The 72,089-nt window shown below is 41.5% G+C and overlaps 1 protein-coding gene across 1 annotated transcript; it reads left to right on the top strand.

Annotated features, from left to right (window-relative positions):
- Positions 1-17,200: 17,200 nt before the first annotated feature.
- Positions 17,201-50,576, top strand: C25H12orf75 (chromosome 25 C12orf75 homolog). The gene is made up of 6 exons (XM_058568515.1): positions 17,201-17,427; positions 28,906-28,930; positions 45,602-45,637; positions 46,443-46,522; positions 47,325-47,359; positions 49,682-50,576. The coding sequence occupies exons 1-5, from the start codon at positions 17,382-17,384 to the stop codon at positions 47,327-47,329; spliced, it is 192 nt and encodes a 63-aa protein (XP_058424498.1). The 5' UTR covers positions 17,201-17,381; the 3' UTR covers positions 47,330-47,359; positions 49,682-50,576.
- Positions 50,577-72,089: the final 21,513 nt, after the last annotated feature.

Below are 72,089 nucleotides of genomic sequence, written 5' to 3'. Positions count from 1 at the left end.
CCAGGGCTAGCAGTACCCAACTTACTGAATTAAAATTTCCATGGCCACAGGGAATCTGAATGCTGAACTGGTACCACATGTTCTGAAGGCAGGCCTGAGCTGAGAATCATTTGAGTCTTTCTCAATTCCTACCTGCAGGAATTTCTGTCTTGAGATTTCTTCCACATGCTTCTAAAGTTGCTTGGATCTCTAAATGGCTAATAGCAGAGTGCTGGGCCAACATTCCAGCATGGAGGTGGGTAAAGGAAAGCGAAAATGTGTAAAAGGTAGTGTCTCAAAGCTATAATCTAAAGAGTAGAAGATTCTTGTTCTTTGGCTAGTGGCAACGGAATTTTACCATTGAGGAATACTAAGGAATATTCCGCTTGGGGTTGACTCAGCCTATTTCATTAAGACCTACATCAAAATGATAAATGATTACAGTTTCTAATAATAAGAACTAATACGTTGGCCACTGACAATCAAACTTTCCAAGAGGGAACTAAAGCAGTAAAATGTTACCTTGATTTATGGATCTTTTCATTAAACGAAGTGAGACAGAGTACTTTATATTACGGAACTATAAGATGGTGGATAAGAATTTAGTTTCCTGGTCTTCGTCTCTATAAAAGTAATTTTACGGCTTTTTTCTCCTTGGGCTGTAATGTTTCCACCTTCAAATTTCAATATAAGTTATTTGTTTGTTCCTCCATCATACATCCTCCTTTATTACTTTCTGTGTAGATAAGTGCTGGCAGGTGTCAACATTGCTTTGAGGCCTGGTACTGAGAGGATAATTAGAAGAACTTGCATCTTGAGAGAAAGTGCAATTCTTTTAATTGAGAAATTAAACTAATGGAGTTTTATCTCATTTGCCTGGTGCAGTGGTCCCTGAAACTGGCTGATGATCGGAATGCCCCAGGAAGCTTTTAATGTATTTTTCACTGTTGATTAATTAATTTCAGTTACAAAAGTAGTATGTGCTTTTGGTTAAAATAATTCAAAAAGTGCAGAAAGGTAAAAAGGAGAAAGTAAATCCTCGATCCTCCACTTCGCACTTCCTAGAACAATCCACTGTGAATATATTATTGTATAATGTCTTCGAAAACTTTTGTACATAACACAATCATATGCATATTTATATCTTTTTTTCACAAATGTGATCATTCTATATCTACTGTTCTGTTACTTGCTTTTCGGGGCCACTGTCTCTTGGACACCTTTTTATGTGGCATATGTAGCTCCAATTTAGTCTTTCAAATAGATACATTTTCCATTAAAATGATTCCAATTCATTGGCTCAGGTGAGGGCCAGAGATTGTGCTTTTTAAAGAAGCTCCTCTATTATTTCTGATATAAGCTAGTCTAAGAACTAGCGTTTACCAACCACTGTCTTAGCTCATGTGGCAAAACATGTTTTAAGATATATCATTTCCATGTTTGGCTCAAACTTTTGCTCATTAGGATTAGAAACTATGTTTCCCTTCCCATTGCCTGATGAGAATGAGAAATGCAATATACAACTGCCCTCAAAGAGATTTTTTAAAAAACCAATAAAATTCTCCTATACACAAGGAAGAAAAGTTTCCTTGGCAACTGGTGGCAAGTATGGAAGATAATAGGTGGAATTTACCATAAGAACAAGGAAACATTTCTACTGAGAGAGTGTCAGAGTAAAGCAATCTAAACAAGATATTTACAGGTCTGCATGCAGAGCCCGGAATAAATGCTGATATTCAATAGATAAATAGACGAACAACGGCAAAGTAGTTAAAATTAAATAATCCTTTTTTTTTTTAAGCTAAATGTATTTCTCTTCTATCAAAATCATCTTTACTTTGAACTTTTGTTCTGGTGAATTGCCTTAACCATTTTTATCTGTCAAGGGATAAAGACTTCATTTTTTAAAAATGGTATCCAAAGCTGTGGGTGGAGGTTTCCAGTAGTCTTCTAGGAAACAATGCGAAGTCGGTAAGCCTGCCAAGGAGCTTCTCTGGGGCTCCCCTGCATTAGCAGCTTGTCATCCACCAGCAGTGAAATGCGTTTTTCTGCAGGATGAATCTGGGCCGGTCAAATTAAGACTTGCCAAGAACACTAATTAGAGTAATATAAGTGAAGATCCATTTTCTCCCTTAGGAAAGATTATGAATGGTGTGGGGGAGGAGACTTGAGAATATTGGGTCCATTAAATTCCTTAGCTTAGAGGAAAGGACCTGCCCCTCCAACCAGAGCATCTCCCCAGCTTGTGACAAGTAGCAGAAATGAACTCCCAAGGCATAAAGATCAAGCTTTATTTTAACCACATTATATTTTTCAAAAGGAAAAAAAAAATCAAACAAAACTCAAAAGATCTTTTTTTTTTTTTTGTGAGGAAGATCAGCCCTGAGCTAACATCCATGCTAATCCTCCTCTTTTTGCTGAGGAAGACCGGCTCTGAGCTAACATCTATTGCCAATCCTCCTCCTTTCCCCCCCCCCCCAAAGCCCCAGTAGATAGTTGTATGTCATAGTTGCACATCCTTCTAGTTGCTGTATGTGGGCCGTGGCCTTAGCATGGCCAGAGAAGTGGTGCGTTGGTGCGCGCCCGGGATCCGAAACCGGGCCGCCAGTAGCGGAGCGCGCGCACTTAACCGCTAAGCCACGGGGCCGGCCCATCAAAAGATCTTTTAAGTATGTTTTTTTGCCATATATATATACAGGAACAACTGGAACGGAAGCTGAGCACTTTCAAAGAACATTCTCAGAGATTCCAATTTGGATTTTAGCAGCCATGGGATTATCTCATTTTGGAAATTACCACTTTAAGAAGTCAAACTGTATGAGAATGCATATTATAACTATTATAACTGTGGAAGAACTGCATATTTTAGTTGGTACTTCTAGGTTGGTTTCTGGAGAAGCATTTATTAATTAATATATTTGTCATTATATCAGTTACATTCCTTTGGTTACAGTTAGAAACCAAGTCAGGTTAACAAAAAATGGGATATACTGAATGGCAATCACAAAGCTTTATAGAATCAGAGGAGGAATTTGTCAGAGATAAATAGATATAGAATGTCAAAGTAGTTAAAATTAAACTTTTTTTAAGGTAAAAGTATTTCCTTCTATCAAAATCATTTTGACCTTGAACTTGGGTTCTAGTGAATTGCCTTAAATTTCGTTAACAGCAGGCCTCAGGAAAAAAGTAAAGAGAGAAGCTCTGGATATTCCATGAACAGGGTTTTTTGGGCATTGCCATCAGGATGACTCAGCTCCCAATGCTTTCCACCCTTTTGTCACTCTGCTCAAGATCAAGATTCCTAGGCGAGAGTTGGGTTGGCCCAGCTTGGACCACAGCCCACTCCTCAACCAATTCTTCTCCTTGGCGAGCTGTCATGTCTCACAGTCCCATCAGGACTACATTGAATGGGAAATGGAGAGCTCCCCAAATGGAAGTCAGGTTCTTGTGATAAGAAGGGGGAAGAAATGCCAGGCAGGTCAAAACCAGAGCAGTCCACTACTGTCACCTAGCATATCAATTAAGATGATTTCAGTGACAAGTAGCAATACCTAACAGTTTTGTGAACAGTAGAGATTTTACTTGTCTCACCACTTTACAAGAAGTCCAGAGGTTGGTGGTCCCAGAAGACACTCAACAAATACTCCTGATGAGTAGACAGATAGATCGTGGAAAGACAGGCGATGGGCTATAAACTGGGGAAGTGAGAAAAGTTAGAAAGAGCATTGGGGATAGAATCAAACAGTAGAATTTATTTCTATAGTTGGGGGAGATCTTCACATTCTTAAAGCAAGAGAAGAGGCAAAAACTGAAGCTTCCTATTGTAGAGAGGAAAGAGGTAAAAGTGAGTTGTCTTTTTTGGTAGCATGAGGTGGTAGCATAGGGCACAGGTGTAGGGTGCCCTACTTGCAGAAAAAGTATCTGTGGGCACTTTCACATGTAGATTGGGTTGATAATGGCCATCTCAATTTTTGATAAGCATGGCCACATTATGTGACTATTCCAGCAGCCCAACCCTGGTGACATGGCAAATGAGAGGGAAAAAAGGTTGCTGATGTTAAATGCCCTTATTCTACTTTTGCTGCCATAGGCCTTCTCCTCTTAGATGTGGTTCATTCCCACTGACGTTGGTGAAGTGCTTTTCAGCACCGTTCAGTGTGGGAATCTGAGGGCAAGGCTCTCTTTTGTAATTGCGGAGCCTGAGTTGGTCTCGTGTACGTCCCTGACAAGCCATGGAAGATGAGAATTGAGTTCTGTGCCAACAGGTAAGAATTACTTCCAACTTATTGTGCAGGACAATCTAGGTCACAGTCTCTAATGGCTGATGAGAGGTCATTGGATGGCAAGAGAAATTAAAATATCAGGACTGTGTGTTTCATAGGGACATGGGACTCCAAAGGTGTAATTTCTTCCAATCACTTTTTTCTTATTGGCTGTACATTTCCAAAGCAAACGCTCAGGAGACTAAGGAGCAAGAAAGCCAGGAAATGCTGCTTGATTTTCTCTGCACAAAATTGCTGTGAACAATCTCTGATGTGGCTGACTGACTTCTTCCTCAGCAAGTTCTCCTTACACTGACTCCATGACTCAGTGAACATTTGCTCAGCATCCATCAGAGAAATAATAGCTCAAGTTTATAGTGAGCTTACCATGGGTTTGGCTAAGCTCTGGGAATGCAAAGTCAAATAAAACCTTGACCTTGTGGAATTTGTATTTTAGTGAGAGTGGGGGAGAGAGATAAACAAGATGTAATGATACAATGCGGTAAGGAATGTGCCAAAGTACAGAGGGAAGAGGAATTATTACTTCCCAGGAAGATTGGAGAAGACTTGCCAAGGAGGTGACGTTTGATGGGTCTTGAAGGTTGAGTATGAAAATACCAGATGGAGGATGGAGGAGAGGGAGGAAGGCATGTTGGGCAGGGGCACCTGTGTGAGCAAAGGTGCAGCAGTGACAGCCCGTATAGAGTGCTCAGAACACAGTGCTCATGGAGAGGAGTGGCCAGAGATGGAGCTACAAAGGAGGTAGGGTCAGGTGGTAAAAAGGCTTGAATGCCAGGTAGAGAGCTTAGCCTTTGTCTTCTTGGCAGTGAGGGGCTGAGATGGGATGTAAAGAAGAGAATGATATCATCTGTGTGTTTTTCTAAGCTAAGCTCTGTTGGGACAGAAAGAGGCCCTTGGCAGCAGTGTGAGGTGTGGCTGCTTCCTCTCCTGGAACGCCCACTTGTCTTCGCCACCTGGCTGGCATCATTCATGTTTAAAGATTCAACTCCAGTGCCACCTCCTTTAGGGAGCCTTCCCTGATCTCCTCCCTCTGGGCCACCAGGGAATCCTATGCTAAATCCTAGGATAGGAATCCTATCCTAAACATGTATCATAGCACCTAAAACACTCCATTGTGCATTCGTTTCCCTGCTAGCCTGAGAGTTGTTGAGGATTGGCTTCCTGTCTTTGCATCTCTGTGTGGTCAGCACCTGGCACTGTTGCCAGCATTTTATAGTTACTCACTAAAAATGTTTATTGCTAAATGAATGAGAATAAGCATTCTCTGCCTTTGTCTTTTCTGAAGACAGCCATATATAATAAGCACTATTGATTGAATGCTTACTCTTTGTGAGCCACTTCATGATCTCATGTAATTCCCATACAAAACTGCTAGATAATAATGACAATAACATTTCTTTTCTTTTCTTTTTTTCCTTTCTTTTCTTTTCTTCTTTTGCTGAGGAAGATTCGCCCTGAGCTAACATCTGCTGCCAATCTTCCTCTTTTTGTATGTGAGCTGCCGCCACAGCATGGCCACTGACAGACAAGCGGTATATGTCCTCGCCGGGGAACCGAACTGGGGCTAAAGCGGAGTGTGCTGAACTCAACCACTAGGCCACCAGGGCTGGCCCACAATAACATTTCTTTTTCTACTACTGCTACTGAAATCTCTTATATGCCTCTTACATGCCAGACACTGACGTGATTTACAGACTTTAACTCATTTAATTCTCATATCAACCTTCTGATTTAGGTACTATTATTTTCTCTTTTTTACAAATAAGGAAAATGAGGCAAAGAGTGACTAAGTAACTTGCTAGTAAGAGGTGAATTAGGATTTGGACCCAGGCAGTCTGGCACTAGAGTCTGTGTGCTCTCTGTTGGACAGATTGTGGCCATATCATAGGATTAAAGAGGTTAAGGGGCTTTAGGTTGTTCAGTTATAAATGTCAGGAATTGATTCCATGTCTGTCTGACGCCCAAATCCTAAGTCTTCAATTTCCTGCCCTGTTCCATCTAAGCATAACATGAATATTCACCAGGATCATCACTAAGACATTCAGAAAATTGAATTTCTGTGGAATTTAACAAAGCATCTTAGGAAGAAGCCCGATTCATGATGGGGTTAGAAGCAGCCACTTGTGGGGGGAGGCTGGAGAAGCTCAAGGAGGTTTGATTGAGAGTCTGTAAGAAATTGGGATTCAGAATGCAGCTCCAGTCCAGGAAGTTTCCAGCCTGAGATACTGTATCTGAAGCCACATTTTCAGATCTTTAAGCTAGGAACCACTATAGTAGTTTAATAAATTTTTCCTTTGGTCATCTGTTGAAGCATTTAAAATCAGAAAATGATGCCTTCATTATCTCTCTGTCCTGGCAAACTTGCTCTACTAAAGGAGCCTGAATTTGGGGATCATTTCCTTTAGAAATCCCTTTGAGTCCAGACACAAGAGTCCAAATTCCATGTGCTTTAGCTAATGATTAAATGTCTCATTTTCACCTTCCAGTTCCCTCCCTCTTTTCCAAGCAATTTAATCTTAACCATTCATGTATATTGTTTGGTTAGTCATGGCAACAAGGCCATTCCATAGGCCAATTAGGAACTAAATTTAGACATGGTATTGACAGTCTGGCTGTGTTAGCCAAATTTTTTAGATTCTAGCATAAAGGTTTGACTGATCTCCATGAATTACCAATACTTTTGGAACTGATGGTGTTATAAATAAGAAAGAGTTTCCTTAGCATGTTAGAATATATTGTTTTGGCTTTCAACTACATTTGTAAGGCAATCATGAGGGGTGAGAATTCAGCTCATTTAAAGTAGTCTATGAAAAAAAGTAATCCCGGAGGGAGAGGAATTCCTTTGGAAGAAAAGGACTTTTCAGGAGAAACTTGGATTTCAGAATTTCAATATCAAGCTTCCTTTTATTTTCCTGTTTAGAGGAACAAATATGTAATTGTTAACATCCCATCTTCAAAAATTGAACTTATAAAATGACATTCTGTTGTAACGAAGACTTCATATATATGCATCTAAACCGTTACTCCCAGTTTTCCCTAAAGTTTGATTGTGTTTTATAATTTAAAATATGTGATCTTAAATGTAATTCAAGTGAAAGGACATTTAAAAGTTTAACGTTAAATTTGTAAATGAATATAGAACATTCAAAGAGTCTTTCTGTGTGTTTTTCTAAGCTACCGAAGATTATTCAACCACCTTTCAAATCTATAAAAATAATATGTAAAAAAAAAATACATATACAAAAAAATTTTCATGCAAATTACTTCCTGCTCATGGTTTGAATTCCAGCTTGATCTCTCTTCAGTTCATCAGGGCAGCCTCTTCCATTCTACGTAGGCTAGTAGATGTCTTTCGTATCCTGAATGTTCAGATGCTCAGGGAAAAGGCTCAGAGTTCCCCGAAGGAAATGAGGATATTTTCTGAATAGTTTACTTCAGAGAAAAGGACACGACATTACTTATTTTACATGTGCGTTAAACTTTCATCATAGTGATAATCCGGCACCAAGCAACACGTTTGTCACTTGCCTGCTGTAAATCTTTTCCTAGTTTCTCCTCATTATTGCAAATAACCACTGACTCTGAATAAAACCTTTTATTCTAGATCTCAGTTGGACCTATTTAGTCTATAAATTCACAGGAGCACAAAACAATGTACAAGCTTTGATAATGTAAATATACTACGGAATAACCCCAAATTTTAAGTGTAATAATGTCTCCATTTATATGAAATATCCAAAAGAAGCAAATCCTTAGAGAAAGAGAGCATATTAGCGGTTGTCAGGGGCTGGGAATGAGGGTGGGGAGAGGGGAATGATTGCTTAATGGGTGCAAGGTTTCCTTTTGGGGTGATGAAAACGGTTTGTAACTGGATAGTAGTGATGGCTGCACGACATTGTGAATGCCAAATGCCACTAAATCGTTAGGTTAAAATTGTTTATTTATGCTATGTGGATTTTACCTCAATTAAAAAAATGTAATATCAAATTGTGAGGGCTGGCAATGATGACTGGTGAGGGAAAAGGGTGCTTTACAAGACGATTGAAGTCGTATGCCTATCTTTGGCTTCTGCCCCGCCCCCTCCCTTTAAAAATAACAGCCTAATTAGTCGTCAGCCTAGAGCAAAGGAAGTAGATACATTGTGTGAGCTCTGAAATGGGGTCCCACCAGCTGCTTGGTGGCAGGGCACTGGACCACATTTCCTGGGACCCCTTCTTGCTCTGAAATCCTAGGAAATTTGCTCAGCATACTTTTCTCTCCATTTTTGGGGCTCCACCTGTTCCTTGGTTCCAAGCCCCGAGTCTTGGTGCCCTGAAGTGGCCACTCTGACTGAAACACGGAGCCAAGAAGCTTTCATTACCTAGCTCCTTGCTATCCTCAGGTGTCACCTTAAATGTCACCATCACCATCTAAGTAGCTCCTCCTCTTGTGTTTTTCAACTCAGCCTGTTTCATGGCTGAATCTCTTCATTGCATTTACGTAGACTGGTGATTTTGGGCATCTATTTTTTTTTGGTCTGTCTCCTTCTCTAGAAGGTCAGCTCCATGGAGGCATAGATGGATGCTCGCATGTATCCTGATCCCCTGCTCTGGTCCAAACACTGAGCAAGGTGCTGGAGAAACGATGGCGAAGCCAAATCAGGCCTCTTCTCAGCCTTAAAGAACAGATAGTCTAGTGGTAGAGACAGATGTTAAGCTAAGAATCATACAGAAACCTAGAACAGCAACTGTGACAAGTGCTTTGAGGACCCATGGGCTCTGTAACAGGGAAATTTAACCTTGTCAGAGAGGTGAGACAAGGCTTCTCTGAAGAAATAAAACCTGAGTCAAACCTGAACAGACATTTCTCCAAAGAAGATATACAGATGGCCAACAGACACATGAAAAGATGTTCAAAATCATTAACTATCAGGGAAATGCAAATCAAAACTACAATGAGATATCACCTCACGCCCGTCAGAATGGCTATAATTAACAAGACAGGAAACAACATGTGTTGGAGAGGATGTGGAGAGAAGGGAACTCTCATACACTGCTGGTGGGAGTGCAAACTGGTGCAGCCACTATGGAAAACAGTATGGAGATTCCTCAAAAAATCAAGGATAGAACTACCATATGATCCAGTTATTCCACTGTTGGGTATTTATCCAAAGAACTTGAAAACACCAATGCGTGAAGATACATGCACCCCTCTGTTCATTGCAGCGTTATTCACAATAGCCAAGACTTGGAAGCAACCTAAGTGCCCATCAAGGGACGAATGGATAAAGAAGATGTGGTATATATACACAATGGAATACTACTCAGCCATAAGAAACGATGAAATCCAGCCATTTGTGACAACATGGATGGACATTGAGGGTATTATGCAAAGTGAAATAAGTCAGAGGGAGAAGGTCAAATATAGTATGATTTCCTTCATTAAGTAGTAGATAATAACAACAATGAACAAACACATAGAGACAGGAAAAAAAAAATAACCTGAGTCAAGTTTGAAGGCTAAGCAGGAGTTAATTAGGCAAAGAGGAGAGAAAAACACATTCCAGGCAGAGGGCACAGCTGTGGGGCAGGCCTAGTAGTGGGAGGAACTCAGAGTGCACAAGAAACCAAAGAAGGTGATGGAAGGAATGTAGAAGCAGGAGAGGTGGATAGAAGTCAGACCAAGCAGGGCCTGGTCCACCAAGTCTAGGACTTTCGTCTTTGTCATGCGAGTCCAGTAACGGTGAGCTATTGAAGAGTCTGAGGAAGATAGGTGATTTCACCAGATTCCCATTCTGAAAAGGCACTTTTTAGTGCAAGGAATGGAAAGGGCAGGGGAGCCCGACTTGATGCCTAAGCTCTGCTCTTCCTCGTCCTCACTCTTAGACTCTGCAGTTTAGTTGGAGGCAGGGAGCAAGCCTGGCCAATCCAATTGCCACACCCTCCTGCCCTCAGTGACTGGTTCATGGATGAGCATGTGATGGAAAGCAGGCCGGGTCAGAGTGACTATCAGGCATTTAGCAGGAATTACCAGAAAAGTTGAATGGGCTTTCTTGTTGGCCTTGAACTTGAGCACACATGAGGAGCTGCTGTAGCTGTTTTGCCACCATGATGTGGAGAGTCTGTTGCTCCCACATGCCAGCTAGAGGGACCTGAGAAGGAGGCGGAGCTGAGAGACAGTATGAAGCCGAGTCCTGATGACTTTCAGTATCTTGTGAAAGCACGGCTGAAGGGGTCCTTGCTTATGTACTTTTCAGTTCCATGAGCCAATACTTTCCTGTTTTGCTTTTGCCAAATGTCACCCAAAGAGTGCGAGTGTTGATGGACAGTCGGAAAACATGGAAGCAGCCTCCGTCTGGGCATGCCCATCTGCTTCATTAGGACTGTGGAAGGCACTGGGGTTACTGTTTCAACCACTCCTGCCAGGAAGAGGAGCACCAGAGGCTGGAGCAGGCAGGAAGTGGCCCCTGGCCTGGGAAGATGTATTTTTGGGTGCCTGATAATCTAATCTAGTTAGGATAAGGTGTGTAAATTTACCCTTCTCTATGCTGAAGAATTACTGTGTGGGTACTGTTGTCTCTTGGTTTCCTAGTAGAGTTCCTCTTGGAAGTTTGGGTCTGCTCTTGGCTGATCTGAAGGGGAAAGAGAGGGAACCAGGGAACAGAGAGGTCACAATGCCCTGGAAGCTGTGGGGTGGAGAAGGAGTGTGGCAGCCACTGAGGCCAAGCTTCAGCTCCAAGGAGATGTGCTGGGGCCAGGCGCCAGGGAAAGATGTGATTGTCCTTCTCTCCTATAGTGATGGCAGCTCCCTGCTAAGTACCTTCCACCCCTGCCTCCCCAACCAGCAACTTGGGGCTCCTCAGTAAACTCTCTAGGTTTTCAGAGCCAAAGCTGCCCCCAAATCTGATGATTAGTTGAAGCCCAAAGGTCCACACCCCTCAATCTCTCATTCTCCCAAAGGAAGAACAATATCTGCGAGGGAGGATAGTCAGAGAGATGCCACCACTCTTGTCTGTGTTTCAGGATGAAAGAGGCAGAACAATATTGTCGAGAGCATTGGACGGGAAATGAGAAGCCATGGGTTTGAGTTCTTGCTCTGTTAACTAATAAAGCATCGGTGAGCAAGACCTCTTTGCTCTGTTTCCTCCTTCTCAAATGAGAGCACTGGATTCAATGTTTTTAAATCAAATGCTACACGTATTGTAGTGGATAACTGCCTTTTTAAACTACTCAGAAAATGAACCCTCTCTCAAGTTCTGGAGAAATCACCTGCTGTTTAAGTCACGATGGGAGGGCAGCTTCTTCCTTTCTCTGAACCTAACAGCATTTGACCTTGGATCTTCCCTCCTGGGGCTTTGAATCTCGACATAGTGGCACATAGTTAAGTGAGGGTGGGGTTGGGTTTGTGACAGCAGCAGTGGTGGGTAGAGGCAGTGGCAGGTATGGTGGCACCGGTGGATGGGAGCAGTGCACCATTGCTCAGTCTCCCTTGCTTCCTGACTGCCTCCCAGATCTGGTTCCCAGCCTTCCTATTAAGTCTGTGAACCACCCAACGGAATATAACCCTTAGGATTTTCATGAGTATTGGATGAGATAATCCATGCAAAGTAGTTAGCATTGTGCCTCACCCATAGTAAGAACTCAAAAATTCATTATTATTGTTTTCAGAAAGATGATGTAAAGTTGTCTTGAAAAACTAGCCCTAGGATTAACAATGGCAGTTGGGCTAAAAAACGTTTTTACAGTGATTCTCTTTCTCTCTCCCACACCCCCCTCCATTTACACTCACACAAAGACATTTTACCTGCTCTTATAGTGCAGTAAGGAAATAAAAAGTATAGGACACCATCTCTGTCCTCACGGAGCTAACAGTTCAATCAGAGATGCAACATACATATACTCAACGTTGTCTGTTAAAAATGTCACTCATGGGCTGAACAAGTAGCATATGTCATAAGAAAATGTTTTGAAACGTGTTCAAATATTAAACAGGGAGAATGACAGGGAAGTCCCAATATATTTCAAACCATCTCTTTCATAGTGTTAACTCTCTCCATGACAAATTAAAATCAATAGTAAATATATTAATACATTTTTAAAAAGAAATTCATTTGGAAACAAAAAAGTTCTCAATGATACATGGATCGATAGGTAATGGAAGTTACAAAGTATTTATAAAGGAATAATCTTGAAAATATGAAATATCAAAACTTCTGGGATATAGCATAAGCAAAATTTAGAAGAAAGAAAGAAGACAAATAAGTTTGATGTTAAACTCAAGAAGTTATAAAAATAACAGTAAACTCAAAGAAATTAGAAGAATAAAAGATAAGGGCTGGAAATAAATAAATTGAAAACAAAACAAAACAAAATTAAAAATTAAAAGTAGACTCTGAAAACTCCAATAAAATGGACAAATCTACAGCAAGACTAATGCAGAAAGAAAGAAAGAAAAAGTGCAAATAAGCACTACGGGAAGGCAAAAGGGGGCACACACTCCCACAGATATGAAAGAGATCAAAATCATGAAAATACTGTGATCAATTTTATGCCAATACATTTGAAAATGTATACTGCAGCAGGCACAGGTAGTTGCTGTATCTGTGTTATGATACGCTATGAAATGCTATGCTCTGTTTTGATATGATATATGATAACTCTAACCTCTCAGAGGCTTAGACACAACAAACAAGTTTCTTTCTTGCTCATGCTGCAGGTCCAGTGTGGGTGTGGGTGGGGACCTGCCTGATGTAGTGACTTAGGAATCCAGGCTGATGGAGGAGGCAACTCCTCCACAAGAGCTTCCGGAGTCCTCGCAGCTGGAAAACCCAGCACTGGCTGTCAAGAGCTGCACCTTGTGCAGCAGGATTGGAGATGCGCTGCTCGGATCTCCCTGCAAGAGAGAAGCTGCTGTGAGGAGTGAAGTTGGCTGACAGCTCCCAGCTGTCGGCACCTTCGTATCTTTTGCTGTGTTCAAGCTGAGGCCAAGATCTCTCTGGGCAGCTCCCAGCCTGGTGGGTTACTAGAGCCTAGCCATCACTGCCCAACATGAGACTACCCTACAGGCAATCTGCATTTGAAGTTCCCCTTGGCCTTGGCCAAGACTTTCTCAGAGATGCAGCACAGTCGGAGCTTCTTCCTACCCAGCCCTCCTTGTATATCTCTCTTCTTATTTCCCCTGATGGATGTCAGACCTTCAATGCAGCCTGAAGGCTTTCCCTGCCTGCTTCTGATCCCTGTATCTTTCAGGCATTACCCATAATACATCTCTTACACTCCTAACTCCTCACTTTCAGCAGACCAGAACTCAGAGAGCCTCTAAGTCATATTTCACTTTTACTTACATTTCATCAGCCAAAGCTAGTCATTCATCCATGCTCATCTCCAATGGGGTAGGAAGCCTAATCCAGAAGACAACTAGATATTGGGGCACATTTGTAATATCTAGCACAACTATTAATCAAAAAGGTATTAATTATTCTCTCCCTTTTCTTTTTGTCAGCAGAGCCCCAATTTCGTTCAGGTGTCTATCCTGCACTCCCCGTCCTGACTCAGGGATAAACTGTAATGTACCAGGGTCCATTATAACCATCCTATTTACCTTCCCAGTGGTTGGATCAGGAAGGGGCACAGGATCCAATCCTGGTGAATGAAATGGGAGAGGAAGTGTTCTGGGTGCCTCCTGCCTTTAAGAAGGGAGACAAAGCAGGGAAAGGTCGCCTTTTCGTTGCTGGGTATCTTGTGTGGCTGAGGTACTCAGAGCCGAGGCAGCCATCTTGCAGCATGTCAAAAGGGAAAAAGCGAGAAACAAAAATAAAACTCAGCTGTCGAACTTTTTGTGGGGACTTTTTTCTTCCCTTTATGGAAGAAAAACCATGAAAATGGAGACTGACTGAGCTCCATGCTTTCTTTTTCTCGTCAGATCAATTTCCCTCACACACCTCGTCTCTCTCCTTCACACCATATCAGTTCTTGTCGGAAGACTGAAAACAACGCTAAACGGTGTGATTTAACTGGCACAAAGAAGCTAAAACTGACCAGTCAGGAAACGAGGCAAGCAACAATGATTTTCTTTTCACTCATTGTTTTTGAAAACATCCAAATGCAACTAACTATTGTCTATAAAATTAGATAAATTCCTAAAAAGGAAAAGGAGACACTAGCCTTGCTCTTTCACCTCACAGTAGGGAGAGAACTGACATTTATGAGGTATTTACTATATGCCTGACACTTTATGAGGAGCTTTTTATAGATTGTCTCATCCAATGACTTTGCATTGGCCTTGGGAAAAAATTTTACCTCCTCACAAAGCTCATCATACTCAGTGTGATCTGGCTTATCTCTCTGACCACCCCCCTCCATCTCTGCTCTAGCCTAGCCATCCTGGCCTCTTTTCTTTACAAAACATACCCAGCATGTTCCTACCTCAGGGCTCTTGCACCTGCCATTTCTTCTGCCTGGGTATTGTTCGACACGTCTTATTTCTTCTCATCAATCAGACCTCGGCTAAAACATCCCTTCCTCAGGGAGCCCTTCATTGACTATTCTACCTAAAATAACACCTCTCCCTCTACCCTAGTCACCTATTCCACTGCGATGCTTTATTTTTGTGCATCACACTTATAGTATCTAAAATTACCTTTTGTTTGATTTTGATCTGTCTCGTCCTACTAGGTTTTTCCTCTGTGCTCTGTTCACTGTGATATCTCAAATATTCAGAAGAATAGCTGGCACAAAGGAGATGCTCAATAGTGTTTGCTGAAAGAATGGACAGACAACACACTCTATAACCGTATAAGGCAGAGGACATACTATTTACAAGGATCAATGTCCTCCTGCCAAAGACCACCAGATACATATTAGTAGTTGAACAAGTTGGATTTATTGCTCATTGCAGCAAAAGAGAATGCACACCATGAGGAACCATGAGGTATCTCAGTAACAAGATGTTAGAAAAGAGGTTATAGGATTTGGGTTCGAGGTAGGCGACTTTGGTTGAAGTTTAAGAAAGCAGGACTTTTTTTCTGGATTGGATGTTGTCAGGAAATAGGGACAATTCTGTAATGAGATATTCTTAGTTAATCTCAGCTTTAAGGCAGGAAGACTGGTATAGGGCTACAACTGTAACTGGTAAAAAAGTAGCAGTTATTATATTAGCCACGATTGGGCGATGTTTGGCATTTTTGTGGTTTGCCAGTGATTTTATTTTTGTCATACATAGACAAGATTACTGAGTGGTCTTATTTTTGGCCTCATTTTATCACAGTTATAGGGTGGTCTTGTCTGAGTTGGTGTTCTGTGCAACTGTGTTTAACAGGAAAACAAGAAAGCCTAGCTGTGAGTGTCAGGCCAGATTTTGGATATCAGAGATGGTTTTTCTCTTTCTCACAAGTGTCCTAGGGCTGGAGTCCAGTGTCAGACAGGGCAAAAATAAGCAAGAGTATTTCTTCCCACTGTTTGATCGTCCCCTACTTCCTCCTCTGCTAATTCTGGATTTGCATGGGGCTAGCCACCGAACCAAGAAAGGGAGGCCAAGGTAAAGAAGCAGTGTTCTAGAACTCAAACAACTCAAAAACACCCTTATTTGCCCAACAATTAATTACCATCTCAGCACACTCCCAGGTATATCTAATTTTCAAATGGGGGATAGTATATCTTTCGTATCCTGAATGATAAGAGTACCCAGTCATCATCATTGCCTCAAAGGTCATGGTCAATAGTCCACTAGGGACTTGGTTCTGGTTCCAGGTTTTCTCTAAACACAACTGTATGGTTTTAGGAAAGTCTTTTAACCAGTATCCCAGCATCCTCTGGGCTTCCATAGCACCCTGTATTCCTCTGTTGGCAGCCCTGATATATTGTAATTAATTTGTTTACAATCTATCTGCCTTGTTAGACTGTCTCCCACATGTTTGTATCCCTGGAGCTAAATTTTAACAAGGACTTGGCACAGGTTAGGCTCTCTATAAATATTAAGTGGATTTAAAATGGAGATTTAATTCCTGGCTTGAATTCATCTCACAAAACATTTATGGAGTCTGTACTATGAGCCAGGAGGACATTATGATAAATCAGATAGGACTTATCTTCAGGGAATTAGCGTTCACTTCTAACAGATTTAAGAAGAAGAAGAAGTGGCATATATTTAGGGTCAGGCACTGCATTAGATGTAAAAATGCCCAACCATTATTAATAATAATATTATTAACAATATATTATATTAATAATAATGAGTTATTATTGCCATTTTACTGTAAAACAAGTGATATGCTAATGGGTTAAGTAACTTTGCTGAGGTCACACAGCACCTCACCCCTATTAAAGAGCAGAGCAAGGACTGTAACTCCCACAGTCTGACTCCACTTAACTCTTGCCCAGCTATTAGGTTGAAAGGTGCCATGTGGATCCACGTGATGGACATTGCAGCAGACGTTTATTTTAAAGTGGAGTAGGGTAATATGCCCAACCTGGGGAAGACTTTATGTTCTTTATTAGCCAGTGGGATGGGGGAACAGAGCTGCGTTAGCTCTCTGTTAAAGCAGAAATGGATTTCGGCTCTGGCTTCAGGCCAGCACATCATTCAGTCAGTAACATTTATTGGGCGTCCACTGTGCGCAAAACAGGTGTATCCTGCCACTTCCTCTTTTCCCCACATCCTAGAGCAAGGAGGGGAGGTGGGGAAAGAAAAGGCAAAGAGGATGTGGAGGGTGGGCTCGTGGGCATCCTCCACCCGTCGGCTCACCCCACCGCCCTCGCCGGCCACGCCCCCAGCTTCGCCCTTGCCCCCAAACCCACTTTAAACTCCCGCCCCCTCTGAACGACGACCAATGCCCGGCCGGGGAGCCCACAGCGGGCTGCGGATTGGCCGGCACCGTGGTTGCCGAGGTGACGGGTGGGTCCGGCAGGGTCCCCGAGCAGAGCGTGGGCGAGGGGTGCGCACGGCTTCCTCTCCGACCCGCCCCAGCACGCCGCGCCCTGGCCCGCGTCCCACGGCGGCGGGAGGGGGCGGCTCGCGCGCGCCCCCGGCCCCGCGCGCCCCCCGCCGGCCTCCCGCTCGGGGCGTGCCTCCCTGTGCCTCCGTCTCCGCCCCTAGGACCTGCGGCCACCAGCTCCGAGCGCGGCTTTCCCGGCCGGCGGTGCGATGGGCTGCGGGAACTCCACCGCCACCAGCGCGGGCGCGGGCCGCGGTGAGCGCAGCGAGCAGGGGCGCGGGGACAGCGACTCGGGAGCGATGGGGAGGTCTGCAGTGGGGGCCGCCTCTGCGGGCGGGAGGAAGGAAGGCTGCAGGGACCCCGGGGAGGGAGGGCGTGCAGCCCCCTTTCCTCATCCCCGTTTTCGGGACAGGAGCGGACCGCCCGCTTTTGGAGAGGCGGAAAGCGTGGCATTTCCCTCGCGCGGGGGCGGTCACGCCTGGACGAGGAGACCCTGCAGGGCGATCCTGCAGAGGGAGCGCGGGGAGGACTGGCGGCGGGCTGCCCTGGGCGGGTAGGCTGGGCAGCCTCCTGGGGTGGAGGGTCCCTAGTCGCGGCCCGTGTCCGTTCTCTCCCCTTCCACACTCCCGTCTGTCCCGCCGCCCCCCATCGTCTTTCCCCAGCCCCTCGGAACCCAGATGCCGCACCTGGAAAAGTGCGGCCGAGCAATTCAGGACTTTTTTGGTGGTGGCGGTGGTGGGGATTCTTAGTGGGGTTGAGAAGAACTGCAAACACAGCTCTAAAAATTCATCCGAGTCTGTCTCAATGCTTAAGACCGGCCGCGCTGCTCGTAGGATTTCTCTGAGAAGCTGCAGTATTAAGGATGCTTTAGATATGTGTGACAGAGCTTTACTACGAACAGTGATCTGTTCATATATTTTTCATTAAAAAAAATGGAAACTTCTTTTACGCCACTTCATTTTGTTGGTGGGCAGGCAAGATCTTCTAGATTTCCGCAGCCAGGCTTTATATCAAGTGACTTATTCCAAATTCAGTCCTTCCCTTTATCCAGCTAGTGTCTCCGATTTAAGAGTCAGGATCTGTGTTGGGTAGTATCTGCTGACCTATTTTAGTGTCCTTTTGGTTAAAGAACTGGTATCTCCTCCAATTGAGATCAATCGGATGTCACATCCCATCTCCACCTGCAAACGCAAATAGTGGTCTGATGGTGCAATACTTCCTAGGCGGGCATGGATGTCCTGTCAATGACTTCGTGACCTTGGGCCCATCACTTCCCTTAACCTAGACCTCGGTAGAAGATGTAGTCTAAAATTCAAAACTTATTTGTTTATTTATTTTAAAGTTTATTTTGATGTTCACATAATGGGATCAGATGTGAAAATCTGCCCAGTTAATTGGCTGTTTTTTCTTTTGTCTTTGGCTGTCAGTGACCACACGTATGGAATATTTTAAGAGAAAGTGCTAAAATATGTGGGATTCTAGTCCTAGAGCTGTGAATGAACCCAGGTAATGATTCGTTTAAAAGTTTATTTCTTAGAGGTAACCTTTACACCTTAAATTAAATTCCCATCCTTGTGATATGCAGAGCCACCAGGAACACATCTTTTCCATTCATGTGACAGTACACAGGTTCGTTAACTTAGCGCCTTATACTAACGAAGGCAAGGACAAGATTCTAGCCTGAGAGGGGCCAGAGAGCTCTGCATGGAAATCTGGAACAATGTCAAGGTCACATCCCACGCCATGAATGATATGTGTCAATCTAACATGGGCTGTGGCCCTATGTGATCCAGTGCATGTGCACCTTACTTTAAAAAAGTTAAGAACAATTATCCACGTTAAAATTGTAGGAAAGATTTAACATTTTTTCTTTAAAGTGGAGTTAGTTTAGTTCACTTACATTTTTATTTGTTAATGAACTGCTTGTCAGGTTTGGGGATGGAGGAAGGAGTACCATTGTTAAATCAGAATAATGATAAGGTAGCTCTGAAATGGTAATTTAATAAAATGGGAAAATGTGATTCTCTTGACAAATATTTGGTTGACCTTTTTCCCCCCCACTAGAAGCACATCTCTTATTATGTAAAGGGAGGTATAGTTATACTGAAAAAAAACCACGCAAAGAGCATGTCTTCTTGATGAGTGCCCTCATTTTTGTTTATGAAGCCAGCTCTTGTAAGAAGAGCATGCTGTTCTCTCTTCCAGCTTTCTCTCTGCTAAAAATTACTTTATGTTCAGAGGAGAGCAAGATAGCGAGTGCAGACTGTAAAACGTTAAGGAGAAAACATTATGAGTAGGGAGTTACTGCCTCACTTCTTTGATGGATCTGCCCTTGTCTTGGAGAAGTCATTCCCCAAACATTTCTCTGCGAGTGAGTCCAGCTGGCTAGCTTTGGGATTTGATCATTGTTTTTTTGAAATTTTCTGTCAGCTGGTGGTAGAACTTTAGTTTCAGAAAGGAACTGCATAAGGATGAGAGATGTAAAGTTAAGAAAAATAAACCACAGGGGCCGGCCCGGTGGTGTAGCGGTTAAGTGTGCACGCTCCGCTGCGTTGGCCCGGGGTTCCGTCCCAGGCGCGCACGTATGCCCGGCTTGTCAAGCTACGCTGTGGCAGCGTCCCATATAAAGTAGAGGGAGGTGGGGACGGATGTTAGCCCAGGGCCAGTCTTCCTCATCAAAAAGAGGAGGATTGGCAGATGTTAGCTCAGGTCTGATCTTCCTCACACACAGAAAAAGAAAAAGAAACCACAGTGCAAAGGTACTTAAATTTCTTTCACTTGTGAACTTTGACATCAGCATTAAATACGCTATTGACCAAGCGGCAAACTTGTGGTACTGAACCCAAGTGAAATGAATTGCGTTAAATAGATGTTGTCGCTGTCCTCCAGGTACTTATGGTGCACAACTTCTGACATGTCCCAGGAGTTAAACAATTCAATAGCCGTACTTAAGCTTTTCAGCAAAAAAAAAGTAGAGAGAGAGATGATGGGAGAGGTGCTAAACTTGAGCCTGGAGACTGAGGCTTAAGCTTGACTTTGGCACTCTGCTGGTTGTGTTACTGTGGGCATTTCATTTCCCTTTTTTTTTCGCTGAGGAAGATTAGCCCTGAGCTAATGTGTGCCAGTGTTCCTCGACTTTATATGTGGGTTGCCGCCACATCGTGGCTGATGAGTGGTGTGGGTCCACGCCCGAGATCCGAACCTGCAAACTCGGGCCGCCAAAGCGGAAAGCGCCAAACTTAACCACTATGCCACAGGGCCAGCCCCTCATTTTACTTTTTTGAGTTACAGGGTGAAAGCACTCTGTACTGTAATTATTATATAGTAGTGGAATATTACCCTGTTGAAGGTGAAATGGCTTTCCGAATGTTTTTCTATAAGAACATGGCGAATCTACTTTCAGAGGATGCATTAACACATTATAATAATGCCCCCAAACCTGAAATCTCCAGTATAAGCCCTGTTTTAGTCCCTAAGTAATTCAGGTTAAAGCCAGATAATTGTTTCTCCTTTTCCTGAGCTATCTGGACAACTGCCTTGCTTGGCTTTGGTCTGGTGAAATTGGTTAATATGACAAATTGATATTTAGCAGCGTACTTAAGTAAATTTGATTCTGGATGTCAAATATGTGGAGAAACTGATAGGCAGTAAAATGGTGAAACGGCCAGAAGGAATCAGCCCTAGGTAATTTGAGCTGGATTTCCTTTACAGATTTCTAACCGTAAACTTAAACACAGTCCATCTCTATGTGCAGAGAACCGGACCCTACTAGGAACTTTCAGGGCAAGGGTCAGGCAGCCAGCAATGGATGGTTGTAGAATGAAGTCACGCTTTCTTGGGAAGTTGATTGTCTAGGCAGGAAGATGAACCGTTTGAGAACAATTGCAAAGCAAAGTATAATAGATACACCTTGAGCATCCAAATGCCCAGGGGATGTTGAATAATATAGTTTAATCAGAGAGGGCTTCCAGGAGGAGTTGAGCTGTCTGTCTAGATGGGATCATGAGAACCATTTCAATTACACAAGGGCTCTCTCCATTTTAATGTTTTAGTAATTACTTATTCTTTCAATGTAGGAATTTGATTTTTTTCAACCTAGAACTATAATAGGAGGACTTCTTGTATTGTCCATTGTGAAGATTGAGTAGATTTCTCCTGCATAATCTCAAGTCTAGACCCTAAACTGTAGAGAAACATCTGGATTAAATAGTCCATTTTAAAAGGGTTGCATTTACTATAAAGCCAGGGAGCTTTTGCTCTCTCTCTGTTTCTCTCTGCCCCCCACCCCCACCTCTCTCTCTCAGCAATCAGATTCCCTATCCCTTTGTTTTTCCTTAAACGTATTCTCTAAGCAGAGAAATGAGCAGCCCTGCATTTGAGCTAATGATCTACAATAGGTCAGTCATTCCTTTTTATACAGTCCTACATATAGATGAAGTGAGTCTGTAATGTAAACCAGAAAATCCCTTAAAAGTTTGGATGGTTCCAAATATCTGCAATAGCCTATTTCAATGCAGGCTAAGGCTGTAGAAATTATTTGCAGCAGCAGTTATTTCAGAAGTATTCTGCTCATGATAGTTGATTGAATTGGTTAGTTGTAGTTTTCCTGCCCGAGATATGTAACTGGCAGCTATCTGACCATAACTTCGTGGGACTATAACATTATTAGAATGTTTCTATGATGGTTCTTCTGCTATTTATATAACAATAGTTCAAGGAGGAGGAGTTTAATAATTGTTTATCCTATTTTATCTGTGTACCCAGGAATTTAATATCCTTTTGGGTCCAATTATTTAGGTTAGTTATCTCCTCATCCTCAATTAGTTAGATAATTGCATTCCCTTGAGGTAGCTATATGGTCCAGCCTTAATTTACATCTCTAAACGGTTTGGTAGTATTGAAATGCTGCCACTGTGCTTAGCATTAGTCCAGGCCATGTGGGGGAAATAATAAAAAAATTTTGTTGATATCGTCAAAGAAGTCATTTATATTTTGTGCTACTTTCCCCCACCTCTCTTAGGCCCCAACCCCACCATCCTTCTTTCTATTCTTTTAACATGCGGAACTCACTCTTGTTGTTTTCTTTCTGTTTGAAGCTCTGTTTGCTGGAGAGCTGATACTTGACTTATTTATTGTCTCTTTGTTACCCTTCCCCAAATGTTGGCCTCATGAGAGCGTCATGCATCTTGTTCACAGCTCTACCCTCAGCCTCTAGACCAGTCTCTAAACTTTCAAAGGAATTTTTTTGGTCTTCAAAAAAATATATTTGTCGAATGAATGAGTATATTGGGGAAACAAAGAAGATAGAAAATTAAGTCCTAAATTGTGTGGGCACACTGTGACTGCTGTAGCAATCAAGAGAATGAAATAAAGTCTCAAGCATTCAGGAAAGCCTGCTGGGAAGAAGTGAGACTTGATTTGGCTTTGAAGAATAGGTAGGATATGAATAAGCAGGAAACAGAAGGGAGGGCATTTTTAGGGCTGTGTGAAATCAGAGGGGCAGAAATGGGCTGGGTGCATTTCAGGGCAGTGACAAGTCTGGCCTGACTGGCTTTAGTAGTTCATGTTGGTTACAGGGTGTTGGGAAGGAAGTAAGAATGGTTAGGAATGGGGGGTCGGGGTGGGGCGAGGAGGACAGAGAGGCAGGAAAACCTCAGAGTTGAGATTGGGCTCTCGAGCCAAAAGGCCCCAGTTGGAATCCTGCTTTTGTCATTTATCAGCTGCGTGACCTTGGGCAACTTGCTTAAACTGTCTGTGTCTTAGTTTCCTCAACTGTGGAATGGGGGAGTAATTATAGAATCTACCTGAGATTAAAGGAGTTAACGTGTGTAAAGTGCTTAGAACAGTGCCTCATATATTGTATGTGCTCAATATGCTATGAATGGTAATAGAGGGAAAGGCATTCGTAATTGGTGTAGAAGGAAAGAGTGAGCGTATACATAGAGTGACGTAGTTTCAAGCTGCTGTCTGGAATCTGTGAAGTGACCAGGGCCTGGAGTGGTGGAGGCCTTGGTGTCAGAGACCTTTGGAAGACAGCCAGGTTGAGGATGGGCTGCATGTGAGGGAGGAAGGACGAGGGAGAAGTAAAACTGAACCCAAACTGTTAAAGCCTGGGTAAACTGGAAGGAGATGCCACTACTTCTGAAGAGACGGTAAGAAGGGACAGGGGGTCAGTACACTCTTGGATGTACTGCATTTGAAGTGATGGTGAATGACGAGAGATATGGAAACACCTCTGCTCAGGCAGGTACCACGTGTGACAGAATCAGGAAGTTCGCTTTTTCCATCTCCCCAGGATTGACATTGCAGCCACATGAATGGTTCGTCAAGGTGACCTCAGCAAATTATTCAGTTCTGCCAGGAGTCGCTCATAGCTCAATATAGACATGGCTTAAATTATATCATAGCAGCTAAAGGTCAGTGTGTTACCTTATGTCTGTACTTACATGGCTGCCTTTATTTATTGATTTTTACCTACCTAAAATGTGGCTACTTAACAAGGACAACTTGTAAGCAAGGAGACTTTCTGTAAGAGCTTCCACGTTCATTAACATAATTTCATATTTCTAGGACACGTTGACCTGAGTTTTTTTTCTCCGTTATTGAAGAAATGACTTATGAATCTGTATCTTATATTGGCCTCTTGAAAAATAAACATTGCTTTAGATGAACTAAAGAGCTGTTCTTCTTCTTTTGGCCAAACTGAGACTATGACATAGTTTTAGATATATTATGGTCAGAGGAGACATAGCAAGCTGTCAAAATTAAAGAGAATTTGTTTATTTTTCTGTTTCCTCAGGGGGATTTTTTTCTTTTATAAAACAAATAAAGAGTAAAACATTCCAGCATATTTTTATTATTCTTTATAAGAGCCATACTCATTTTATGTTTCTGATCATTTATGCTGAGTGATTTGTAAATCTTTAGAACTTTCTAGAAATTCTTCATGTATGTAATTTTATTTTTTGGTATGTGTATGTTTAAATTATTACCACTCAGGCTGAACAAAGAAACATAATTTAACATGTAATTTAGCAATTCACTTACTTGTGAAAATTTCCAGTATATTACATAAACTCTATAAAGTGCATATAGAATAGTGGTGAAAAAAGGCATTACTAGACTATTTCTTTCAAATGTAAAAATGTATGTGATATTTCTTTTAAAAGAGATAAATATTTTATTTATATTAGAATTTGGCATGTGTGAGGAAACTCATAACAATAAATGTATGAATCAGAAAAATATTAAAGACATACTGGGCAGTATGGCTCACTCTTCTTAATTCATAAGCCTGATTAGATTGCAAAGGTACATCTGTCTATAGGAACCAAGATGTTACATATATCTACTTAAGATAACTGAACTGATGTTGTGTCTTGTAGCTGGCTTGCTTTATCATTCACTAGGAATAAAATTTTGTCTGTGTTTGTGGAATGTATGATATGTTAAATTTAGTTCCTCCCCAAATATTAATTTTGCTATGTATTTCTTTTCAAAAGAGAATTTCTGTTTTTGGAGGGGTGGAGGTGAGTAGGGATAAGAAGGTGTAGTGTGTTGAATGGTAGCCTCTAAAAAGATATGTCCGTGTCCTAACTCTGGAACGTGTGAATGTTTTCTTATTTGGACAAAGGGTGTTTGCAGATGTAATTGAGTTAAGGATTTTGAGATGAGGAGATAGATCATCCTAGATTATCTGGATAGGCCCCAAATCCAGTGATGTGTCCTTATAAGAGACAGAAGAGAGGACAGAGATCCAGAGAGGAGAAGTTGATGTGAGGATAGAGCAGAGAATGCGCTGTGTGCCCAAAGAATGCCAAGGAATGCTCGCTGTCACCAGATGCTAAGAGAGACGTGGAACAGATTCTTCCCTAGAGCCTCTGTAGGGAGCGTGGGTCTACCGACACCTTGATGTTTTTCCTCCTCTGAGAGCATATATTTCTGTTGTTTTAAACTACCCAGTTTGTGATGGTTTGTTACAGCAGCCATAGCAAACTAACGCAGAAGGTTTTTCTGCAGTTTTTCGGAAATGGGACAAAATTAGAAAATACAATTTAAAAACTCTATACCTGGAGTGTAAATAATTATCTGTTGAAGTAAATACAGCACAGTTCAATCTTGGTGTGATTCGTAAAGCACTTCAAGGTCGTTCAGAGCCTCAGGTACTTATTAGGATAAATTTTTATAAAACATGTTATAAAGCCGGAAAAATATGTGAGAGGTTTTTTTTCCTCCTGATACCATCCAGTTTTCCAATTCTCGGACACCAACTGGGTGTCTTACAATTCAATTGAATTCTCACACTAACCACCCTGAGTTAGTGTCGGTCACCACAGGTTTAAGGGCTCAGTCCCTCAGGATGCCCTCACTTCTGACACTAGTCACAAGTTTTGTGTCCCCAGGTTACTTGCACTTCTATCCAACTTGGCTACAAAGTTGGGGTTCCAACAGCCGCCCTCTTCAGATTCGATAATTGCTAGAATGGCTCACAGAACTCAGAAAGGTCCTTTACTGATTTAAATTTGCCAGTTTATTATAAAAGACACAAATGAACAGCCTGATGGAGAGGCATATAGGGCGGCCATGTCTGGAAGGGTCCTCAGCACAGGAGTCTCTGTCCCCATGGAGTTGTATGCCACCCTCCTGGCACATGGATGTGTTTGCCAGCTAAGAAACTCTCTGAACCCCATTGTTTAGGGTTTTTTTTTATGGCGGTTTCATTAGGTAGGCATGATCGATTAAATCATTGGCCATTGATAATTAACTCAATCTCCAGCCCCTCCCTCCTCCCTGGAGGTTCAGGGAGTGGTGCTGAAAGTTCCAGTCTTCTAGTCAAGGCTTGGCATCTCTGGCGACCAGCCCCGATCCTGAAGCTATCTAGGGTCCCGCCAAGAATCACCTCATTTGAAGGAAAGAGGCTTCTATCACCCTTATGATTCAGGAAATTCCACGGGTTTTAGAAGCTCTGTGCCAGGAACAGAAGGCAAAGACCAAATGTCTTTCTGTGGGACCACAGTATCAGATTAAGTTTTTTGAATGTTTGAATAAATTATATTTGCTGTGCATTTTTAAGTAATTGAGACTTTTGAGACTCATAAATAAAATATTAAAATCTTTGAAACTGTGTTAAGTAAAAGGTATACACAATCCTGCAGAAATGAAGTGATCTTGTGAATAACCAACAATGTTTAAGTGTTAAAGAAACAGTTACTTTCAGAAGGAAATGTTCTTCCTTGCATACCCTACCCGTTTACAATTACTTTTTGTCATTGGAACTGCATGTAATACTTTCTGAGAGCAAACTTTCCCCTTCTATTTTTTAGGAAGATATTTAAAATTATGATGATCATTTATACAGTTTTAGAAAATAGTCATTAAATCTTTTGACCTGCAAAAATTCTAATGATCTATATATTTTGTGGTGCTTTTATTCCACAAGAAACATTGTTACCTTCCCTGTATCTCGTTTTCTCCTGAGGTCATTATATTAATGCACCAAGGCTGTGTTTAAACAGTAAGGAGATATTTTGGTATGAAATTAAGTGGGGCTATAACAGAGATGAATGCTCTATCCTGGGGATCTAGAAAGAAATAGATGCACCACTATAAATATTTGTTTAATAAGTGATAAATCACATGAACCATAAATAGAATGTAAAGCAAATGGGATTTTGCCGCTATCTGAATAGTCTGAGTCCAAGTATTTTTTGCATAAATTATTTAGAGATCTCCATCTGATTAATTATAATCAATATATAGGTAATGTTGCAGCGAGGATAATTTTTCTTCTATTTCCAATAATTTTATGATTTTATACTTTTGCAGAAGAAAGAGCTATTTCACATTTTATATACCCGGATATTCTGATAGTTTTGTGGAGAGTTTCTGACAATTACAATTGTTTTTACTCCGAGAAGTTGTGTCTTGGGGAGTAGGGTTCCACCTGCCCTGGTTATAGGCTTATCATTAATACCACGTTACTTTGTTTCTAAGATGTATGTTTTCTTCCCTTTTGAACAAAGGGGACGCATATTGCAGTCATATGTATATATTTGATGTAGTGTTTCTGACTTCTTTGCCCACCCGCCATTGCAATTATTAAATCGATGGTGCCCGTTAGAATGAAGGGCATCTGAGAACAGAAGAATGGTCTACTGACTTCCTTTTGGAAGGTGACACCAGGCCTCTGTCTTGGTCCTGCTGGGATGTTGGATGGTGAACCCAGCAGGGAAGAAGCCCTGAGGGTGTGTGGAGTCTGGAGTAACTGAGGTGAAGGGGATGGAGGGTTCCTGGCGGCTCATTAAAATAAGTACTGATTAGACAACATGTTGGCATTCAGAAACTAATTTCACTCACATTATTGTGCTTTGTCCTCTTAGCTGCCTGTAAGGGCCCAGCATGTCTTCACGTATTAGAAACTGAAGCAAAGCAATTTAGTGACTGTTAGACAAATATGGGAGCCAGGACTTTGCTTGGGTCTTCTGCCTTCCAATTCCATGGTGTTCTTTCCCTGCCACCATGCTGCCATCCCTGAGAGGGAGTAGAGATGGCTTCTGTTCACTCTCCTCTCCCTGTGGATTATTCTAGATGGGTCTTCATCTCTAAATGCTGAGGACTTATGGTCTGCATTATGATCTCCTCTTTCCTCTCCTTGTAAGACTTCCAGAATCAACGTTTCTCACACCCTCGCTCCCCTCTCCCCTAATCACAACAAAACCCAAAACATTCCCTATCTTTTTCCATGAAAATGAAAATAAGAGAATCAGGGTATTATTTTCTTTCCAGACTTTCTTCCAAATTCTCATGCTTATTTAGACTCTGAAATAAAATGTTTGTTTTCATGGGTTTTTGGTGGCACTAATCCTTTGTTTATTTTTTCCTATCAAAACACTGCACTATTGGCAGTTTTTCATATAAGATTTTTTTTTTTTTAATTTTAGGATTTTTTTGCTTTTATGATCCATATTCCAAAGCAGTTTTTATTTATATAATTTAAGTGGTAGTTGTGGCACACAAATGTTGCTCTTCCCTGAAGAAAGAAGCTAAGTTTGTTACAAAGTTTGGGTTTGGTCAAAGCCTTAAGGAATTTTGTTGAGACACAGTCTTGATTATCTTTATGCTCTGCTTTGAATTTGCGGTATTACAGATCCTAAATTAACATCCCTGGGGTAGAATTCTTGCAACTTTGGCAATAACTTTTCCTGCTGACTTATTTGCTGACTTTGTAGCACATCTTTCTTTATTTTCACATCTCTGTGACTCCTGCAGAAGTTATTTTAATTTCCATTTCACAGACATGGAAGTTGAGATATTAAGGTAAATGTGACTGCTAATAATAACAACTTGGCTATTTTTATATACCAGACTTTGTGCTAAGTGTTTATGTCAACTTTTAAAAAATCTTTACAATAACCTTTGAGAAAGGTACTCTTATTGTCCTCATTTGACACAAGAGGAAAGTGAGGCTTTAAGAGGTTAAAGGAACCGCTTTCAGAACCAGCACCTTATAATTTATAGAAATTGTTAAAAATGGGCTGAATAAATTCTAAACTTAAGGTTTGAATTTTATGATTTTCTGGCTCTCCTTTTTCTTTTTTAGAAATGATCTTTTAAAAAACCATATTCTCAACTTGTCTCTCCTAGAATATTATTTCAGTTGGGTATTGGGTTTAAGATTTTTGTAGCAATACATCACACTAATGCAAACCTATCTCTTTTTGTTTTGTCCTGTAGGCCCTACGGGAGCAGCTAAAGATGCGTAAGTACTTAATATTATGATTTTCTAAGCTCTGTCTGAGGAAGACACTGTTTTTCATGATTATGAGCTTTAGATATATGTAGGTGTGGCTGAAAAGACATGGAAGTACTTTCTGTGCTCTGCACAAATCAAGATTACCATTTGGTTTATAACTAAAGTGCTATTTGAAGAATGTTATTGTTTGTGACTTTGCATGTTAGCCTTTCAGTTCCCCTGTAACTCAGAAGTTTAAGAAAGGGAAATGTTCGTGTTTCCGTCCCAACTTGTGTAAAGATTTCTGCTAGTTAAAGGCAAATGCTTATGGGAGAATTAAGCATATAACTCCTATGAGTAGTCAGTGTCTTAGAGTTAGCCAGTGGGGAGAGGCTGGAGCCAAGAATTTACCAAATGCACAGTGAATTGTTTCACGGTTAACTAGATACTTGAGTAAATGTATATTACCATTCAATGTAGTCAGTATTGAGTTGATCTTTAGACCATAGGACATTTAATAAGGGGCATCTCTCTGTGAGAGGTTTCTGGAGCTCAGGAACCCTTTCAGTATTTCCGCATGCCCTTCTCTGCATCTTCCTACCTCCAGTCTAGGGATAGTAAGCACACTGCAGTAATTCACTTTTTAAGACTGTTTGTGGTTACCCTGTGGAGGGTGGGATCAACCCTCGCCCCACCCACCCTAAATCGGTTTAAATATCAAGATGATGATGCCAGGCACACCCCCAGAGGGTGTGAAAAGATTTATTACTCACATAATGAGGCTTTCTGGGAGAGCAGGGTGGGCTCTCCAAGCTGGTCCATTCAGCTTGAGTGAAGGAAGGGCTGAGTGGCTCTGGTTTTATTGTAGTTTGGGAGTGGGGCTGCGGTGAGGGCTCCTGTGCAGGGGCAGAGGTCTGCATAGTTTGATCTTCTGCACCAGCACAAAGGAAGGAGTTCCTGGGCCTTATCAGCTTGCACAGATGTGGGGCAAAAGCGGGAGTGGTGGAACTTGAAAGATATCAGAGTCAGACATCAAAAATAAAAGTCAGACTTTTTATATTCCAAAGAGGAGTTCACAGATAATTAGAATGGGGTTGTCGTTTGAGGGGGAATTAAATATGCCCTATAACTAAAAAAATGTAATTTTATCAAATAAATGATCCTTTAAAAAATAAACATAGTAAATTTAATTGGAAAAATTTAAGAATATTATAATATTACTTTTCCTTGCACAAAAAGTATATTCAAACACCTTCTTTTTTTTTTTTTTTTTTTTAAGTACAAGGTAGAGATTTAAAAATCTTGACTATAACATTTGGTGATGCCATGAGTGAATGAGGAGCTAAGAAATTAAGACAATTTAAACTTTTTATTATGAAGATTAAAATTTTTTTTCCTAAAGAGACTCATTTAAAACCGAAAGAAGTGGCCAAAATCACATACTGGTTGCTAAGAGGACAAAACTTCATATAGGGCAACCACCATATCATACAGACCACATAAAAGTCGTTTTGGGGAATTGCAGTTATTTTTAGAAGTGAGAAATACCATAATTACTCCCTTAATATATAATAAAAAAATCAGTTCTCTAGGGAAGGTCTGCAATTTTTACTATATCTCTCCTACTTATCTACCTGTTTTCTGTAGGCAAGAAGCCAGGATATAATAACAAATAAAATGATATTTCTGCACTTAAGTAGGTGATTGTCTATTGGGGATCAAAATACAGTGTGATCAGTGCTAGTTATTAAAATAGTCAGAATTTAGTGCCAGTCTGGAGTTTGAAGGGTGCGCAAGAGTTTGTGCAGGAACGGGAGGAATGGCAACCCAGGGCAGAGGAAACAGCCTGAAAAGAGGCACACAGGGGCAAGGGAGTCTTAGCTCTTCTGGGGAGAGCCAGCCAGTTTGCCCTGGAGCCTGTGGTGCAGGCTCGGCAGAGGTGAAAGATGAGGCTGGTAGGCTGCAGCCGGCTTGTGAAGAACTGTGCCAGGCCAGTAACTGTACTGGATTTGTATGTGTTCAAGAGCCGTTAGACATTTAAAGGTAGGGGAATTAAATGATTATGTTTGAGCTTTAGGGCAATGACTCCCACAGGAGTGCGGTACATGAGCTAGGGGAAGGATGGAGGCACAGAGGCGTCAAGACAGTGAGGCCACAGGAAGGCCAGACCGCAGACAGTAGCAGTGGGAAAGGAGAAGAGGTGATGTGTTCAAGGTAGGTTTGGAAATGTAATTGATAAGCTTTGTTGAATGACTGAATGGAGAAGGAAAGGAAAGGAAGTCTGAGGATAACACTGCGGTTTCAAACTTGAGTCAAGGGCAGGGATGGCTGATAATCCACAGAGGTCAAATGAGCCAAAGGGAGAAGAGAAGCCAGTGGATGTGGCGTGATGGCTGCACCCGTCACCTGGGGGACTGTGGCTTCAGTTGAGTCGTGTAATGATTGAGTCAAAGTGGAAGTGAGCGAGGGGCGAGGAAGTGATGCGTGGCCTTGCGTTTTACAATGTATGATAAGAGATGGAAAGATGTTGGTAGCTTAAAGAGGAAGCATATTTAAAAATATATATTTCTGTTATATAAGGAGTTAAGGAAATTAGGAAAGTACAGAAAAGCAATTTTTTAAAAAAGAGAAAAAATCAGCTGTTATCCTACCGCCAGAGACAACTGTCATTAACATTTTGCACTATTTTCTTCCATGTTTTTGTGATTATTTCTGCCTGATTGTGTGTATGGATGATTTTGTATATTGAAGTCTGTTTCTTTTTCTATTTATTTTTTGTGTGGGGGTGATGTAGGTGTACCTTTAGGATAAATTGTAGGATCTGGGAGAGTAAAAAAAATTTGAAGTGATTTGGAGAGGGTTATCTATGGTGAGGGAGAGAATAATTGATGGAAATAGAGCCTAAAACAGGCGAGAGGGATTAAAAATTTAGAAGGTTAACCTTAGAAACTTGAGATAAGGAGAACAGCACAGGTGAAGATATATAGAAATTTAATCACCATAAGATAGACTCACAAGCATATGAGGGAGTGAGCCTTTCTTTTTCTCTCTCTCTGTCTTTTCAAAGTTCAATCGCAGTGCAGCGACATGCATAACAAAAGAGAAGTGAATTCAGCGTGATGACATTTGGCTGCTTCCACAAACCTGCAAAAATCAACCATGCTCTTGTGTTATTTCAGCGAATTATCTTAGCTATTTGGCACAAAGAGGTTGCGTTGGGATATTTTTGGTTGGAAATGGCAGAAGCCCAGCTTAAACTGACCTAAACAAGCAAACAAAAAGGAATTCATTGGCTCGTGTAACGGAAAAGCTCCAGGGGTTTGGCCCTAGTCACAGCTGGATCCAGGTGACGCGATGACAGGAAGAAGCTCTCAAATCTCTACTTTCCTGTTTTGGGCTTCATTCTTAGGCAGCTTTCTGTAAGTGGTGACAGAGATGGCCAGTTACATATCTTATATCTTAGCTTAATAATTCCTGTGGAAAAAGAGCTTCTCTTTCCCTGTAGTTTGATCAAAAGCCCTAGGGCCAGGCCCTCCGTGGCCAGGAAATGGGATCATGTGGCTCTCTCTGAAATCAGTCAGTGGGTCAGGGGAACGTGGGCTTCTCATTGGCCAGGCCCAGGTCATATGCCCCCCGCTGGAGCCAATCTGTCATTAGCCCCACCTAGCCGTAGGGCCCAAGAGTGGGAGAGTGGTGGTTCTCACAGCAAAGAAAAATTGGGATGCTGTTACTAAAATGGGGAGTAGTTATAACTGGGCAGGCAGAAAAAAAACGTGTTCTTCATGTAGGTCAATTTTCATGTTATTTAAAAAAAAATCTCTTGATTTAAATTTCAGGCAATATTTATAAGGATATTATAAATATGTTTCAAATAAGAAACAGTATTAAACAAGTTGACTCAAATTTAATGTTTGCTGTTGAAAATAAAAGGTCATAGCCACTGGATTTAAACAAGATAAATCAAATATTTCTTTCACCTAAAACTTGTAAAGTGACGTTTCATTAAGATTTCTTTCTTGACAAAGCAATTTTGATGTTATGGAAGGTAGCAACTATAGAGAAAAATATCTTGTAATGAGTTGACATAAAACGTGTTTTATGAAGCTCTGACTTGTATAAAAAATGAAATTGTGAATTTCTAATCTTGAGTTGCCTTGGAATCCTTTATAAATTTCCTGTGTCTACTGCACCTGTGTCAGCTGAGCCCTCCCTACTCCTAGTTACAAACCCGAGTGTATCTGATGGACTCATTTCTCCTCTGCGAAGTAGCAGGCAGGAGTGAGGAGGACGGAGTGGAAGTAGCGTTGAAAAAACATGCATTTTGGACGCAGAGAGACCTGCATTTAAACTTCCCGCTACCATTTAGTAACTGTGTGATTTTGTGTTCTCAGTTTTCTTAACTGTAAAATTGGGATAATCGAAACTGTGCAGGTAACCATCTTCATCATTATCATCATTGTTCTCAATTAGTAGCTCATCTTTATTGAGGACTGTATGCCATTTAGTGATTTCCGGTACTTTAAGTACATTATCCCATTCCGTATCCATGACAATCTGATGGAGACAGTAATGCTGTTTTATTTTACAAATGAGGAGATGAGGCACAGAGAGATTAAGTCACTGCTCAGGATTATGAGGGTTATTGGTACAGTATATTCAGTATCCTAGGATAATACTTGGCATTATGCCCTGCTGCCCCCCTGTAAATGGTAGCTAGAATTAATAGGTGGCTTAAGTGTTGTTGAAAAGATTTGGCAGAGCCTCGCTCATGAATACCTGATGGCAGAAGACCCAGCGCATTGAGGGCCTGGCCGTGGTTAGAAATCACACAATCCTGTTGGTTGCCCATCAGTACACAATTAGATTTTCCTTAGGTCAGACCCAGGGGAATAGGAGCAGGAAGAGAGAAAGCAGATGAGTGGGTTCATCCGGAGATGGAGAGGGATGGTTGGTGACCAGCAAGTGTTGCTGAAATGCTTGACTGCAAGGCACGTGCTCGAGAGAGGGGGAAGGGAAGCCCTAAGGGGCTCATGAATGGGGAGAGTAGGGACGGTGGAGGGACTTGAGGCTTCTTGGGATTGGGGGCAAGATCAGAAGGAAGATTGTTTTTTCCTCTAGGGAGTGAGATTTTTCTACTCTAAAATGTCAGAGGTGAAGTAGTTACAGGAACTAAGCTCCACAGAGCAGCCATGGGAGACATTGTTAGAGAAGCAATAAAAATTGTTGGGCTAGAGGAGGTCAGCAAGATGTGAAGCAAGAGGTCGGTTGGGTTGATTTTCAAGGATTTTAAAATTGTCCAAGATAATGATGGGTAGGAAGACAAGCTTTGAGTCTGGGCCAGAATCTTGAGTGCATGGGGGGCTGTTATAGCAAGGTTGAGATGCCAAGAAGGAGAGTTTTTGAGTGGAGGTGAAATCGACCCCTCTGAAAGAGCTGTGGGGGCGGGGGGTGGTTTGGAAGGGTGCTGGCTCCATCTCCTGTTTGGAGACACTGGGATATGGGAAAATAAGGTGCATATTTTCGAGGTTTGGGGAAGTGATACCATCAGGGAAAAGCAAGGCTTCCTACAGTAAGAAGGTGGAGATGACATTCCTGCCTTACTTATAGCAAATGACATAGCCAGTGCTGAACTCATCCCTGACACTGTGTGCTGCTTAGAAGGAGAGCTGTGGTGGGGTAGGGAAGTTGCAGTTTACCTCCTGATCCATTACCCCAATGCAAAGAGGGAATGTTACTCTTGTTCTCCAGTCATACATTCTGTAAGAAAGAAAGGGACTAGTGTTGGCCAAGGGGCTTATCCAAGGAGAGAGATTTAAAGATGACTGTCCAAATAAGTTTTGAAATTGTGAAAAAATGAATGAGATTACACATAGGCCAAAACAGTCAATGATAAAACATTAATTCTCTCCGAAATTATATGTAACTAAGTGTTTGGTAGAATTGATGGGAACTACCCTAAAAAAGCAGGAGCCATCATAAAAACATATTATAAAGAAAATTAAATGATTGCACTTTATCTGGAGAACTGTAGTGTCAATGGAAGTCAACATTGTCAGTAAACCTATTCCGGAAGATTATCATGAATGGTAACTAAAGATAGATAATTAGAGCTACACACGTGGTCTCCAGAGGTTTCTATATTAAATTTGTACTGTTTACAAATCAAAATAAGTTTGGCCTCTTAGTGGCACTACAAATATGGAAAAAGAAAAGACTGCAGGCTGTTTTTCTCCTGCTTAGATCATTGCTAATAAGAATAGCTCTATATTTAGGACATTTTTCTTGATGAATAAGTAAAAAATAAATCATTTCTTTGTCACATAACTATTTAGTTCTGGAAGGCTAGAAAAGTGAGAACTTTCTAAATTTTAGGACAAGCTGTAGCCAGGATGAGTTAGGAGATGCTCATTGGAGCGACTGGCTGCTAATATTTATGATCCGTATTTGTTCTTAAGAGTGCACATTATGTATCCATGCTATGGTTCCATTATTTTTACCTTGGAAACCTTATTTTAGGTCACTTGGGATCGCTATTTTATATAACCCAGGAACTGAGCAAATATAGTGATGAAAATATTCTGACTACCATATGTTACCGAGGAAGAAAAAAAGTAGTGATTTATATTTGGTATAGTAACTCAGAGTAAGGTTTCTCTTAATTGAAGTCATAGTTATTAATAAGATGAAAATCATAGTAGTGTAAACTAGTTGAAAAACTTAGGTGTTCTGTGTGGATATTTGGTTTTAAATAGGCATGCACAAAATATATTCATGACAAAAGGAGAGGCAGAGGAAGCCAGCCTGCCCCAAAGAGCAACCACAGACATGTCGCTGATTTTGAGGCAGCCCCACCTTCTAGAACGTTGACTTAACGGAAGTCAGAGCTTATTTATGGTTAGAGAGAAAATCAGTCTCTCTGGTTCATTCAGGAAAGGTCCACAAAGCTAGTATGAAGCAGACGGGTGTGTGGTTACCTAGAGAATCTGGGTCAACATAGATGCGCAATCTGAGAAGAGTCAGAAGAGGAGCGTGCAGGTTTCACATAAAGTAGGCTAGAAGTATTTGGTGGAAACTCTGAGCTATAAGAAACAGTTTTGAAACCTGAAGTTATCCAACTATCAGCTTGGTTGCGGTGGTTGCTGTTGGTGGCTTTTTTTGTTTTTCTTTTTCTGATATGCCTGTAGGAGGGCCAAGTGTTGGGCTGACTTTGGTAAGATAGATATCACTAAACAGTATACTGTTCTGCAAGGATGTGTCATTTTTAAACTATCAACTGAAGATTTATCTTTTCAACAATCTCCAAAGTAGGGTAACTATGACTGATGGTCCACCCCCAATAAGACTTGTCTCTGCAAACATTTTTATTGATGCCATGAGCTGAGTCTGTGAGCGTGTGATCCTAGGCGATTCTCATGACACTCCGTGGGTGGCTTCAACCTCAACACATTCTTTCTCTACAAACACCTGTTCTTTGATAAAAGAAGCTAAATCTTTGCTAACAAAAAGAGACCCAATTTTAATTTAATGCCCAATGTATCTTTTAAAACTGGTCCAAAATTGTTAATACATGTTTCACGGTTCTTAGGAAATGTTCTTGTGGTTTAAAAGGTTTTCTTCATAAATTGAAATGTCAGCTTATGATTAAAAAATATTTCACTGTTACATTTTTTTCAACTATTATGTCGCTTTCCACAAATTTTCAAATGATGTATATGATCAGAAATAAAACTCTGTCTTGATACCGGAGAAAGCAATGTACCAATAGGCTTTCAGTCATGTTCCCTCTGGAAAAAACAAGTTTAGTACACAAGTGTACTCTGTAGAGTAGTGGCTCACCTATAACTAGAAAATTGGGTAACTACTTGTTAAAATTAGTGTAAGTCCTTTAGTTCTACTTTACTCCGTTATTCTTTGGACTATAGAAGTAAGTCTTCCTTCTAAGATCGGTCCTGGGCACAGCTGTAAAATGGATGATGTTCGTACCTGGACCACAGCTCTTAGTTCTAGCTTCTTCGTTTGGGTCTTCCCCTTTTCTCTCTCTCATGTGCCTCTCCCTTCATTGACACTGAGGCACACATGACTGGTAATAGAGAACTTGAGTTCCTAACTTGAGCCAACAGGTAAAAGTAAACTATATTTAAATCTTGGCCTTTCCACACTCTTAGAATTATTCAAATAGGAGGTTGCATACACCACTGAATAAAAAAAGCCAGCCTACCTGCATCTTTACACTTCTCCTTCCCTCTCTTTACTCTTTACTTGGTTGGGGAAGCCACAAATCAAGGTGGGCCGTGACCTTCTTGTCTTACTGCGTTTGGTCATGATATTAGGGCATTAAAACTCTGTTAGCTGTTTTACGTTTGGTTCCACATTGCAGAGAGTATTTTGTGGTTGTTTTGTCCCTGGTTAGATTAGAGACAGCTCTTGTAGCCTCTTCTATGTCCCATTTCCTCTCCCAAGACCACTAGACTGGCCTAAATTAGAATTGAGGTGAAACTAATGATGAAGAGTTGACTTTATTTCACCATCTTTGTCAGCCAGGAACTTTCTGTTTTCCCGGCAGTGCCTTTGAGAAAGGGGTAGGCCAGTTGGTGGGGGACACATGGAATGGAGTCCCCTCACCTAGGGTGGTTGCCTTGTTAGGGGACACTTGTCCTCCTCAAGACCTATTCCAACCACCCCTTGTTACCTCTAGACAAATAGAGTCAGATCTCAGAGGGCTCCCCAGGGGCAAGTGCAAAGTCTGACCTGGGAGGAAAGAGCTTATACTGCAAAGTAATTGCAGGATTTTGTAGTTTATACTACCAGAAACCTAGGGAATGTGTGTAGGAATGGATTTTAAGGCTGTGAGACCAAGGAGGAGAGAGTATATATACTGAGTTAGACTGAACTTATTGATATTGTTGTATTTAACAGAGATTCTGGATTTAATAATTTAGGTGCATGGCTGAGACTCTACCAGTTTATTTAACTTGGTTGATGAAACTTAGACTCAATGAGCTTACACACTAAGCAGGGAAGGAGCGTGCCAGGACTTCCCTGGTGTAATGGAGAGGAAGGAATCTAAAGGCTTAAGGAGATGGGAATGTTTTGTGATTTTCTCAAGTATGACCTGCTTCCCATCATAGAGGATACCCCCTTCACTAAGGCATTGAGAAATTTGAGAAACACAATGTGAAGGGAGAATCTAAGGTGGTTGTCCTCTGTAAGATGGCTGTGACAGTGGGAGATGCTGTCCCTGAGATGGGCTCCTTATTTCACTGGACATGACGGGATCCCAGAGGAGCAGAGGCTGAGTGGTGGTAGAACTTGACCACCCGAGGCAAGGTGGGTACCCTTACCATAATGGACAGCAGGGATGAAGAGGCAAAATGTTTTATCCTGGAAGGAACTTGCATGATAGCTAGTTGATTGCCGTCTCCCTAGGGATAAATTAGAAGGATGGCCTTCTAATGGTTCATTTTCTCCCTCTATATATTTCTATAAAAGGAAGACTCCTCGTCTGTGAGCCAGAAACCTGACTTGAGTCACCACAATGGAAAGGCATAGCCTCATTACCCAGTTTCCACACCCAAATCAGACTCAGAGTGAGTGAGGCCATGCTCCCTTGAGGGAACTTTCAACACTGCCACACGTATGTACTATAGATGTTCCTCCACGTCTTCACCGAAGGGACATATGTCCATTTACTACAGCAGCTGTGTTGAGAGCCAAAGGAAGTACCTGGACCTTTCACAGATTTCTAGACACTGACTTTGAATTGATGTTAATACCTGAGGAGCCAAAATGCCACGTTGGTCCACCAGTCCATGTGTGGGTTTATGACAGTCAGGTAGAAAATGGAATTTTGGCTAATGTTCAAATTATACTGTGTCCAGTAGTCTGCAGACCCGTACTCTGTTTATTTCCTTAGTTCTTGAATTCGTAATCGGAGTAGACTTATTTGGCAACTGGCAGAATCCTCTCATTGGCTCTCTGACCTATAAAATAAGGGCTATCATGGGCGGAAGGGCCCAGTGGAAGCCCGTGGATTTCCCTTCCCTACCAGGATAACAAACAAAAAAGAATACTGCCTCCCTGGGGGAGTTGCAGACGTTAGTGTCCCTACCAAAGACTTGAAAAAATGAAGGTGTGGAGATGCCTCTCATGTCTCCATGCCTATTTGGCCCATGCAGAAGGCAGATTTATTTTAGAGTGACTTTGGATTATTGTAAACTCAATGAAGTGGTAATTCCAATTTTAGCTGCTGTCCCGAGTGTGGTATCTTTACTGAAAATAATCACTATAGCCTCTAGTTCCTGTTATGCAACCTTTGGTCTGGCAAATACTTAATCTCTGCACCAGTTTGCAAGGATTACCAGAATCAGTTTGTTTTTCCCTGGCCTGGCTAACAGTTACCATCGCAGTCTTGCCTCCGTGTGTTATCCATCCCCCTGCTTTCTCTCCTCCTCTGTTCTGCAATGCCTAGATCTTACCTTACAGCACATCATACTGGTCCAGTACATTGATGACATTATAGTGATTGGATCTGACGAACAGGAAGTAATAAGTTCTCTAAATGCTTTAGTAAGACACATTCAGTCCAGGGTGTGGGAGATAAACCCCATTCTTGCTGCCAACAACGTATCAGTTAGTGTGCAGTCAGGGTAAAGGAAACCACATTAACCATTTTAACAGAGAGAATTTACTACTAGAAATTGGTTCAGCAGGTCTTGGCAGATTAAGAATGTAAGAAAGGAAAACTGAGGTAGCAGAGATGGTACTAGCAGGAAGTGGCTACTGCTCCTTGGGCTGGAGTGACAGAGGAAAGAGGTTGGGTTATCAAAATCTAGGAGTTGGAGGTGGAGGGGCCTTGTGGGGCTGGGACCCAGACTTCTGAGAAGAGAGTGTGGCCTGGCTGCTGCTGGTATCTCAGGCCATTAGAGGAGGGACCCCATGGAGCTGGGACCCAGACTGCTAAGGAGAGGGCACTGCCAGGCTGGTGCTGTCACGTCTGGATTTTGTAATCTAGCAGTAGTCACAGCTGCAGGTCACACAATAGCCACTGCCCGCCCACTTGAGCTGTAGTGACCAGAGACGGCGTGTAACAGGGCCTGTTCTAGAAACTGGAACCAGCTGCGGTGATGCTGCTAGGAACAGCAAGCAGAGCTCGAAAGAGCAGCCCTCTTTCCCTCCTTTTGCACTTTGTGTCTCTCTAGCATCCTCTTTGGCAGAATCTAACAGGGAGCCAGGTAGCAAAGAACCTAACCAAGTCCCAGCCGCAGCAGCAGGGAGTATGGGGAGGGCGCGAGATTGGGGGCTGAGAGACAATAACTTAATGTCCAGCACAGGTTCCCTAGCAAGAGCAGGCTTGGTCTTGATACGCCACAGAGTTGCTTCCAGATCACTCTCGACTCCTTGGTAATTTGGGCTAGTGTTCCTTCTCCCTCATTGACCCGGCCTCTGGCTCCATGATGGTGAAATCGGGGCCAGGGCAGAGACGGGGAGGGCAACTGGTAAAGGTTACCTTTCACTTTTCGTTTTCAGGTGATTTGGTTTATTGCACCTGGTCCCTCCCCTCCTGTAACTCTGTGTTTTGGTTCTCTTGGTAGAAGCCTTATTCCCAAGGTTTCTTCCCCATTTATGGTAGATTAAGGGGTGTTCTTGTTGTCCCCAGGTGTATTCTCTCATGTTTTCCTTTTTTCAGTGCCTCTGCTTGTAGCCGTCTGGGCATTGACTCCTGAACTCTGTTCTGGAAATGTTGTTTAGAAGTGGATTACTGCGATAGGAGATTTATCCTGGTGGATGTACGTCAACTTGCTCCTTTCCTAAGGGGGCAGGTTCTGGGTGGGCTGAGTTTGTAGATGTGTTTGGATCAGTTAACTCCTGAGCAGTGTTATCAGGTGCAGCAGAGTGGTCGGCCTCTTTTCCAGTGCGTCGGCTGTGATTGGCCTCATTTTCACTATATCTTTTCCAGCGTGGACTATTCACTCTTCAGTCTCTCCTCCCTAAGGGAAGATTCAAGAGTGAGGTCATCTCATTCTCTTCCCTTACTGATCTGCTTTAGGACTGGCAGAAAACAGGGTCATGATGCCTATTTGGGAGGGTCTTCTAGACTCTTCGACAGTTGCTGCTGTTCTCACCAAGCTGGAGGAAGGTGTGGCCTTGTGTTCTGCTCTCCGTCCCCACCTCTCTCACTGGCTTTGGGAACAAATTTTGCAATTTATCAGCAATTACAGCTGCAGGCTACACAATAGCTACTACCCTCCCACTTAAGCTGTAGTGGCCAGAAAAAAAAAAAAATCAAGTCCCCAGTGAAAAAGTGAAGTTCCTCCATGGTGGGGAGTGTTCTAGCCTAAGCACAGTTCCCAGCCTGACGTTCTGGGTCGGCGGGGTAGAAGAAGGGCCACAGACTATTTTCATTATTTCAGAAACTAAATGGAAATCTGCATGTGCCTATGATGAGGCTGCACAGGTTTACCAAAATCTAACATTTATTTGCCTTTGATTTGAATTATATAAGCTCCCTGTGGGAACCTTGGTTATCCCACGCTCATCAGAAGCTCTCTTTGGCACTTGTATGTCAAGAAAATATCAACAAATGAATTTTTAAGACAGATTGATAACAAAATCTTTCAAAATATGTTTTGTGAGGGGGGGAAAAACACAATGACTCCTTAAAATGGTGTACAGATGGGGCAGCCCAGATGTTGGGACAGCCAGGGCATTATTCAAAACTTGAGAATCTCCCCAAGGATTAGAATCTTGAAAACTTAAGTTTCTTGTGAAGTTGCTTAGCGGTCAGATAAATTTAACATCCCAGGATAATGTCCATTTCTCTTATCAACAAGAAATGACCTTTCAGGGAAGTTAGTCCCCCACACTAGAAGGTATATTTTTTAGATGCCCACCTGGAGCTAATCATGAGGTTACTGCCACATGGCATAACTGTGAAGCAATTTCACTGGCTTTTTGGGGCCTTTGGCTTAACATCTCTGGGCCTTCCTTTTTAAAAAATTGTTTTTATTGATGTCATAATAGTTTTTAACATTGTGACATTCAAGTTGTACATTATTACTTGTCAGTCACCATGTAAATGCGCCCCTTCACCCCTTGTGCCCACCTCCAACTTCCTTCCCCCTGGTAACCACCAAACTGTTCTCTCTGTCCGTGTGTTAGTTTATATTCCACATGTGAGAGAGGTCATACAGCGTTGGTCTTTCTCTGTCTGGCTTATTTCACTTAACATAATACCCTCCAGATCCATCCATGTTGTCGCAAATGGGACTTTTTTGTCTTTTTTTCTATGGCTGAGTAGTATTCCATTGTATGTATATACTACATCTTCTTTATCCATTCATCTGTTGATGGACACTTGGGTTGCTTCCACGTCTTGGCTATAGTGAATAATGCTGCAATGAACATAGGGGTGCATAAAGCTCTTTGGAGTGTTGATTTCAAGTTCTTTGGATAAATACCCAGAAGTGGGATGGCTGGATCATAAGGTATTTCTATTTTTAATTTTTTGAGGAATCTCCATACTGTTTTCCATAGAGCCTGCACCAGTTTGAATTCCCACCAGCAGTGAATGAGGGTTCCCTTTTCTCCACAGCCTCTCCAACATTTGTTGCTTTTTGTCTTGGTGATTATAACCATTCTAACGGGTGTAAGGTGATACCTTAGTGTAGTTTTGATTTGCATTTCCCTGATGATTAGTGATGTTGAACATCTTTTCATGTGCCTATTGGCCATCTGTATATCTTCCTTGGAAAAATATCTGTTCATATCCTCTGTCTGGGCCTTCCTTTTACCAGAAATCTTTATTGCTGCCTGATGAGCCATTTCTTCTTCCCAGCGCTACAGCCTGTGTAGTATCACGTCACCCCAGCTGGTAGGATCACTGAGGCAGGATCACGTCACCCTGGCTGGTAGGATGCTGTCCTCTTGGACACAAACAGGGGCAGCATTTGGTCCCCAGGCAGCTAAACACAATTGATTGGACTTATCTGTCCACAAGGAGATTTGGTTTAGACCAACCACCATTTCTGCTGATCAAGACAATTTTGTACTTAGATAAAAATGGGTTACGGAGCAATTTGACAAGTTTGACAAAGGTTGATTGTAGCCATTAGAGGTTTCTTCTAATGCTAATGAAATGTTGACCAAGACTCTTCTGCCATCTTGGTTCCCTCTTTCCTTAAGTGGGATGATAAAAATTGGAGAGATCCAGCTTGGGAGATGGGGGCGTTTCTCTGATACAAATCAGCGTGGGCTCACAGTTTACAAAGCAGGAGTTGGAATCACACGAACTTGGATTTGAATTCTGGCTCTATTACCTGGTTGTGTAACCTTGGTCATGCTACTCAACCTTTCAGAGCCTCAGTTTTTCATCTTTAAAATGTGGCTACTACCTGTCTTGCAGGATTGTGATGAAGATTAAAGGAAATAATATAATAGCACTAGCAGATGGCCTGGTACAGTTACACAAGCAGGTTGTGAGAAGGGTGATGCTCAAAGCTTTTGCAAGAGTGGTGTGGAGGCAGCTCTGACTTTAGGGGAGGCACCATGTTGGTTGTCACTGGAAGAGTTTTTGACTTTTACGTCTTCCTACTTGAGAGGCGGAGTGGTGAATTAGAATGTGGAGCAGGGCTATGGTGTCAGATGGATGGGGTTTACATGTTGGTCTTGCATGTTGGTCTTGCATGTCTATTAATGACATGTCGCTCTGAACCTATTTCCTCAGGTCTAAACTCTCAGAGCTTTTGTGAGGAACAGCACTGACGCCTGTGAAGTGCCCCACGCTGTATCTGATACAGGAGGGACTCATGGTGATGACATTGTTACCCATATAGTCGTTAGTTTCCAAGTCTTCATATTGTAGAATAATTGAGGAATGGATGAGGCAGTAGTCTCTTCCATGGGAGCACATATACGAGGGCAGGCATTATAACTTATTTGAAGGTTTAAAAGAATGGACATCTTATAAGTCTTTATAAATGGTACTTTTAATGTTTTGTATTATATTAGAAGCTTAACTTATTATCCAATAAATATTGTAGCTATGTTATCATTTCCTGCCAGTTAGATGTGTAAGATTGTTGATTAGTTTTATAATGGAGAACACAGATTGAGTTTTAGGATATTGAATAATTTATTAGAGATAATAGATTAAAAATAATTTACTATTTTCTTACATTTGGGGAAGTTAAAATATATTTTAAAACCTTGAATATATCCATAAGCAGGCAAAAGGGGAAAGAATTAAAAGAAACATGCAATTGGATATGAAAAGAATAGCTGTGGCAGAAAATGAGACCTGTATATGCCCAAATCGATCATTTCTATATAGCTTCAAGAACAATTTCATGATAATGTTAGCCATTCAGGACCAAAGTAAACAGTTCTAATAATCTTGAACGAGTTTGTCACCATCGTTTTCCTATTACCTTTACTAACAGGTTATAAATCCATTTTAATTACGTGTAGTAAGCAACACTTTGTTATACCACTTCAATAAGTATAACACCATTTCTAATACAGTATGACTTTGACACCTTTGAATTAAAAAACGATCCAACTTTAGCAAGAGATGAAGTTGATAATTATCTGGCAAATTTAGGTTATGTGCTCAATTTGGATAAATGAGATCTCAAGGCAGATTTTGCACTCTAGCGGAGTGTTTGCTGTGACCATGGCCAGTGTTCAACAGATGATTGCCACATCTCCCCTTCCCTTCTTTATAGACTTGGGACTTACTGGCTGTTGCAATGAAGCAGAATCTCATGTACGTATACATTTGAAATCTTCACAACTTTTAAATGGATGAAACCATGATTCGACAATCCCTATTATTAGAAGATTCATTGAAGCTGTTTAGATGATTTCGGTTTGCCTTCTTCTTGACTGAAGCCCCTTAGAATCACATGTTGAGTTCAGCCAGATACATTTGAATCTTGTTGTTTTTTTTTTTTTTTCTTTCAGAATAGTCACTTAATGTATGCTAACTAATGCTTCAAAGAAAGCTTCCTGATCCTTTTAGAAATATACCAAGGAATTCTGGTAGAATATGGATTCCTGTTATTCAAGGAAAGTGGCTGTGCATTTTAAAGTATTGATTCCCTCTAAAAACTTCCTTTTTAAACATTTCCTCCTTCTCTTTGCAATAGATCATGTATACAGATGGCTGGTCTTTTAGATGAAAGGAAATCAAATTGACATTAACTGTTTTTGCACTCAAGAAATCTTTCACACCTAGAGTTGTGCCACTGAACTGGCATGAGAGACACAAAATCGTAGTGTGTTAGGACTGGAAGGGACCTGGGTATCAGCTGGGTGACCTTTATTTTACAGATGAGGTACAGGCAGGCAGATTGCCCACAGCCTGCCTGTCACACAGAGAGCGGGTGGCACAGCCGACAACAGTCTAGGCTTCTTGATGCCTGATTTCTGTGCTCTTTCTAAACTCAGCTGCCCTCAGTTTTTCGTTTTGTTTGGCAGTTGAACTTTTTTGGCATTTGCTGGATGTGCACGTTTTGGTAAGTAGAAATGACCAATTTTTTAGTGTATGAATGATTGAGGTAGAGACAGAAATACTCAACGGGAGAACTTGAAATAAACAAAATTGACTTTAACTCAGCAGTCTCCTTTTTCTCATAACCAAAAATGAAGCTTCTGACTATGTGACCAAATAGCTCATAGCAAATGTTTTTGACTTTTTAGAGCAGAAGAATCCATAACAGAAGATGACAAGAGGAGGTATGTTTGGTACTGAAGCTGGCTTTCATTTGAATAGTTTTGGCCGTACCTCATAGATTTAATTTTAACATGGATTAATGTGACTCATGGATTTAATTGAACACCATAGCACATTACCAATAATACAGATTCCAACAGGAAAGCTTTTGGCACAGAGAATACAGGTAGGGACATGTGATCTGAAAAAGAACTTGCCCAGGGTTCATAATTTTTGCTTCTTTCAAGCAAGCTTGGTTTTTGTCCTGTGCACGTGGCCTGTACTAGTTCCCATCCTGTGGTCTTTGGGTGTGCTGTTCTCCTAATTGGATGACTCTCTTCATTCTCTCAGCCTCCGTGGTCCTCCCACTCCTCCGGGTAACTTCACTCTGCTCTCATTACTCCTGAACTCTCTCTCTCCTCATTTTATTTTTATATCTACCTATGGGAAAATGTTTTTGCGTGTCATAGAACCAAATACCATATTGACCACTCTGAATTCTTGATAAATGTTGACTGATTAACTGTAACATGTCATTCTACTGTTATTTATTACTAAATTATGACACCCCCAACTTCTTTTATTCTTTCTCGTTGTAAGTAAAATATCTAAAAATTCTGCAAACTCAATGCAGCTTCCTTTTTTTTAAATAGGTATAGCTTCACAATTATATTTCCAAGGGCAATAATATTCTGAATTCTACTTTTAAAAATCATGAGTTATTTTAATAACTCTGTTTGAAGTACTCCATGCTTCTATCACTTTCTGCACATATTTAGTACCATTGAAATTGGTCTGATTTTTCTATATGTGCTTCTTTTCATTAAGAAACTATGGAGGAGTGTATGTTGGTCTACCATCTGAAGCTGTCAATATGGTATCCAGTCAAACAAAGGCTGTTCAAAAAAGTAAGTAAAATCACATGATATTTATTTTCCCTAAATCTTTATTTTAGGTTTTGTGAAAAAATATGAAATTTATATTTCAATTTGCATGACTCAACATACAAATTACTGAGTTGCAGTGAACATGTATAAGAACCACGTGCCCGTTGATTGTCATCATTTGTTTCCCTTGCCACCCACATGATGAGAGTAATTCCAGAGCAAAATTTAGCTTCTCTTTGTGGTTATGCCCCATGGATATTTTAAATTTCTTATTAATTTCAGTGATGATCAATGTGAGAATGAAAGCTAATGTTTCAGTAAATTTATGGAGTTTTTGTAGAACATAAAGGTAAATTCCTGTGGTATATTATAAAGACTAACTGATAAACAGTTTGGTGATTAGAGGAAAAATAACTGTCTATTCTATAATTAAATGAAGTGAGGCTCCTTTTTCTGAATTTTAATAGTTATTGTGGGGCTATGAAATCCTTTTAATAATAGGCAGGATTGCAACCTCATAGATCACTTCTTGCTTGAGTGAATTTTTCAGCGAGGCTTGTGATGAAGAATGCTGATTTACTAACCACTGTACAGGTGTTTCATGTACAGTTTTAAAGGACTATTAGTATGTTTAATTTGCACACAAGGCTGTCTTACATTATTTTTTAACCTACTATAGTTATTTGTTCCTCATTACTATTTCTCGACTTGATGATTTAGACTAGCAAATACATATATGTCACTACCATTTGTAGTTTTATAGGAAACTAGAAGATATTCTTTATAATCTGAACATTTAACTTTTCTTAATTTTTTCTTTAAGATTAGAAGAAAATATCCTGACTCAATAATCAAGAGGTACTGTATATTTTTCTAAATAATTGTATATATTTAACCTTGATGATGAATGTAGCTATCATTGCTATGGATTTCTAAGAGATCTTGAACTTCAAGATTAGGAGGAGGGTCTTGTGATTTTATCTATGGAATGGAGCATGTTTTATTGTAAAGAAGTCTTTAAGGATTTGATCAGTTTTCTTTGCAGTTACTTTTTTTTCCATTTCATTTTGTCTCAAATGCAACAATTCATTTAATAAGAACAAGCTAAATGTCCCCCTAAAACACCGAGGTTTCACTCTTCATTGCCGAAATTGAGGGGCTAGGACTTAGAAATAATAGATAGGGAGAGACCATAGATTGGGGTTAATATTAAGTATTTGGCAATAGCCAAGGGTTAGGTAACATACAGAGAGGAGATGTACCAGTACCAAAACTCCAAGAGAGATGGGCCATCATCAGTGTACAGAGAGGCAGTTATAGAGTAAGGAACAGTAAAAATCATAGGCCAAGTTTACAGGTTGGGTATTATAAAACATGTTCAATGTGGAGAGAAGAAACCATTGTCTAGAAGATGAAGCCCTGTGGACCTGGGATCCTGCTGAAGAGCTTGGAGTTAGAATCATAATAAGATGAACAAGAGTAAGGACAGGAGAAAAATAGCTTTTGTTTATTAATTACCCTCTGCGTACCAGTCTCCAAAAGATGCCGAGCAGCATTTCCATAGAGGCAAAGAGTCTCAGTTCACCTGGTCCAACAGTGCATGTGACGCCTGGATCCCTGCTGTCTTTCAGTCTTGCTGAATGACATCCAGCCTCTTTTGAACGTCCAGTGATCAGAAATTCTCTAGCTCCTGAGATAGCCCATTCTCTTTTGCAAGTCAGACAGCCTTGGATTTGAATTCAGGTTCTTTCATTTACTAGCTGGGCAAGTTACTTCCCTTTTATAGCCTCCATTTTGTAATCTGTAAAATGGAACCAATGCTTAGCTTGAAGGGTTGTTGTAGAATTAAATATGAAATAAATGGTACCTTCTGCTATCATTATTGTCATCATCATCATCAACATCATCGTCATCACTATTATCATACTCTTATTCTTTTTTGTAACCAGAATCCAGCCATTGGCAGACCAAAGCAAGGCTGATTTGATATTGAACCAACTTCTTGCCCAGGGCCATATTTGAATTGGTGTTTGGGATCATGTGGGTTGCAGAATAAGCTCGCAGGTAGAGACAGCTAAGCTTTCCCACTGGGGGAAGGGGACACAGAAACTGTAAGCAGTACAGTTCCTGACAAGAACTGTAACATCTTGGGTAGCCACTTCTTCAAGACTTTCTCATCAAGGCAACAGCATCATAGAGCTTTATTCCATAGTACCTATGAGCACATTGGGGTGTTGAGTCTCCCTTTAGGAATGTGCTGGAGATTTTCTATTTCTAGTATTTTTAATAGAGTTCTAACCCTCCATAATTATAGATTTCTAAGTTCCTTGCCAATTTTCCCTTTATGCAGAAGTTCTTTTGTTCTTTGCATCAAATAGAAAAGATAATCTAGTTGAAAGGAAGCATGCATCACTGTTTACCCTCCTGAAAACGGGGAATTTCAAACAGCGTAAGGAATAGAGTGGAAAGAGGTGCTGTATAGATAGATATGAGGAGGCTGGGGAAGCTCTGTTATTAACACAGGACCTTAGATGAATCCTTACCTTCTCTCAATTTCAATTTTCACATGGGAGAGTTAGACAAGATGGTTGTTCAACTTTGTATGGGGATCTAAAATTCCCCGATAACAATTGTGCGTTATTTCTGAGTTACTAGCCCACATAACTTTAGACAGCCAGCTAGAATATTTCCTTACTGCTCATAGCTATAAATAGATGTTATTTTATTGCCATCCCTCTCTCTTCTCAATTTTCCCCATTCTTTAACTCTATTTCTAAACAATCAACTTGAATCTGGTGTTTCTTTTGCCTCCTTTGAATTACCTGAAAAGTTTTCTAAGTTGAAAGGCTGTCCATTTTCTTTAGTTGCTAAGTGTCCGTTGTGGTACTTATCTGTGATATGTCTGGACTCATGGCTTTCTGAGCTTAAATTATTGGGCAGAAACCCTGATGAGAAGACTATCCTTTGGAGAGGAAGACATTTTATGGAAAAAATTGGAGTCACATTTTTTTGACCTACCATGTAAAATCTTAAATAAATATTGAGTGAATGTTGAATGTGTTTTACTTAAAAGAAAATTAGTAGATTATTTGTAGGCTTAAAACTGATATATTTTTATTTAAGTTGTACTTTTTCAAGCTTGCTAACTCTTTCCTCTTTTTCTGTTTGTTGTCTTCATAGCTTGCTCATCAAGATTTGGAAGGAATTTCACTCCATGGGACATTGTAATGTTCACAGACCATTTCCAAGGAAATTCTAAACAGTCACCTCCCCCCCGACCTCCCCAATTCTTAAGTCTATAGTTAAAGCCATGGGTACATGTTGAGTGTTGTGGTACTAGAAAGGAATTGGTTAAACAATACACTTGTATATGGAAGTTTCTGTGGTCCACCTGCAAAAGACAAGCTTACAGACTGTCGTGGAGGCAGCTCTTGCCCTGCTGGCCTTCAGCAGCGTATTCACCCTGGCCATTCAACACAGTTCATGAAGATCATGTCTTTTCACGGATACTTTTTTGATAGTTTTTATATAACAAAATCCTTATTCTATTTATAACAAAATAGTAAGGCACTATAAATGAGTTACCCAAAGTAATATATTTGTCTGTTATCTTTCACTATTTCTACTTCACATTAGTTTTTAGCTGTAATATTGTTAAATTGATTCGTACTGTTATCTCTTTCCCTTTTTTACTATTTAGTTTTCAGCTTTGTTTAAATGTCAGAGACTTTATTAGGAACGATGTATTACATTGCAATATTTAAAAATAAACTGCTGAAATTTGCATGCCATATGCACATTTTGATTACCTTCGTATTTTCTTTGGTCAAAGGCTTATGTAACTACAAATACTTCCTAGCCAGTGAGTCTCCCATTCTACCTTTGTGTGATCACGGCATCTCATCATGTTAATTCTATGTTATTTTCAAGGACTTGTGACTGATGGTTAGTGGGATATTTGGAAAGTTCTTAATTTGATAATGACCATGTGTATCCACTTAGTACTGCAATGTAAGTTATTCAATTTATCAATGTATTTCAACAATTAAAACATTTTTATCCCTCTTTATCTGGATTTCTTAATTATTTTTCAAAAGAACACTTTCAAAGAAGTCACACGTGGCATTGTGATATATAGACACAGTTTATCAATATGTGAAGATAATGTATAAATAGATTACCGTGAAAAACCAAAATTTTTCATAAGAAGAAAAGCATGATCTTATATATTTGGTCCATATAACAACCATAGGGACATCAAATTGATAAAAAAGTATTGACGGTAGGAATCACGAAGAAATGATCATGATACACATACTCCTGTCCCATATCCACAGTCCATGATGGCATTTAGGTGAGACATCAGCAGTTTATCTATCCCATTAGGGATAACGGATAGATTCACTTTTTGAAAACTTTTAATTTTGAAGTAATTTTAGATTTATAGAAGAGTGTAAAGATAGTAAAGAGTTCCTATACACCATTCACCCAGCTTCCACTAATTGTTAACATCTTACATAAACATAGTACATTTGTCAAAACTAAGAAATGAAACATTAGTACAATGCTATAAACTAAACTACAGCCTTTGATTGATTCTATTAGTTTTTCCATTAATGTCCTTTTTCTGTCCCAGGATCTCATCTGAGATTCCATTGCATTCCGTTGCATTTGGTCATCCTGTCTCCTTAGTCTCCTCTTCCGGGCATTTTCTCAGTCTTTCCTTGTTTTTCATGACCTTGACACTTTCGAAGTCTAGTGGTAGATATTTTGTAGTATTTCCCTCAATTTGAATTTGTCTGATGTTTTCTTATGGTTAGACTGGCGTTATAGATTTTTGGGAAGAAGACCACAGAGGTGACGTGCCCCCCATCACATCATGTAATAACTCGTGATTTCAACATGACTTATTATTGGTGATATTAATCATGATCGCTTGGTTAGAGGGCATCTGTCAGGTTTCTCCACTATAAGGTTTCTAGTTGCCTTTTCCATCCTCTGCTCCTTATAAGTGAGTCACTAAGTTTAGACCACACTCAAAGGAGAGGGCAAGTAAGCTCCACCTCCTGGAGGAAAGAGTATCAAGGAATTTTTGGGCGTTTATTAAAAGCACTGCAGTAATAGGTATTTTGGGGGAGACACTTGGAGACTCTGCACATGTCCTGTTTCTCCTTAAAGGTTTGCCCACTAATTTTAGCATTCATCCTCAGATCTTGCCTGCAGCATTTATTACTGTGGTGTTCCAATGGTAATTTGCTGCTTCCCTCCTTCCTTCACATGTATTACCTGGATTTCTTCTCTAAGGAATATTTGTCCCTTCTCCTCCATTTACTTATTTATTCAATCATTTAGGGACTCATGGATATTTATTTTGTTCTTTACATTATAATCCAATACCATTACTATTTTATTGCTCAGATTGTTCAAGCTTTGACCATTGGTAGATTTTCAGGTTGCTTTTTGACATGCTGCATCCTTTTCTTCCCCTTAGGTTGACTTTTAATAACCACCCAGCTTATAGAATAAAAATCCAATTCAAAGTTAGTTAAAATACCTCCCTAAAACTTCATCAGATTTCATTATAAATGAATAACGTTTTCCATGTTATGACAAGTCTTAAATTTTCCTTCAACTAGACATTTAAATTTAGAAGCTTGTGATTCTTACATGTTAATAATACTTACCACCCACTTACCTATGTCTTAAGGTTAATGATTCTGATCTTTATTAAGTACTGCAAGAATCTTGAGTGAAAGATGTAGAGAAGAATAACTCTTAAGATCTTTCAAAAGAAGAGAAAGGTTGGTGAAGCCTTAAAAACGTCTGAAATTTAAGAGTTAATATCTTTCCAAACGATATGCTCTGATTCTTTGCAAGGTTATTATTTAGAAAACATATAAAGGAGAGGGGGTTTTCAGAGAATTTCTGATTATAAAACTGTCTGATTAGAAAGGTTTTCTTAAACCTCCTAGGCTGGGAGACACTTATTCCTAGACTTAAAGAAGACTGCTAGAATTTAGTTTTGGAAGAAGTGTTTGAATCTCTGGAAGGTAGAGAGCTGGTTTTGGAAAGTACAACCAACTTCTGGGGTTTTACTGAAGAACGGCTGGCATGATGAACTGAGTTCTCAAATCTGATCTGGAGTAGGCTCTGGGGAGAGAGGCGAAATTATAGAAGGTGCTAAGTTAGTACAATGGGGCAATTGTCTCTCTGGGTTTTCGAACTGGTAAGAGCTTGAAGAGCAAGAGAAAGCAGGTTCAGTTTTGCGAGTGGGAGCTTTGTGTAGCCTATTGTATCCATGCCCAGGGGTGTGAAGACCTTCAGGAGTGAAAATTTATGTAAGGAACTCCTTTGCAGGAAGATAGTTTACATTTTATTTGCCTATTTTTACTTAGTGCACATGGTAAATTCAGGCAGTACAAAATGACGTGCTTTTCCATAGATTGTGTTCTGGTACCCGGTTCTGATTTTCAGTCATTTATCAACCGTCACCAGTTGAGTTCTTACTGTGCCTCAGGTGACACTAGTTACTAAGGGTATGGCTAACAGACACAGTCCCTGCATTCAAGGCTCTTTGGAATCGTAGGGATTCACTGGGTAACCTGTTTTGAACACGCAGAGCAATGCCTAAGGTTGGCATGAGTTACGTTGGGAGCACAGAGCAAGGGCACCTAAGTCAGACTGGCAATTTAGGAAAGACTCCCCCAAGAGTAGTCCCCTGCAAAACCAAAAGGGAGTGCGCGAGTTAGCCAACTATAGGTGGGAGGAGAAAGACGCCCCAGGCAGAGAACCGCAGGGGCAAAGACAGAGCCCTGAAGGCCCTGGCGTAGCCTGGGAACCTCTAGGAGATTATCCTGGCGAGGTGGGAGGTGATGGCAACGGGATGGAAGAGGTGAGCAAGGTGAGCTTGTGAGGAGCTTCATGGGCCGTGCTGGAACTTCTCCCGAAGTCTGCAGGAAACCATTGAGAAGGGAAGCAATCGAGCTTACGTGCTGGGTGCCTCCACTTACCCATCATCTGGGGCCATCAGAAGGTTTGCTTTTACTGTCTCTTCCAACTCCTGGTTTAGGAGTCTCTCTCTGTAGGAGGCATGACTAATCCTGGCGGTTCTATTTTGTGAGGGTGGGGCTTTCCCATTTGATCTATAATACAAAATCCTTGGAGTTTTCAGACACCATGCAATTTGTGGAAAGGTTTGAGAGACAACCAAGAGCTAGGACAGGGTTGAGTGATAAAGTTCATCTCCTACATGAGACCACACCTTCAAGACTGGGAGTGGTGGCTGTTTTATCTAATGCAGAGAAACCAGCGCAGAGAGTCAAGGAAAAGGAAGAAACAGAGGAATATGTTCCAAATGAAACATTCCATTAGGAATATCAGAAACATTCCATTATGGCAGGGCCAGGCCTCTCCCAGCCCCAGCTATCACCCGGTGCTTAGGAATTAGGTTTTTGATAATGTTGAGGCCATCCTATTGCTTCACATATTTCTCCCATTTCTTTCCCCACAAAACCATTCCATTAAATGAAGGTGAACTTCTTTCTCCAGTGGAGTCTCCGACACTTGGATAATTTAGCACTCGATTACATATTTTGCTTATTCTCTAAATATTTAATATGAAAGTCCTGCAGACTTCTTAGAAGACAGATGCCTTGTATATTCTTTTCCATTCTTCTTAGAATTGGCACCCAGGGACCCACTATGAAGAAACGGCCTTAGGTTGGTATGAAGGCAAAATAATTTGTAACTCTCCAAGACAGGGATAGACTTCTGGGGCAATCATAGTGTCTTCTCTAGCACAGTGATGTCTTTGGGACAATTTTTAAGGCCTTTGGCAAGTCATTTGGCTTTTCTGCGCTTTGCAAATTTTCAATGAAGTCGACAAAATCTATTCTAATTCTCTTCTAAGATTGTTAGCAAAATCCATTCATTCATTGATTCATTCATGCAACAACTAGTTCCTGAGTGTCTACTCCATGCCTGTCATTGTTTTAGGTATTGGAGATGAGCAGTGATGAATCAGAACAAAGTCCTTGACATCATGGGGCTTATGTTTTATAGAGAAGAGATGCACTAAATGAATAAATATTATATATGTAGTTGTCAGAGTAATAAATTCTGTGGGGAAAACTAAACCAGAGAAGAGGGAACAGAGAGCTCGTTGGGAAGGTTGGTATTGCAATTTTAATTTAAGTAGGATGATCAGGGAATTACTCAAAGAAAAGATGACATTGGAAGGCAAAGAAAGACCTGAAGGAGAGGTAGCTACCCATGTGGGTATCCAGCAGAATATTTTAAGGAGAAGGAACAAGTTAAAATGCCCCATGCAGGAGTGTGTCCGGCATATTTGAAGAAGAGCAAGGAATTCGGTGTGGCTGGGCAAAGATTGCAAATGGGAGAGTCACAGGAGAGGCAAGAGGGCTGCTGGGAGGGGACTTTGGAGGGAGATTAGGTCTATTGTTGACCATTGGATTTTTAATTTATTTGTTTAGATATTTTAAAATAAAAATTGCATATGTTTAAGGTAAACAACATGATTTGATACACATATACATAGTGAAATGATCACTACAGTCAAGCTGATTAACACATCATCTTCTCACATAGATACTTATTTTGTATGATGAGAGCACTTAAAATCTACTCTCTTGGCATATTTCCAGTATTTAATACAGTGTTATTAACTATAGTCATCATGCCGTACATTAGATTTCTAGACTTATTCATCCTACACAACTACAACTTGGTACACTTAACCAACATCTCCCCATTTCCCCCACTCTCCCCGCCGCTGGCAACCTTTGTTTCTATGAGTTCAACTTTTTTTTCTTAGATTCCACACATAAGTGAGATCATACAGTAATTGTCTTTCTCTGTCTGGCTTATTTTACTTAGCAAAATGTCTTCCATGTTGATCCATGTTGTCGCAAATGGCATGATTTCTTTCTTTCTTTTTATGGTGAGGAAGATTGGCCCTGAGCTAACATCTGTTGCCAATCTTCCTCTTTTTGCTTGAGGAAGATTGTTGCTGAGCTAACATCTGTGCCAATCTTCCTCTATTTCGTACGTGGGATGCTGCCACATCGTGGCTTAATGAGTGGTGTGTAGGTCTGCACCTGGGATCTGAAACTGCGAACCCCAGGCTGCTGAAGCGGAGTGTACGAACCTAACCACTATGCCACTGGGTCGGCCCCCAGGATTTATTTCTTTTTCATGGCTGAATAATATTCCATTATTGAGATACATCTAAAATGGAATATTATAATATTATAATATATATTACATGTACTGTACATATTATACTATATCTTTTATTCTTTCTGCATTCATCCATTGATGAACATTTGGATCATTTCCATATCTTGGCTATTGTAAATAATGTTGCAATGAACATAGGAGTGCAGATCTCTCTTGGGGATACTGATTTCATTTCCTTTGGATATAGACCCAGAAGTGGAATTGCTGTATCATATGGTAGTTCTATTCTTAATTTTTAGAGGAATCTTCATACTCTTTCCCATAATGGCTGTACTAATTTACATTCCCATCAACAGTGTACAAGGGTTCCCTTTTCTCTATATCCTCACCACCACTTGTTATCTTTTGTCTTTTTGATAATAGCCATTCTAACAGGTGTAAGATGATATCTCATTATGGTTTTGATTTGCATTTCCTTGATATTGAGCATCTTTTCATAAATCTGTTGGCCATTCGTATGGCTTTTTTTCAGAACTATCTATTCAGGTTCTTTGTCCATTTTAAAAATTGGATTATTTGTTTTCTTTCTGTTTTTTTTTTTGCTGGGAAAGATTCCCCCTCAGCTAACATCCGTTGCCAATCTTCCTCTCTCCTTTTTTTTTTCCTCCCCAAAGCCCCAGTACATAGTCATATATTCTAGTTGTAGTTCTATGTGAGCTGTTGCTGTAGCTTGGCTACTGACAGATGAGTGTTGTGGTTCTGTGCCCGGGAACCAAACCTGGGCTGCCAAACTGGAGCATCCCGAACTTTAACCACTAGGCCATCAGGGCTGGCTGGGATTATTTGTTTTCTTGTTATTGAGTTGTTTGAGTTCCTTATATATTTTTGGTATTCAGCCCTCATCAGATATATTGTTTGCAATTGTTTTTTCTCACTCTATAGGTTCTCTCTTCACTCTGTTGCTTGTTTCCTTTGCTGTACAGGAGCTTTTAGTTTGATGCAATCCCATTTGTCTATTTTTGCTTTTGTTGTCTGTGCATAGACCGTTGGCTTTCACTCTGTGAGGTGGGAAGCCCTTGGATGGTTTGGAGCAGAGGAGTCATGCAGCCTAAGTTTAAACAGGATTACTGGCTGTTGCATTGTGTGTGGTGAGGACGGAAGCAGGAACATCAATCAGGAGGTGGTTGAATAATCTAGGAGAGAGGGTGATGATAGTTTGGAACAAGATGATAGCATTGGAAGTGGTCAGATACTGGATATATTTTGAAGATAGAGCAGATAGAATTTGCTGATGTATAAGATATGGGATATGAGAGTAAAAGAAGAATTAAGGAGTACTCCAAGGATGTTGGCTGAGCAACTGGGAGAATGGAGTTGCCCTTTGCTGAGATGGGGAAGACTGGGAGGAGCAGGTATGAGGGGTAATTAAGTGATTGGATACATTGACTTTAAGATGCCTCTTCAACATCAAAGTGTAGACATAGAATAGGCAGGTAAGATATCAGGAGGGAGGTCAGAGCTGAAGATATAAATATGGTGTATATTAGTAATATATATATATATGGTGTATATTGTAAATATGGTAAATATGGTGTATGTATATATATATATACACAGATGTATATATAAAGTTAGGTGTACAGATGGTATTTACAGCTATGGGGTGATGGGATCGCCAGCAGAGTGATTAGATGGAGAAGAGATTGAAGGACTGAGTCCTGCCTACTCAGTGTTTGGGGTCTGGAAGATGAGGAAGGACCAGTGGAGGAGAGTAAAAAGGAGCAGCCAGAGAGAAAGAGGAAGAGAGAGAGAGAGGAAGGAAAACCAGGAGAGTTTGCTGTCCTGGAAACCACACAAAGAGAGTGCTGAAGGAGGGACTGAATTAGAAGTGCCGTATTGTAGTGAATGGTTAGGATAACCACACTCTCACAAGCCCAGATTCCCAGAGAAACAAAGCCAATAGGAACACAGACGAGATACTGGAAATACTGATTTTGTTTTAAGCAGATGAGCTATTAAAAAAAACAACAACGCTGTTTAGGTCTATTATAATTTTTGACTTAGGTGTATTTTCAACTGATGTACGTTCTGTTTGGAGCTAAAGAATGGGAATCCATAACTCAGGATTTTTAAATTCCCTACCCACGGGTAGTATATTGAGAGGGAGTAATCGGAGGAGGTTGTGTCCTTTAGGAACAAGTTATTGTCTTTCTGTAATTACTTACAGCTTTAGTGCAGTTACAATCATAGAAACGTATAAACTGGGGGAGAGGTAGCCGTGAGTGGAACATGCCTTTCTGGATCTCAGAGCACTAACAAAGCCACAATAGGGCTGGTATAGGAATGGATAGATTGATGGAACAGAGGAGAAAACACATAAATATAAATATAAATTTTACATATGATGATGTCATTATAAATTAGAATGTAAAGGAAAATTTTTTTAAGTGGGGCTGAAAACAGTTAACTAATTGGGTGGAGAAACAGCAAAAGTCACCTGGTAGCCTGCAAATATATTTGAGTGGGGCCGGCCTGGTGGTGTAGTGGTTAAGTTTGCACTCTGCACTTTGGCAGCCCGGGGTTCACGGGCTCGGATCCTGGGCGTGGACCTACACACTGCTCATCAAGCCATGCTGTGGCAACGTCCCACATACAAAACAGAGGAAGATTGGCACAGACGTTAGCTCAGCGAGAATCTTCCTCACTAGAAAAAAAAAATATTTGAGTGGATTTGAACATAATATAAATGATGAAACCATAAAACCAAGGAAAATATTGGTGATTATTTATCTGACCTGAGATTGGAAAAGAGATTTATGTGAATGACACATAAGGCTGAATCCATAAAGTAAAATATTGTTAGACCCGACTACGTAAAAAATGAAAACATCTGTATGTTAAAAAAAAAGCCTGGAAACATTCAAAAAGCAAATGACTAAAAAACAATGCAACGTTTGTTACAGAGGGTTAACGTGCTTTGTAAGAGCTCATAGATGGAGGGTGTAAGAGAACTACAAACAAAGGAACCAAAAAGGCAATTCATAAAAGGAGTATAAATGGCCAGTGAATCATAGTGGGGAAAATTCAGCCTCACTGAAGTCAAATGATTGAAAATAAAAATAACAATTTTCACCTATCAAACAATACTACCCACCATCCCTCTTCGTTGTCATCAGCTGGACTGCAAGTCGCTGCTGCTGCATTAGGATTTCTGCTTTTGGTCATTATTACTCATCAACATCATTCCTTGATTTCGATATCCATGTGTAGTAATCTTCCAATACCCTGGCCTCGCAGCTCCTTGACCTCATCTTCCCCAATTAACTTGCTCTCTACCCAACCTCTGACACTCACTCCCACTGTGTGCCCCAGCTCCTGTTATCTATAACTACGACTTTCACAGTGACAGTTTTTAACATCCCACACTTCACTCACTGTCTCCTCTCTTTCCATCCCTGGCTCCAACAATCTTTTGACCCCAGTGGGACCACTCATGGCTGTTATCACTGCTAGCTGCTCCTGCGTTCTCGAGTTCCTCCTTACCCAGTGTAAACACCAAGGTCAATCAGTATCATCACTCCTTTGTACACGTCATCAACTTGCTTGCCCCTCTCTCTTCTCGCTGTAATCACTTGAATGACTACCACCCTGGTTGAAGCCAATCCCCTTCCTGCACGTGTGCCGCTGAATATGGCTGCATAGACATAGACTACCATGTGAGCAGGGACTTCCAGTGGGTCCATAATGCTGCCCCGCCATCACTCTATTTCTTTTGTCCGTTCACTCTTCCATTCTCTTAGACGACTATTTCATATCTTCTCACTTCTCCTCAAACCTCCGACACCTCCTTCCCCATCCTCACTCTTAGCTGACAGCTTTGCTTCCTATTTCACCAAACAAAAATACAAACATAGTCACAATCAGCACCCCTGCATCGTGTCCCACTTCTCTCCTTTTCCTGGCATCACTGCAAACAGTCCCGCACGTGTACATTGCATCCTTTCCTTTTTTATCCAAAGACTGCTCCAACAATTCTCTCCAATTCTCCAACAATTCCCAAATCCATTCTCCCCCCTTTACAGGACTATTTCCATCATCTTACAAACATGCTTTTATCTCTCCCACCTTAAAAAAGGAACCCTCTGGGGGCCGGCCCCGTGGCGTAGCGGTTAAGTGCGTGCGCTCTGCTGCTGGCGGCCCGCTTCGATCCCGGGCGTGCATCCACGCACCGCTTGTCAGGCCATGCTGTGGCAGTGTCCCATATAAAGTGGAGGAAGATGGGCATGGATGTTAGCCCAAGGCCAGTCTTCCTCAGCAAAAAGAGGAGGATTGGCAGATGTTAGCTCAGGGCCAATCTTCCTCACAAAAAACAAAAACAAAAACAAAAAACCAAACCGTCTCTCTTGACCTAATACTCCCTTTTCTCTTTCCCTTTACATCAGAGCTCCTTACAGTACTGGTCTATGCTCACTGTCTCCAATTTCTCTCTTCCCATTCTTTCTTGAACCTAATCCATTCAGGTTTTCCTCCTCTCATTCCACTAAAACTGTTGTTCTCAAGGTCACCAATGACCTCCTTGTTGCTAAATCTAACTGTCAGTTTTTAGTCTTCGTCTTACTTCTGATCTCTCCAGCCTCCCGGAAACACTTCTGCACTTGGCTTCCAGGTACCACGTCTTCCTGCCTCTCTGGCTGCTCACTCTGAGTATCCTTTGCTGCTTCCGTCTAATGATCCAAACCTCTAAACCCAGCTTGCCCGCCGGCTTGGTCTTTGACTGTTCCTCTTTTCTATCCATTCGTTGTGCTGTTGGTTCCTCCGTGTTTATCCTCAGCCTCGACCTCTCCCGAAACTTCAGTTCTCTGTGCAGCTGTCTGGTCTCCATCTCTACTTGCAAGTCTTAAAATCTATCTCATACTAACAAGTCCAAATCTGTGTTCTTGACCTTCCCCCCAGTTCTTCTTCTTTTGCAGACATCTCCAACTCGGTAAATGGCAACTTCATTCTTCAAGCTGCTCAGGTCAAAAAGCTGGGAGTCATCCTTGACTCTTCTCTTTCTCACCTATCCTCCGCCCACTGCGTCAGCAAATCCCATAGGTATAGGCATCACCTTCACAACGGGTCTAGATTTCGATCTCTTCTCTTCATCGCCGTTACTTCCATCCTGGCCCATGTGCACCACCATCTCCCTCCTGGATTATTGCAATAGCCTCCTGAGTCCTGGCACATCTCATACTTCCTCCCTCAGCCCACTGCAGCCTATTCTGAAGACAGCAGACAGAGCGTTCTTGTTAAACCTCCCCAGTGCTCCCCTTCTCTTCCAGGGAACAAGCCGGAGTCCATGCATCCTACCCAATCGGCCTCCTACACCACTCCCAACCCCCGTTACCTTTCTGACCTCACCTACTCACATTACCCTTCTCCTTTCTCCCTTTGCTGGAGCCACACCAGTGGTGCTTTACCTTGAACTTGCCGAGCAGGCTCATCTCCTGCTTTTGAACTTGCTGGCCCCTCATGTCTACACTCTTGTCCTCTAGATATTTGCACAGCTTCCACCCTTCAGGGCTTGACACACATATCTCCCCTTAAGGCCTTCCCTGCTCACCCCATCTAGAACTCGCCTCCTTTTTACCCAATACTTCTTGTCCCACTTTCCAGGTTTATTTTTGATTTTTCTCCTTAGTGTTTATAATGCCCATACTCTACACTTTACGTATTCTTTGTTTATTGACAGCCTCCCTCACTGGAACGGGAGCTCCAAGAGGCAGAGATCTTTGTCTTCCTGCTCATTGCTTTGTCCCAGCACCCAGCACGTGCCTGCACAAAGTAGATGCCCAAGAAATATTTTTTTGAGTGACGAAGATATCAAATGTGATAACACTCAGCCTTGGCGTGAGTGTGGTGAAATAGACACTCTCATCTTCGCTTGGGAGCTTCAATTAATTAAGCCTTTCTAGACAGCACCTTGGCAATTTGAATCAAGAGCATTTAGCAATGCTCATATCCTGGACCCAGAGGTTCAACTTTAGGGATTTATTTTTAGGAAATAATAAGAGATGTTGAAACTTACATAAAAGAAGCTACATCAAAGTTGTTTATAGTAAAGGGAAATTGGAAGCAATATAACGTCCAGCAATAGAGGAATGTTTAAAAATGATGAGTCAGCTATACAGAAATATTATATAGTCATAAAAATCATGCTTTTGAAGAATGTGTAATTTAATGGGAGAATGTGCACAGTATATTTCAGAAAGCAAAGATACAAGATTATATACAGAATTATTCTATATATATGTCTATATATATGTTATATGTGTGTGTGTATATGCACACACATAAATATAAGAATGTATTCATAAAAGAGACAATAGGGAAATACTGCTTTTCTGTGTGTGATGAAACGTATGTTCTTTATACATTTCCCAAAAATGTTTACGAGACTTTGGTAATCAGAAATACATAAACTTTTTTTAAAGGAAAAATATTTTTCTCCCACTGGTCTCGGGTGATTATATTCTTACTTAGGGGTGGGAGGATGGGTATCTCTCCTCCTTCCCCTCCAGGTCATCCCACAGGCCTTTCTGGGCATCCTCTTATTCTCAAAGGCACAAGGACCTTCCATGCTCTGGAAGTTTTGTCCAAAGCCTTTCTTCTCCTTGGAATATTTTCCCACTTCCCTCCATCTGCCTGGCAAGCTCTTTTTAAAAAAATTATTTTATTGAGGTCATAATAGTTTATAACTGTGAAATTTCAGGTGTACATTATTTGTCAGTCACCATATATATGTGCCCCTTTACCCTTATGCCCACCCCCGAACTCCCTTCCTCTCTGGTAACCACTAATCTGTTCCCTTTGTCCATGTGTTTGTTTATCTTCCACATATGAGTGAAATCATGTGATGTTTGTCTTTCTCTTTCTGGCTTGTTTTCACTTAACATAATACCCTCAAGGTCCATCCATGTTGTTGCAAATGGGATGATTTTGTCTTTTTTTATAGCTCAGCACTATTCCATTGTAAATATATACCACATCTTCTTCATCCATTCATCAGTTGCTGGGCACTTGAGTTGCTTCTATGTCTTGGCTATTGTGAACAATGCTGCAATGAACACAGGGGTGCATAAGTCTCTTTGAATTGTTGATTTCAAGTTCTTTGGATAAATACCCAGTAGTGGGATAGCTGGGTCATATGGTAATTCTATTTTTAATTTTTTGAGAAATCTCCATACTGGTTTCCACAGTGTGCTGCGCCAGTTTGCATTCCCACCAGCAGTGTATGAAGGTTCCCCTTTCTCCACATCCTCTCCAACATTTGTTATTTTTTGTCTTGGTAAGTATAGCCATTCTAACAGGTATAAGGTGATAGCTCATTGTAGTTTTGATTTCAATTTCCCTAATAATTAGTGCTGTTGAACATCTTTTCATGTGCCTGTTGGCCATCTGTATATCTTCTTTGGAAAAATGTCTATTCATAGTCTCTGCCCATTTTTCGATCAGGTTGTTTTTTTTTTGTTGTTGAGTTGTATGAGTTCTTTATATATTTTGGAGATGAACCCCTTGTTGGATATATGATTTGCAAATATTTTCTCCCAGTTGGTGGGTTGTCTTTTTGTTTTGTTCCTGGTTTCCTTTGCCTTGTAGAAGCTCTTTTGTCTGATGAAGTCTCATTTGTTTATTTTTTCTTTTGTTTCCCTCTGGCAAGCTCTTTTTCATCTTTAAAAGCTGAGTTCCAATGTCATCTCCAGGCAGAGTCGATCACTCTGTCTCCTGCCCTCCTATACCACTTGGCACATTGGCTCTAATACAGCACTTATCACACTCTTTTGCTAATTTGGTTTCATCCAGTTGCTCCAAATATATTCTGAACCCATCCACTTCTTTCCCCTTCTGTTGCTACCACCATCTTGTGCCTGGAGCGTCACTAGAATCTTTTCACACAGAATAGAGCGAGCGGAGAATGGTACTGTGGTGTGGCGGGTCCTTGTCTCTCATTGTTCAGTGAACGTCGTGCCTGGTACACCCTGACTCCCAGTGCCAGGGCACTGTCGGGCTCACAGGAGTGAATAACAACCATTTATTGAATGTTGACGGAAGGAAGTCCTTTCATTTGCTTGACGGTTTACCAGACTCTTTTACATATAATATATTTATTCCTCACAGCAATCTTCTGTGCTTTAATGTAATAGGAAAATAGGAAAGTAGTTTGAATCAATTTCTTCCTTAATTATCGCCATAAAATCGGCGATAAAACTTGCACTGTTTAACGCGGTAAAGAAAAAAATCCATGGGCTAGTGTCATGCCTATGTAATGCATGCGTCTTCTGACCCCTAGTGGATTTAACTTCCAATGGCAGGCTGTATTTTTTCCCCTTTATTGCTGATGGGAGAAATCCATCTCTTACTTTGCTTACCATATTCGTGGACTCCAGGATTCAGCAGTTTCTTCATAATAGCAGGGAGTTTATATCCTGGCTTTGCCACTTATTAGCTGTGTATCTGGGGCAATTTACTTAACTTCTCTGTCTCAGTTTCCTAAACTGTAAAATGGAGAGAGTAACAAAGATACAATATTAAGAACTAATATGTATTGAGTGCTTACTACATGCCATGCATTAGCTCATTGAATTTCCACAACAATCTAATTATATAGAAAGAAATATTACTTCCATTTTACAAATAAAGAGACAAGGGGCCAGAGAAAAATAGTTGCTACTTCTCAGTGAAGTGTGAGAATCAAATGAGTTACTACATGTAAAGTGATTAGAAGAGGGCCTGCCTGATGTGGAGTAAGTGTTCAGAAGCATCATCATCATTGTTAGTATCACCAGATTGAGTCTGTGACAAAGACATTGCCAATGTCTTTATTTACATTTGGGTTACTCTCATTTGTAACACATGCCAGTCACTTGCATGATGAAACATATACTATCTCAAATAGTAAGCTATGTTTATTTATACATATTTTTCTAACATTTTTCTTAAGTCAAGACACAACTCCTTCTCAATTCTCCAGGGGCTGATGTGAGGTCAGCCTATTTCACTCTTGACTGTACTGGGAACATACTTGGAGAGGGGAGGAACGGGTAAAAGGGTAGATTTAGTATTTATATTAGTTTGCAATTGTCTAGAGGTAAATGGGATCCCTACATATTTTCTCAGGTCTGAGTACGGGGAATGGGGATGAGGCAACCAGGACGGTGCCCAAAGCTATTCATGTGGCTTTTTAGGCTGTCCATTTCTTCATTCATCTACTCAAAAAATATGTACTGCACCCCTGCGTGTCTTGCGTTGTTCTCAGCATTGGCCTCTCCCTCCATTCTCCCTTATGAAATTCATCAAGCTGCTGACACCAACAGAAATAAAAGAATCAGGCAGGGATGCACATTAAGCTGGGACCACAGCCAACGTATGGATTTTCTCATAGACAACTTTTTTACATTGCATTTTTAAAAAAGTACGTATTGTGTTAAGAAATTCAATAGTGTGAACATTTTGAACTCTCAACGGCTGATATTAAATTTGATTCTTGATCAAAAGGCTAATCATGCAAAATTAAATATTGAACTTCTAACAAATTAAATTTAAATAATCAAGACAGATGATCGGGGGTGGGAAGGAGTACATTTTGGAGCTTGATTTTTTTTTTTAATAACTAGAGCACTAGAGGACAGCACATGGAAAATTGAGGAAGTATTAGAAAATAGAAACTGCTCTAGGAAACGATCAGTGCACGGTGTTCCGTGGAAGATGGGCTTGGTGCCAATTTCAGTTTGAAGGTTAGTGGTGTAACGACAGCGCTGGCTGCTTCAAGGGAAACAGGCAGCTGCCTTCAGTGCCCTTTACCTAAAAGCGCCAGTTCTCACGGATACTGATGGTGTGAAAGTGCACTAAATACAGCGGGGGTTATTACACAGCTTCTTGCCACGCGGCTTTCTACCCAGCACAGAGTGAAGTCTCCTCCACGGTGGTTTAACTTACCTGATGACTTTGGAACCTAAGTCCCAGATACGATTCAAGCTCTTTGGGAGTCTTGAGAACACGCCCAAAGGCGTAAGATTGGTAGCTCGTTCAGTGGGGCTGCAACATGAGATGTCAACCTGAAAAGATAGGAGACAGTTGCTTACTTTCTCTTCCTCAACTTGAAAACAAAGATAAAAAAACATTGTGAGTCCTTTCATGCAAGATTTAGATGAAAATCCAGCAAACATTTTTTGAGCACTTACTCTGTGGGTCAGGCCTGTGTCAGATCCTTCCATGCACTGTCTCGTTTAATCCTTAAAGCCCCAAACAGAGGTGTTAGAGCAGCAGAGGTTGTTATAATGCAACGGGGTCAACCCTCTAGGCAAAGGTTTGGGATTTTCCGTGTATGCCTGTTTACTGCCAGAGATTTGGAAGCGGAATGATTTGAATGATCTTGCATCTGTAGATCGACTTTCCTTTTTGTTCCTTTTGTTGGAACGCGAAGAAGCCCAATAAAATATCACTCTTCTTTCCTGCCAAGTTCTGAACCAGTTAGGAAATAAGACAAAGAGTAAGGCAAACAGAAGAGCAAGATGTCACCTTTGCTACTGATAAAGTTGATTTTAGAGATTGTGGCTTTTATCTGTGGGCAAGTAGGTTTCCTAATACTGAACACCACCTAGATTTAGAAATGTTCCCTCAGCCAACCCAGGCAGTGCTGGGCCACCATGGGCCTCCACACAAGCGCGTCTGTCCCTGAAGAGCCTCCAGGGTGGAAATAGGGCACAGAATGTGGATTTCCTGTCGGCAGTCTGACCCCAACAAGAAAGGGCGGCCGGGCTGCACTACGCCGTGCAGCTCCGGCGCCCATGGTGCTCTGGAGGCCGCTCACATAGCCTTGTGTGCATCTCATCCTGACTCTGTAGTAGTGACTTCATGCTGGCAGCAGGGAACCAGCCATGGTGAGATGGGAGTTTCTATGCCACGGAAATCATCGAACACTGCCAATCAAGGCTTGTGCCCCAGAGAGCCCGTTGTCAATTACCAGCAAGCCACTGTCTGCTCCCAAGTTTTCCAGTCGGAGGTCTCTCCTCTTCCCCAGCAAAAAAGCGAGTGAAGAGGGTGGAGAAAGGCCAAGAGTGTTACAGTGGTGGACTCCTTCCACGTGGAAGGAATATCAGAATTGAGATTAAGTGGCGTTAAATCTATCTTAGCGGTTCCCAAAGTGCCGTGGGCATGAGAGTGACCCCTCCAGCTAGCGCTGTTTCTCTGTTCCTCTCTACAGCAAAACGGCTTCAGAGTTGTCTACACTCTCTGTCTTCAGATCTTTCCTTTGGGCCAGACCATCTATGGGGAGTGTGTGTGTGATTAAGTTGTTCACCCTACTGGTAGGCGCTGTGAAGTTATAGGGTAAGGGTGGATGCATAATCCTTTTTCTTAAATTGTGGCGAGGATGTGTAATCCTCTTAGAGAGCAATGAAGAGGCGGAGACCATGATCCATTCAGCCACCAATAGTCCTTGAGTTCCTCATGCGCTTCACGCTGTTCAGGACAATGGCCGTGTGGCTCCCCCAAAGCTGTGCTTTTCAAGGACATTTTATTTTGAGAGATCACAGATGATGATTTAATTGCTGGATTTAGCCACGAAATGCCATGTGCTGCCAGAGTCCCATCTTCCAATTTGAGCTGTATTCTCCTGACTCCAGACCCAACCATTCCAGAAATCCCTTCCTGATTCCTGTGTCCTTGAGCATCTGCCGCCTGGGACCGCTCCTGGTGCTAATTACTGTAATACTCAGGGCTCTTGTTAAGACAACAGAGTCTGCTTTAGCTAATTTTAGCAGAAAATGCACTTATTAAAAGATATTAGGAGTGCAAGAATCTGGGGGGCGGGGAGGAGAAGAAGGAAGGCAGAGAATGTCAGGCTCTGAGGCCATTTCGTCCATAAGCAACACCCAGAGCATCCCATGGGGGCTGCCCCAGTGAAGACCCCACTGCGGCTGCTGCTGCTCAGCACACACTGCTTCTCCCACGCATGATGCTGGGACTGGACACCTGAGGCCCTGCCCCTGCTGCCCGTCCTCAGCCCCCTGCACCCCCACCTATTTCCTCCTAGCACCGCCTTCCTCACTGTGCTCACTTTGAATGCATGCATCTGGTTGGTGGAGCCTAGGTCACATGGCTGACCCCAGCTGCAAGGGAGACTGTGGGATGGAGTTCTGGCTCTTTCCCCTGAAGAGGAGGGACTCATAAGGTGGTACCTTCTCCAACATAGGAAGGGTGGACCCAACACGACAGATGTCCACTACTCTTTCCAAATCTCCTTTCCCATCACTTGCCTTTCCCTCCCGCAATGCTTCAGCTGTTTTGAGCAGCTTGAAGGCCGTATATTTTCTTCACTAAACTGTTAAACAATCTTCTCCTCTTGTCTTGGGATGCTTGGCTTACCTCACAACCGCTCCTTCATCTGAGTTACCCTGAGGCGTCCTTCAAGGTCAGCGGTCACCTCTTCTGGGAAGCCTTCCCTGGCCCCACAAAACCCAAGAAGAGTATTGTGCCTCCCCCTACCACCATCCCTGGCATCCCGTGTTTGTGTCACTATGGCATTCATCAACAGGATGGAGTCGCCACTGAGACACGCACTGCCTATCACGGAGCTCCACAGACAAGATGTTCCACCTCCTGCAGAAACTCCCCCAAGGTTCTTCCTTACACTTTTTTTGTGCTCTTCCCCCAGGCTCTGGTGCTGCAATTATTTCCATTTTTTCTTGTTCATGCCTCAATGGAGAAGAATCACTTTTTGAAATGACCCAGAATTTCATTTGAGAGCAACACATACCTGTTCCTCTCTCATTGGCTTTGGTGAAAAGTCAAATTGTTTCTCAGGAGTGTTTCAAGTGCCCAGCACAATAGCATCAAGAAGCTTTATAGCTGGAAAACCATGAGACTGGGGCCTGTGTGTGTGCAGAGAGTGCTGTGAGGCAGGGAATCAGCCAATGGAAAAGGAGAGAGAGAGAGAGAGAGAGAACGAGTGAGCCGTGGGCTACAGGAGTAGCTCCTGGTGTTGGACTCAGCTTGGAAGGTGTCTAGGGCTGCCTGTTTATTATGATGAGCTATTGTGGGTTCTCTTTACACTCAGAGACATTCATGAAAAGGCGTTCCTGCTTCCTTGATCCCGTTCTTACAGAACCATTTATTTCATGGTGAAATATCTCTTTCCTCAAGCCCGGCAGTGCTCTGTGATGTTAATTATCACTTCCAGGTTTTTGACAAGGAAACTGAGATACAGGAGAGCCATGCACCTGCCTCTAGGCATCTCATCCAACAGCAGATTCAGTCCACAATTTTACTGACTATCTATGAGGAGTTGGGCTGTCAGGGCAAGTAGGTGGCAGGGTGGCACTTGAATCCAGGTTTGTACAACCTCAAATCCTTTCCACTACCACATGGCAACATCTGTCAGGGGCCTAACTAACAAAAGAATGGTTAAGAATCACAAAAGAGATGATAAGAGGAAAGAACAGGGAAGAAGAGAAAAAAAGATAGAGGAGAGAAATTCTCTAATTATGATGCAGTTTAAAGACTGCAAACTGGCAGCGCTCATGTTGAACATGGCTGTTGGAGTTTCAGGAGATAACAAATAACAGCCCTTTCATTCTCTCCCAGTTGGAACCAGTGTAGAGATGGAAACAGGAATCAGACAGGTGGAGATTAACATGACACTCTTTTTTAAAAGAATCTATTCTGTTGAGTTGAATAGTGTCCCCCTCCACCCCCCAAAAAAATCATGTCCACTCAGAATCTCAGAATATGACCTTAATTGGAAATAGGGTCTTTGCAGATGTAATTAGTTAAGACGAGGTCATACTGGATTAAGTGGGCCCTAATCCAATATGACTGAGTCCTTATAAGAAGAGAAAACAGAGACACACAGGGAGAAGGCGACGTGAAGACGGAGGCAGAGATTGGAGGGATGCAGCTGCAAGCCAAGTGATGCCAAAGATCGCTGGAAGGTACCAGAAGCTGGAAGAGGTAAGGAACGATTCTTCCACAAAACCTTCAGAGGAAGTATAGTTCTGCTGATTTTGGACTTCATGCCTCCAGAACTGAGAGAGGATACACTTCTGTGGTTTTAAACTACCCCTTTTGGGGCCCTTTGTAATGGTGGTCACAGGAAACTAATGCACCAGCAAAGCAGTCTGGAGAACATGGCTTTCTGTTTGCCAGGAAGTGGGTTTGTGGGTGCCTCATCCCCGAATAGACACACTTTCCCACCCAGCCTGAGAAGCAGAGGCTGTGCACTCCCGGCGGGCAGGCTGGGTCCCATGGAGGAAGGAGATGGTTGCACACACCCAGCTCCTTCTCTGCAACTCACCAATCACAAAAGAAAGACAGGAGGTTGGGGGTAGTCTAGCTAAAGTTCTTCCCACGGAAACATGAGTGCTGGGGGATAAGAGTTCCTGCCTAACAGTGGACTGCAGGTGCCAGTTTTTTGGCCTGCATGATGTTTTTCTAAAAATATTTGAATCAGATCCCAACATTTAAAAATCGGGAGATTTCATATAAAATCCAGATTTCAAGCTTCTCTTTGAAAATGAAAAATGTGGCCACACTGGGCCACAACTGGCTGTTGCTGCAAGGTGGCTGCCTTCTCCAGATGGGGCTCTCTGCCTCACCATTCTGCCCACCGCTCTCCATGTCTCACCCCTGGTCTGCACCGTTCCTTTCTGTTCCCACCTATCGCCTTTAGACATTCTGGTTTAGGATTCCCAGAGTAGTGGTTAAGAGCAGGCTGCAGTCAGACAAGCCCTGGTTTCAAATCTGAGCTAGGTCATTTCTTAAATGTGTAGCCTTGGGCAATTTCCTTAACCTCCCAGAGCCTCAGTTTCCTCATCTGTAAAATGGGAATAATAATAGAACCTACCTTATAGGACTGTTGTGAGAATTTTTGGACATGAGAGTCTTTTTGGACACATATAAGCACATAATGAGTGCCCATAGATGGGAGCTATTATGACTATTTGAAAAGCAACAGGCAATATAATAGGAAACCTGGAAGGGAGAGAGCCTCTGGCCTTTGTCTGGTTTGAGCACTGTCCTCCATCTCACCTCTTTTCGGAAAAGTATTTTAATAAGCCAGCTTCCAAGGAGCCCCCTTTCTGTAGTAAGGAGTCCAATAGCAGTTTGGGGAATTAGAGGTCCAATTAAGGTGGTTTTCCCTCCTCCCCACAATTTGATTCTCTTCTGGAAGGAGGTTTCAGAGAGGCAGGAAGCTCTGGTTCCCATCCAAATACTTTGATGTCTGTGTTTTAAAATCGCTGCGCTCTTAGCCGGCTTCGCAGACTTCCTAGCATCCCTCAAAGGACAACTTCTGCTTTGACTGATCGCTTCTTCTCAGCGGCCAAGAATAATGGAAGATGCAGAAGGAACCAATTGACTTCAAATAGCCTACTTCCAGGTAGAGGTGAGAAAGCAGCCGGAATTGGGAAGGAGGCGGGATGACAGAGAGGAAACTTTTTTTTTTTTTAAATGAAGAACATATAAACTTCTCACTGTGAGAAGGAATGCCCAGTTAGAAGGCCATCAGTTTCTGAAATGGTTGCAAGCTACAGAAACCAACTCAAGCCAGTCCTTGCAAAAAAATGAATTTATTTGGAAGGATGCTGAAGTATTCCATAGACCCCAAGGACAGAGAGGCCTCAGCAGGGCCTAAAACTAGGAACTGGAAAGTGATCAGGTACAAGGTGTGAAGTGTTGATACAACTTAGTTATTGATACTATCAATGGCTAGCTGGTTGTTCAAACACAGTGTATCAAGTAATCCATCTTTTCTCAACTGGTTTGAAACGCCACATTTATCACATTCTAATCTTTTGTGTGTTCGGGTCAATTTCTGGAAGAATTCTACTCCATCTGCTACTCACGATTGTTACGGGTTGAATTGTGTCCCACAAAAGAGATATGTTAAAGCCCTAACTCCCACTACCTTAGAATGTGACTGTATTTGGAAATAGGGTCTTTTCAGAGGTAATCAAGTTAATATGAGGTCATTTGGGTGGGCCCCAATCCAATATAACTGGTGTCCTTATAAAAAGGGGAAATTCGGACACAGAGACAGATGTATACAGAAGGAAGATAGCCATATGAGAAAGGAGGATTGGAGTGAGCATCTATAGGCCAAGGAATGCCAAATGTTGCCTGCAAACCACCAGAAACCAGGAAGAGCAAGGAAGGATCCTTCCCCGACAGGCTTCAGAGGGACCACGGCCCTGCTGACACCCTGATTTTGGACTAACAGCCTCCAGGACTGTGAGACAATACATTTCTTTCAGTTTGTGGTGCTTTGTTACAGCAGCTCTAGCAAATGAATACTCCAATATCAAACTGTTTTGATTATTATAACTTTATAATATTTAAAAGCACCTGGTCATAT

The sequence above is a fragment of the Diceros bicornis genome, chromosome 25 (assembly GCF_020826845.1).
Source record: "Diceros bicornis minor isolate mBicDic1 chromosome 25, mDicBic1.mat.cur, whole genome shotgun sequence".
NCBI classification, from domain to species: domain Eukaryota; kingdom Metazoa; phylum Chordata; class Mammalia; order Perissodactyla; family Rhinocerotidae; genus Diceros; species Diceros bicornis.
This window is presented reverse-complemented; position numbering and strand designations above follow the sequence as displayed.

Bases quoted from the DNA above. Each gene is read 5' to 3' on its own strand.
- C25H12orf75 (XM_058568515.1), top strand. From the start codon at position 17,382: ATGGGCTGCGGGAACTCCACCGCCACCAGCGCGGGCGCGGGCCGCG. The intron at 17,428-28,905 runs GTGAGCGCAGCG...TTTGTCCTGTAG, and splicing joins CAGCGCGGGCGCGGGCCGCG to GCCCTACGGGAGCAGCTAAA. The intron at 28,931-45,601 runs GTAAGTACTTAA...TTGACTTTTTAG, and splicing joins ACGGGAGCAGCTAAAGATGC to AGCAGAAGAATCCATAACAG.